The sequence below is a fragment of the Cimex lectularius genome, unplaced genomic scaffold, assembly GCF_000648675.2.
Source record: "Cimex lectularius strain Harlan isolate CLEC.00 unplaced genomic scaffold, Clec_2.1 scaffold379, whole genome shotgun sequence".
NCBI classification, from domain to species: Eukaryota; Metazoa; Arthropoda; class Insecta; order Hemiptera; family Cimicidae; genus Cimex; species Cimex lectularius.
Window position 1 is genome coordinate 300,428 of NW_019394211.1, and position 60,948 is coordinate 361,375.

Genomic DNA, 60,948 nt, shown 5'->3' on the forward strand with positions numbered 1-60,948 from the left:
TAAATTTAGCTAACTCACATTTTTACAATGTAAAGACTACGCAATATTATAATTTTTCATTATATATGGCACTTTTTTTTATATAAAGAGGGGATGATTATTTAAAACATCAAAAATTACATAGAATGAAAACAATTATAATTTCAAAAAATTTTAATTGTAGTTAATATATTTTAAATCCAATTTAATTTGGTTAATTTTTTTTTTCATTTTACACGTTTATTGTGTATTATGTTTGTTTATTTGTTTGTTTTTCATTATGCTTGTGTAAGAATACATTCTATTTATTTCTCTAAGGATCTCCATAAATTCCTGCGGATTAGTTCAAGTTTTGCTTTTTGAAAGCAGACAGGGATGTACCAAAATATTATTTTTTAATGTATATTAAATTATGTAATGTACATTCTTGCAAATAAAGATTTATTATCGTTTATTATTTTGTGTAGTTTTCGTTTGTCAGTGAAAAACTTTTTATATTATCTTCTATCGTTGGAAATTAGACGAGAGTTCTACTTTTGTCAAGAATCCCGTTTCGTATGACTAGAAATGAGGACGATCAAAACGCCATAGGTTAAAAAAATACAGTAGAAAGACGATCGTACAGATAATGTATGAAATAATGAGCCGAAACTGATAAATTACCCTGGGGTTGTCGAGGCGTAAGTGCGAGCCCACGTTGACAGTGCGTCACGTCTTTGAGCCTTATTATATCTCGTCTTACATTTTCTTTTTATAATTTGTCTTTTTTTAGTCTTTTTTCCGAGTGTGTCGAGGGATATAACCGGTAGTATAGAGCGTGGGTAATAGGTGAGCCCCCGCCGTAGTTAATCAATGGATGAATTGGAGCTACCGGCCTAATGGACCTACTTATACTGTCAGTGTAATAACAGAATGGGCCTCCGCGGCATGTATAATATTATTATATTATTATGTTGGATATAATAACTGTTCCTTTCCGTCGGCCGTGGAGGCCGACACGTCCCTCCTCCCGTGGAACACAACACGCGTATATTCTCATACTTTCTAACGTTTCACGTTGTGATAATTATCATTGTAATAAACATAGAGAAGAAAGTGTTGATATCTTCCATTTCACACGTTTGCGCGCGGAGGCGAGCTGGGATCACGTTTTCTATTTCATCGACTGTGATCGCTTGTTATTATCCCTCGTTTCAACTCTCGGAAGTCGGCGGTTTAAACGAGATCGACTTCTGAAAAACTTTCAACGTAATTCGTTTATAAACGTCGATAATATTCGCGGCAAACTCTCAGAGCAAACTGAGCAAACACACATTGAAGTAAGTACTGTCTAACAAAGAAAAATGGCTCAAGTTTTTTCATCTCAACTAAAAACCTTAATTAATTGTCATGTATTAATTGGTCAAGCGGACCACGAAAGTAGTGAATTAATGATTTAAAAAATGAAGTACACTTCACTAAAGCTCTCCGTCGCCATTTCAATTGTCGTCGAGAATCAAAACCGATTACACGACATTTGAAAAATCGCAAAAGGAAGTAAACTCATAAGGTGGGGTTGAGATAGGAAGTTGATGTCCGATTGGATCGAGGTCGCGATAGCTCAAGTGGTAGAGCAGCGGCGTATCAAGCCGAAGATCGTGGGTTCGAATCCCGCTCGTGCCATTAACTTTTTTTCATCTCAACTAAAAACCTTAATTAATTGTCATGTATTAATTGGTCAAGCTGACCACGAAAGTAGTGAATTTATAATTAACATTTTTTAAGTGAATGGAACACGATACTTACATAATTGTATCGAGCTAGTTTGTCTGCTAGTTCATATCACACAATTACCTTGTATCTTGGTACCAAAGATATCATCAGGTTTTTGTTTCCCTAGGTTCTGGAGGTTTTAGATGCATTCGCTGACTAATTTTGATGTGATTTTGTTACTTTGTTGCTTTTATAGCTTTTTGGTTATTTTATTTTATGAGGATTGTTTTTGTTAGTGTAACCTCTTTTATCATTTTCCAAGGCACAAGCATTGATGTTATGTATTACAGCTTGAAAAACCGAGGTGTATTTCCTTAATGAGTTTGAGTCCTCATATTTTGGACTTGTACAGAAAACACTTGATCCGGTTCCTGTATTTGTTTTGGTGAAAATACGATTTCATTCAAGTATTCATGCATTCACAAATAGGGATCCTATAAAAAGTAGCTCACTGATTTGAATATAAGTGAATGAACGCCTTAGGGCAGGTCATCTGCATGTCTACTGACTGCCTCCGACTGCTCTATCCTTCTTTTATAATCTTCTTGAGAAATTATTTTTAACGTTGCTTCAGATTTAAACCGTGGCCGCAGATCCGAAGTAAAAGCAGGCTAAAACTAAATAAGTTCGTGAGTTGCGGTCTGGTGTGATGTAGGTTTCAGAAAAACATTTTCTTTATCGTGCCAACGTTTCGATCGAACGAACTTTATTGAGATCATCTTCAGCGCCTGGGATTTACAAACATTGTTTATATATATCAATTACATTTTGGATGTGGAAAAGTGAATTTATACAATGCAATATATATATATATATATATATATATATATATATATATNTTATTTATTCAAATAAAGTATTTCTACTCACTCAAAGTGTTTGTCTTCTGTGTACAAACACTTTCAGTAAGTAGAAATATTTTGATTGAATATTTAAAAAAAATATTTTGCATTGTATAAATTCACTTTTCCACACCCAAAATGTAATTGTTATATGTAAACAATTCACTAATTTCGTGGTCCGCTTGACCAATTAATACATTATAATTAATTAAGGTTTTTAGTTGAGATGAAAAAAAGAATTCGAATCCCGCTCGTGCCATTAGCTTTTTTTCATCTCAACTAAAAACCCTAATTAATTATTATGTAAACAATGTTTGTAAATCCCAGGCCCTGAAGATGATCTCAATAAAGTTCGAAACGTTGGAACGATAAAGAAAATGTTTTTCTGAAACCTACATCACACCAGACCGCATCTCACGATTTCTAAATAAATTTGTAAATGAATTAAAAAAGTAAAAGTGATTCCTGCTAGCAAATGACGCCTTTAGGTTAACCAAGTTCAGCGCCTTTTCAAAGGGTTAATTCTCATCAGGAATCACTTAATGATAAACTCAAAACGTCTTTGATCAACGTTGCATATTCCAATTGAACAGGCAACACTTTAAGGCGTATGCAAATTATTATTAATAATAAAAATTAATAATAAAATACGTTATTTAACACATTATTTTGAGTAAAGATATTGAGTAATTAAATGAGTACTATTGTATTCAGCCTTAAATTTATTGCAATGCTCTTGGATATACAATAGGATTATTCAGAAATCGTGAGATGCGGTCTGGTGTGATATCTTTATTGAGATCATCTTCAGGGCCTGGGATTCACAAACATTGTTTACATATAACAATTAAATTTTGGATGTGGAAAAGTGAATTTATACAATGCAAAATATATTTTTTTATATATTCAATCAAAGTATTTCTACTCACTCAAAGTGTTTTTCTTCTGTGTAATTGTGCCATCCACATCCAAAATTTAATTGTTATATGTAAACAATGTTTTTCAATCCCAGGCCCTGAAGATGATCTCAATAAAGATCGAAACGTTGGCACGATAAAGAAAATGTTTTTCTGAAACCTACATCACACCAGACCGCATCTCACGATTTCTAAATAATTATCGATTAACGGTCACTAATCACCACACATATACAATAAACTTTTAGTGATTCAATTTGGCATATACAGTGTGATTATTAATAAAATACCCCATTTTATTTTTTTTTTGTTTGGAAATAATTAAAAAATTATGGACAGGTCTTTACAAAAATGTTTAAGTAGGATCTGAATCTGAAGTCAAAAATGTTTTTCAACGTATGGTTCGTCCCCAGCGCTCAGCAACTTTTTTTCTAAATGGGAAGGTATCATTTTGAATACGAAATTAAATTCTACGACGTTTTATAAAAAAAAATTTACTCCGTGCACTTTTCTTGCAGATTTTGTCGTTTTAAAAGTTATTAAGATTTGAAAAATAAAAAGTTCAAATATTATTTATCCCAATCATTATTCATTTACCTCCTAGTAACTTTACGTTAATTACTAATTACTAATTCAAATACTTCCTAGTAATTATATCAATATTGGTTAATATTGGTAATTTAAATTTTCAAAATGGTCACCACCGATCTGCCAAAGCAAAATCCTATCATGGAATTCATTTCGCACTGGTGTTATGCGAATTAGAATTATCCCAATATCGCCAATTCTTAAAATTTATTGATAAGTGTTACCAAGTCAGACAGAGGGCGGATATTTCCTTTTTTCTTCGTTGCGGCTGGAGTACCGCAAGGGAGCATCCTAGGTACTCGCCTAACTGCAATAAATGCAAACACATCCAGTGCTACATTCGACGACACACTTCTACTTTCCTCGCATTAAAAAACCAAAACATTGCTGCCTCCAAAATCCATGCCAATCTAAACAATATTCTTGGACCAAAAGATGGAGAATAAAAATTAATCAAAATAAATGTAGCCACACAGTATTTATCCACCGATGTGCGACATTTCCTACATTACTTTAACAACATACCTATCAACTACAGACATAGTTAAATATCTAACTATGTTTCTTAATAAAAGTCTGCATATAGCATGTTATTTTAGGCTTTTTAAGATATAATTTTCATTAAACATAATTAAAATTGGGTTTATTAAAACCTGTTAATATTTTTTAACGTATACTTCGTCAAAATAGTTTCTCTTTGGTCAGAAATTCTTCATGACGTAATTCATAACATAACATTCCTCATATATTTTTAAATCTTTGAGTTCATCAATTACTATTAATAAATTAAAGAAATGGTAGAAAAGTTAAACTATTATAGAATTTCCGTTTTAAGTACTATTGGTTTTAACTAAACACCGACCGCACAATTTGTAATCGCTGAGCGTTCATATTTTTTTTATTTTTCGATCCCCGTCTAAAAATCCAGGAGCTGGAGTAATTATCCCGAGGCAGGTGTGCTTCCCACGTTAACACACGAGGCTCGAACATAAATCTGTGCGCGTTTGCTCTCAGACCTAATTGCTTTCGGTTCATTATTTAGTAAATAAATGCGTCAAGATCGGAGAAAAAAATGTCGGACGCCGAAAATACCCTCCGCGTTTCAAGACGGGTAGAATGCAGTTTGCAGAAAGTGTGTTGCATGAAAAGCTGTAAAACCGTTCGTTATTGCGGGAGCGGTGAGCAGAAAAAAAGTTTTGAAATTTTATGTTCCCTGTTAATAGTAGCTAATGAATGATCTTACGAAATCGACAGAAAAAACGGAACCTAGATATTGACGTTACCAAGAACTTTCAAAAAGTATATTTTTAAAATCCATACGAGATCATGAAAAAAAGAACGTTACATCAAGGCAGTGATAAATAAATAATTACGCGAGATAAACATAAAAAATACAGAAGACAAACACTTTGAGCCCTGAAGATGATCTCAATAAGATCGAAACGTTGGCACGATAAAGAAAATGTTTTTCTGAAACCTACATCACACCAAACCGCATCTCACGATTTCTGAATAAATAAAAAATACATATTTTTTATCATTCTGGTCTCCGCTGTCTCCTAACACCTGGTCCGCTTTGTGTTATTTATTAAAATTACTAGTAACAAAAATAATATATATATATTTGTATATTCATACTCATACATACACAAATGAACGTATGATTTTTCTTTCTCGAAGGTGGGATAATAATAGGTTATCTCAAAAAAACCACAAAAAAACAGTTTTTCTTTCAATCCACAACGTTTCGGATTTAGTTTAATCCTTCCTCAGGTGAATTAACGCAGAGGTTAAAACAGTGGTCGTCAGTCATTAATATTTTGTAACAGTTTATTTTAAAAAAGAGCCAGTGTGGTACATATTGAAGTCTTTCAGACTCCGAACAAACGTTTTAATTTTTTTAAATTAAAAACCACTGCGTTAACTCACCTGAGGAAAGATTAAAATAAATCCAAAACGTTGTGGATTGAAAGAAAAACTAGTTTTTTTTGTTTTTTTGAGATGACCTATTATCCCACCTTCGAGAAGAAAAAATCATAAGTTAAACTGTTGAGGTCGAAATATTAGTATACACAAATGTAACGTTAGAAATTCAAATGTCGTGCAGGGTGGAAAAGGAAAGTCGCCCAATGGTGACCTAACATAGTAGTTATTATTATTTTTTTTAACGAGCTATGTCGGGTTTGAATACAGGAATTGGCCGCTGGATTCGAACCCTGGACCTTTACCTTATAGTGATGAGCGCCGTGTTAACGCCTAAACAGTTACGACCACCGACGCCCCCTTATTAATTCGAATGATGGTTGTTAGCTTGGTTGGTCGCTTGGTGTATAGCAAAATATTAATTTTTGTTTAATTGTAAATAATTTTTGCCAATAAACATCTGTATTATTATTATTATTATTAGTTATTATTGTAAGTAGATCCCTTGGTCACTGGTCACTGTCGTCTTGACGGCGGGATTTTGTAAGGACGCATTTGTTCGAGAAGTTGGTTAGTGTGTATTCTTATCGAGTTATTGAATTTTTTGTAATGGCAAATGATGAGTTCTTTGACAAAAGAAATTTGGAGGTCGGTGCGTAAAGTTCGATAGTAGTAAGGTGATCTTACGGAAAATCTTTGACTTTAATGACTGAATTCTTTTATTATTGGTGCTTTTGGTCGAACCCAACAATAAAGATTTAAAGGGATATCGACAGTTTATATTATACATAGGCAATGCCCTTACATACGGGTACTCCAGCCCCATCGAGGAAGAACTGCACCTTGTCGGACAGGAAGGATCTTAGGATCAAGAAGTTAAAGGGAAAAGAGCCATCAACTTGGAAAGAAGCGGTTACTCGGTAGCAGACTCGATCGAAGGTGTGTGCCATGTCAAGAAATACACCGGGTCAATACTCCCCGCGCACAATGCAGGAAGAGATGACATCTACAACTCCATAGCCCTGTTGAATAGTGCTGCGGTGTGAAAGGATGCCGAATTGGTAGTTTGGTAATAGGATAATCGGTTGTTCTATGGACTGATTTCAAAAGGTAGGTTAAAACCATGAGGTAGTACGCCAAGAGGTAGGTTGCGGATTATTGTCAGAGTGTTTAGGTCATATCTTCGGTTTTTTGTACGTTAATTCATGAATAACTTTTTTAATTTCGTTTGGAAATGGGTATCGAAGAATGAGATAAGGGTTCGTCCAAAATAGCCACAAAAATAAAAAAATATGTGGTCGGAGTGTGTTGGTCAAATATGTGTGGAGTGAAGACAGTATTTAGCAAATAAATTTGCTTTTATGGGAACCGAAATCACCGATGTTCTGTTGTTCCTTCGTAGGGGAAAATTTTTTATTTTTTTATGACAGTAGCGTTTATTGCAGGACCAAATTGATTTGTCCTTAGTAAGTTGAGCAATAAATCGTTTGGATTGTACGTTTTTTATAACTTTCGGTTAACGTTTTAGCTGATGGTATAGAGCAGGGCTTCTCAAACTATTTAGCCAGCGGACCCCTTGCGTAGAACAAAATCCAGGGCGGACCCCTCTCATTCCAGTATTTAAAATTAGATAGGTACTTGTAGTATGTAATAAACACCGGAAAGTTTTACTGCCTTTTCGTCAAGCTCGCAACATACAATATCGTTAACACAGGGTTTTATGAGGGTTTCAGCGATAGTATGAGCTTTACTGACCTGTGCCATTCGATAACTTATCATGTAAGACGCTTTTCGTGTTTGCATGAACAGTTTTTGCAGTCTTAATGAAGGTTTCATAAGCAACCAGTTCAATGCACTTCATTATGAAAAATCAGTGTTTCTCCCGGCGTTCTTGGTGCACCCTCCAAATGAAATCGTAATTTAACTAGAATGACTCTTGCGCAAATCACACACTGAGCTTTACTCTTGTCAGCTTCTATAAATCCCAAATCTAATCTGTCGTCGCATTTAGCCTTTTTAGATATTCCACTTTCACTGGCTATGTGACCTGCACCGTGACTGGAGGTTTGTATAACTTGAGCGTGCTGGATCTTGCTTCTCTATCTGAAGGCTGTTCGTCATTTGGCTTGTGTGGTTGTCAGTGCCAATTCGGAGCTTTCCTGGCTGCGTATGTGATGGAGAATCGGCATGCTTCGTCAAAGATCCTGACTTCAACCACCGATCCATTAAGAAGTATAGAGATCAATGAGAATGGCACAAATAGGTAGTGCACTCGCGAGAAACGTTTGAGAGAAATAACGGCTTTTTATGCACAACATTGGAAAAATCCAGGGTGTTCCAGAAGCAGCATTTACCGTTATATAAACCCCAGTATTAACCATCAAATTCTTAAGAAACCGTCCAGTCTAGTCCCGTCCGTCTCACTTACCTTACCAATGTAGAATGAATAAATAAGAACAAGAAACTTTCGTTTACAGCACTTATTGTTACTAGTATTTTAATTTTATCTATTCATCCCACATTTATTTATAGAATTATTAATATTTCTTGAATTTCCCCGCGGAATATTTTTCGAAGCACATGCAGATATTTAATGATGTGTATTTAATATTGGGTAAAGAGAATTGGTCATAAAGTCTGGGAAAGAGAAATTCCGTTATAATTTTAAAGAGACCATTTTTGAAAAAAAAGGAAGAAAATAAAATAAATAGGTAGAAAAACCAACTAAGAATACATGCAGAACACAAATAGGCAAGATTATTATCACAAAGCTTGCTGTTTTCTTACATACTGAGAACGTTTTTTTTTACGAGGGTGCACAACAGAGGAGGTTATGGCAACCTTCGGGCTGTTGGGTTTTTGGAAAAAGCCCAGTTGTAAGTATGTCGGGTTCAAATGCAGGGCCTGGATTCGAACCCGGGACCTTACAGTGATGAGAGCCGTGTCTACGCTTAAACCGTTGCGGCCATCGACGCCCCTTTAATTATTATTTTTTATCATTCATATGTTTGAATAATAATAAGTTTTTAATTGGTTCCCTTAACCATCAACAATAAAACGAAGAAACCTACTTGTGACTACATTTTGGCCGTTGTGTAGATGCCAGTAGTAAGTATATGCTACCTGACGATTTTTAAAAAGGTTATGTTTGTTTCGTAGATATTCAATTTTTCTGACCCCCCCTAACAAAAAAATTAAAATGAACAAATAGCATCGTTAAATGGACTTGAAATGATAATTCTCATCAGCATCGAAGGCTCACACCTTTCCGATAAAACGAAACGATAAAAATGAAGATAAAGCCGTCAAGGAAGGTTTTTCTATGTTCTTCTCCTTCTAATTCTGCTCCCGTTTGGCTATCTGGCTAATTCGATCTAATTGATTGTAAGTGGTTCTTCCTCTGACGGACGACGGTCGATGTTAAAGCTCCGACAAAACCGAAATCGTTTCATTCCCGTCCACCACCCGGCTAACATTGTCGAATACGTTAAAAACGGGTTGTTAATCATTTCGATCTGATTACTTAAATTGACATAAATCAATTTCATTGTATAATTTAATCCGTCGTCTTGGATTGGTACACTGCCAACGAAATTCATAAATGACATCAATTTAAAAAAAATGGTAATTAATTAACGTAGCGTTTAAAGAAAAATTATACGACACGGAAAAACGTTTTATCTCTTATTCTATCTCACACTTCAAAGCATTAAAATGGTAATAGCGGACAGAGAAACCAAAAAGAAGATGCATTGGCTTTTCGTAATAACCAATCGAATCATGTCTTAATTATAGGGAGGAGGATAATTAATTTTGACACTTGCGATCGCCATGGATGATATTAAGAGTCAAAAGCGGAAATATAACTAAAAAAAAACGTAATTATGCGCAAATGCATGGCATATAATAAAAGTGAGTACCTTGATAAACAATCAAATAAATTTTGGAATTGTCATATTCCCCAAGTTTACCATCATCAGAGTTATCATCAGTCTTACTCAAGGTAATATGGTTATTTTAATGAAAGCACGTATCGATATAATTTTAATAAAGAGTACAAGGAGAGATTTCGCAGCTTGAGTTGCGTACGAACATGTTAACTCTATAAAAAGTTCAATGAGAGAAATTAGAAGTGATGTTCGATCTACTAAAGGTTTAACGGATTACTACCCCCAGGTATGGGCATCAAATAGGACTGTGGCTGAGCCCTTTATTTTTTCCCTGCTTACAAACGTACAATGTACATATAGGCGATAGAAGGTGAAGGTCCTTACAAGGACGACCTGGTCCTATTTGCTTTTGAACCATACACATTGCATCGAACGATATACATTTTACATGAATATGTGCGCATGTGGAATTTAAAAGTTAACCTACAAAACTTGCTGGGGAAGTTTAAGAACGTCATCCCTTTTACCTACTATCATCTAACCTACCTAACCGACAGATACTTAGCCCGTACGTTTTTTGATAATTTCTTTGTCGTGTGTTGGCTAACCCGAGGGGTGAAACCGGAAGGGATGAAGAAGTTAATAGAGCTTCTACAGTCGGAGTTTGAGAACTCAAGGCATCTGGAGGTAGCTATTTGGTAAACAGTAACCAGGTCTCTCAGACCCAGATTGAACGTGCACTATATTTCTGATGGAATAAATTAACTCTTTTTTGTAAGTCTATTTGAGTAATCAGCATTGGACCAGCATGGTCCTTCAAGAGAACCAGACCTTTAAAAGGAAAGGTCCAAATTTTTCTGAATTTTAATGTTGCTGAATGAACTCAGTGAGGAAGAAACAGGTTACTATTACAAGTATAAGGTATAATTTTAGAGGTCAAAAGACGGATACGAATGACAGTGCTAAACTAAGCGTAGAACATGATATACGGAAAAACTATTTTGAAAATTTATTTTCAATACAAAAGTATTTTTCTGGAATATTTTAATCTTGAATCCTTCATCAGACCCCCTAATTACCTCAGAATAAAAAGCTTAACAGCTTAAAAAAACCGTCAGACCCATGACGGAACAAACTAACGTCTGAAGTATGAGGGTATGGGTTCATTAGTGGCCCTTCTCTCAGCCGGCCATCGCGCAGAAGCAGGGGTACAGCAAGGAAGTATCTTAGGACCCATCCTCGACACAGTACACACCGCAATTCCTTCCTAAACGATCCTCACCACCTCTGCGAGATGATATGCCATCCCTTGCTCTCATAAAGATCTTATCATTTCAACCAGAAACGTACAAACCCATATTACATCCCTTGAGCAGTGGTTCAAACGGAGCAAGATGGCAATAAACATGCAAAAATGTGAATATTCACTTTTTACTAAAGACACAGGGTTTGTAACTCCATAATTTGATCAATAACGATTTTCCATATACTCGTGTTGAACTTCAACAGTCAGTAAGATTTAAATTAATCACAGAAAACGGAATATTAATTAAATATGATTTAAAATGTGAAACGCATAAAGGGGTCCAGCCAATTGATTTGCCGCCAGACGCGCAAGCAGAGCTCAATTGTAACATAGAGTAACAGTTTTATTTTACTGATATTGTTTCATTTAATGATAGCAGTAACAAACCTAGTAGACCAAATATAATTTATATAGGTAGATACCATAATAGCCACAGACACAGGGAGTGGAAGGCCGTCGTTCCATGATTTGATCATTTATGAGTTTGCCTCGTTCACCTTCATTAAAGAGGACACATTTATCATATTTAAATATTCTTGTGACAAAACCCTCGTAGTAGTAGCGATTCTATGGCTTTGTGACATTATGAACGATTCTATGTTCCACATAATAAGAAAAACAAGAAATAAGCAAATAGTTATGTAGTTTGGTCGTTTCAGATCATTTTGACCAACCTATCCTCAGTGTTTTGGTCCTTCGGGTCCTCACCAAATTCAGGAGTTGGCCTATAACAAAATTAACGAATGGATAAAAGACACTCGAAAAAATAAAACACAATACAGACGAAACACGTCTGTTGTTATGGAACGATGGCATTTCACACCTCTCAGAGTTATTGTGATCAACTCTTCCATTGATCGCCCATTTTCACCTTTAGATCTTTATTACTGTCCTAACGATTATTGTCTGTTTTTATGTTGTTCGTCCAGACAACGACTCTGGCTCCGGGATCTGTCAACAGTTGGGTCATTTCAGACTCCAATGCAATCGGTCCCAATTCCATTCACACTCTCATTCACCCAAAAATACATTATTACTTATTTACATACTATTCACAGTCCGTCTTTTTGTTTGTTCATCTCCTGCCCTATGTGTACGGGTACCTAGACCATCGTTTTGCCGAGATGCTCCAGCTCGTGGTATGACTCCAACAAGAAGACGGAGGATCTTGTGATATTAGTTTCAAAAAATATGTAATTTACTGCCTTCTCAACCCAATTTGTATTCGTACACAGCCGAAATCGAGCTTTTGAGTATCCGAGAGTTGAAATTTACCATTTGAACCAACAAAGACGTGGAAACCCCCCCCCCGTAAGGGTTTCTTTTTCTTATTGTTCCACGAGTGGTCCGGTGCCGGTGAAGACTAGAAGTTTAGTGCTCTGTTAACGATCCTTTTAATAAGGTGGGGGCCCGTTTACGAGAGAATGCTATATTACTCGAAACCGAGGCTGTTTAGAAGCCCATAAAAATCCCTACGGAGATCACCGCCCGATTAATACCTCCTCGGGGACGACTACTACCCCGATGCCGCCATCACTTCCGCAACCCATTAACAACGTCTACATTATCCTTTGGGGTGGTTTTCGCCGTTTTTATAGCTGCCTAGTTATCACGAAGAAAAAACGGTTAGAAAGGGGCGTTGAAATGGCAAAAATTTTGAGAGTGAAAGGGAGAGTGAGCGAGCGAATGAGCGAATTAAGAAGTAATAAAGAAAGCTAAGTGTGTGAATGAGAAGAGAGAATGTGAGAGGGGGTAGTTATCAACCTGGTGGTTGTACATTGGTATGTTATTATTATTAGAAAAGATGATCGTTGTGTACAACATATAGAGAAGCATGTCCAAAATTGAACTTGAAAACTATGCACAACTAGATAGTTCACTAGCAGATGCGACAATTTCTGCTTATTCAGATCATGCGCTTTATTTGCAGTCATATCAACTGTTCACCACCAGATCCAAATAAATTATGGGAAAAATAATGATTGAAGACATTCTGCATCGATTTATAAGATGTGTGGTATCGAATTAGTAAAAAGGTAAAAATCGATCTACACCCCCCTTCCCCAAATTTTGCTTAGTTCAAAATATATATGTAGTAAAACGTATGATCAATAAAGTGAGTTAAAAAACAAAATGCCAAATTCTAGTGAGTACCTTTACATTGGTGACCCCGACGTAATTGAAAGTTCGTAAGTTTCTTCTTTGTCAACGTATATTTTTTTACCATGCTGGACGACGGTGAAGATAAAGCTTCAAACGTGCCGTCTTATCAGCAAGTGGCTCATGTAGCCGTGAAGTTACCTCCGTTTTGGACAAAAGACGTGGTCCTCTGGTTTGTCCGAGCAGAGGCTCAGTTCGAAAATAACCGCATTACGAATGAGAAATTTAATTATATTGTGGATGGTATAAATATTTTACAGGCTGTGAGGGAAATTGTCATTTCTCCTCCTCATGAAACACCGTATACGGTATTAAAAGCAAGGTTACTTACACATTATGAGGAGTATGATGCTATTACGGCCAACAAATTGCTAAAGGACCTCCATTTTAGGACATACTAAACCGTCTCAACTATTATCTCAGTTGAGACAAATCGGAGAAGGCAAAGTGTCTTTGTGCTTCGCCTCAACCAATATTCTATTCAAACAAGAGAAATCGAGAGGAAACTCAGACGTGTCCCGTCAGTATTCACCCATCCTGACCTTTCAACAACTCCTCGCGTATTCATAAGGCAAGATGCGTCCATCTCTTAGCCAACCCTCTAGTGGACCATTCAAAGTTTTAAAAAGGTATCCAAAATTTTTCAAGCTGTTGATACATGGACGGGAAGATACAGTCGCAATAGATCTCGTCAAGCCGGCATACCTATTAGACCCACCCTGTGAAGATATACCTCCCCAACCATGTGACCCAAAAAGATGCGCCAACTACATCAGGCAATGCAACACACACCAAGACCCTGAAAAGTCGGACAAGAGTGCGTTTTGAATTAAAAAAGTCGTACATCAGAATACATATAAAATTTTACAACTGAACTTGAAGTATTTTCTTACAATTTGTTTTGTTTTGTTCTCTAACTTTAATAGTCAAATTATATTTTTTTAAACTAAAATTTTCTTCTGAAAAATGTAAGGGGGACTATTGTAGTATCGATTTAGTACAAAGGTAAAAATCGATATACAACCCTAGGGTTTTGCCTAGTTCAAAATATATATGTAGTAAATCGTATGGTCAGTAAAGTGAGTTAAAAAGTAAACTGTCAAATTCTAGTGAGAACCTTTACAGATGTTTCAACCGCGACATGCAATTCACATCATACAACTATAACGAAGTATTGGTTTTAAATGAAAACAAGTGTTTGGTAATTGCTAATAAAGCATTGTCACAAGTGGGAGTGACATCCCCTAATCGACCATTGCATGAGCCCGATGGCATAGAAAAAGCAATTTCGTAATTCAATGGAATTCAATGGTATTGGCCATACGTGTATAAAATAAGATTGCATGACGCATCATCTCGAATTGCGTCGACTATTTTGGATGGTTGTCGATCAGCACATTCAGCTCTTAAATTGCAATTGAATTTAAAAAACATTGAAACCAACTCACAACATTTCAAAAAGATCAGGAATGAGTTCCAGCATCGCAAGGCAATTATATGGGACGAACCCACAATGGAGCAAAAAAAAAATCGTATGGAGCATTGGATCGAACATTGCAAGATTTATGTGGAAACGAACTTCGGTGGTGCAGTACTTAGCAGGGGATTTTCGACCGACATTACCTGTTATTCCATGTTCAACATCAGCTAGTGGAACTAAATGCGTGTTTGTGGAGACATATTAACAAATTTTCATTTACGAAAAACATTTACAGTTAAAAGAAAACCGTTTAGAAAGTGGTGTTGAAATGGAAAAAATTTTGAGAGCGAAAAAATCTGACGTGATTAAAAAAATTAAAACTTAACTTATGCAGTTTTGAATTAAAAATTGAACAATTTTTGGGTCGAATGCAAACGATTTGTTTAAATTTTATATTTCCTGCGAATTAATTTTCATAATGAGAGGAAGATGGAAGATTGGTAGCTGAATAATTGCTGTTTGGAGTTGTTAAGGCAGAGGTAATTTTATGATAATTCGCCCTTTCCGATCTGATGGTTTGATTGACTGTGTTGGAGGGGAAAAAAAAGCTCGTGTATTAAAGAAGGGAAGTCATTGAGGAGTGGAACCGGCCGGTAGCCTGTGTTGGCAACTTCTTGAGCGGCCGATGGGATGGCTTCTAGTAAATACCGGTTTGGTATGAATTAGGCCCGAAGGGGCTTCTTCCTCGGCATTATGCCGTGATTAAATGGAGCACACACACATACACACACGGCCGGACACACACACACCGGGTGATTAGCCGGTACGTGCGGACACGCTAGGGAGTGCCCGGCTCCCATTACCAGCCACCGTTCACCGCCCAGATTTTGGATTAGGATTAAGGTCTAAGCACGCCAGACCGAGTCGTGTAAAACGAACTTCATTCAAATAAAAAGATCAACTTTGACCACAGAAAAATAGATACATTTAAAAAAATATTTCAACCGTTGTTGCAAAAGGTCATACATCTACTACTCTAAACATCAAAAAAATTTAATGTAAAAATAAAACTTAAAATTTTTAATAAAACCACATGGAAAGGTTAAAAACAATCCAAAAATTATAAATTATATATATAATGTTATTGTGTATATTTGTAGATATATTGTTTCCATTCTTATAAACCCGTTGGTACAATAATATTTACATTTCACTATTTTCTTATGGCTTTGTGCTTTTTAATGTTCTGATGGTGTTTTGGTTATGTAGAAGTTTGGTCACTTCCAAATTCTCGTGCTAGCAGAGGCGAGACTGGTGGTTGGCGGCAAATCTCATATTTCCACCATGACCTCAGGGAACTTAAGATCCCTATGTAAATCCTTATTCCTAACGTACCAAGGTGCATTGACCATGTTACGTAGAGTATTGCTGTTTGGTACAACTCCATAATTGAATACCATATGTCCACATAGGCTTTAGTACTTGTTTGTATATTTTATTTTGGATAGCAAGGTCGGAACCACGTCACCAACCTTAACCTTTCTGTCCTATTTTTCTTCACATGTATCTAAGGTCATTCCCAGATATTTAGCTGTATTGCTGTATGGTATAATAGTTCCATTGATTGTGAGCGATGGAACATGGTCCACTTTTTTGTTTGTAAAGATTAGATGCACTGATTTATGCTGATTTAGCTTGATTTTTTTTTTTTTTTTTTTTTGGTACGTTTGTTTACCTTATTACAAGCATTTTGCAGGATTTTGGTTGTCTGGTTGATAGTCAGTCCTACTGATCTGCGAACTTTGCAATTTTTATTCCATCTATTTTTGGAAAATCACTGGTGTATACCAAGTAAAGAAGTGGACCTAAAATGCTACCTTGTGGTCTATTTTTATTTTTTAATTTTGAGTATTGCTGCTTTGGTAGCATCCCTTTTAGTTTATTGATGAGCCCTTCATGCCAGACCTTGTCAAAAGGAAATCAAATATGAGAGAAGCTATCGAAAGCTCGGGTGATCTGTACACAAGTAGCATGGTTTAGGAAAAAACTATAAAATAGGAGCAGTGAAAGAAGTCATTGAAACAGTACAGGCCCACAGTCACCCATTATTTTTGAATATATACATGATAAGACTTTGTAAGAGGTTCTTATGAAACAGAAGGGAGCCTGCTGTTATATATTCAGATTGCTCAAAATTGTAGGGAGGAACTGGCACAGCTGTAATGGAATGAATAATATTGTAATTTAGAAAAAATTCCCCCAACATAGCCGCGATATGTCCTGCAGAAGGAGGAAGTTTTGTTCCCCAATATTTTGCAACAGGAGAGGTGATATCAACCAATAGGGTGCGTTTTTGAAAAAAAAAAAAAAAAAAAAAAAGCCCATTTTTAATACATGGCTGCTGTTTTCAAACCTGGGACCTTTTACCTTACAGTGAAGTGTCACGTCAACAACTAAACCATTGCAGCCACCGACCCACCATTAAGAAGGAAGTGTTAAATCACTTAACTGAACAGGGATACAAAAATTTGATAATTTTTTTTCGGCGTGTTAACCGCAAATAAAAACCTGGTTTATCCCCAAGACCCTTTGGGTGTAAATTAAAATGTAATAAAAGAAAATTCTGCTGAAAGTAGAAAAGCGAAGGTCTGTGGCTTATGATTTGGATTGAGGAGCGGTAAGCAATAATACATATGAATGAGTGGATTTCTCGTCAAGTCGGTAGCTTGAAACCATATACCAAGAAATACAGCCTATGAAACCAAAATTGTGGATCATTTAAAAAAATTGATAATGATACATGGCAGCAGTATGAAATATCCACAATAATTAAATGAAAGATATGCAACAATGAAATAGACCATTGCTATCAAACTGTGGTTTGGAAACTTAAATGCTCCAAGAAAGCTTTTCACCCATGGTCATCCGTTTGTGACTGAATCACAAGTACTTTTATTGTAACTGGGAATAATAAAATATAATAAATTAAACAATTTAACATTTTATTTTCAATTACACTTAAGTATGAATAAAGATTTTGTTTCATATCGTGCAAAATAACCAACCACATCATTAACCATGTAAAATATAACTATTAAGATAATGCACAGTGAAAAAAATGGTAATAATATAAATATTTCCATACAAAAAATTATAAAAAAAAGACAACTTGTACTATGAATCACTTTTATATAAAACACATTATATAAAAACCAGCCAAATATACTACAAGGTAACAGATTCAATAGCAAGGAAATCATTTACAACTTCTAAGTAAACTGAGCAAAAGTAGTGATGGCATTATGACAAATGACATATTTCAACATATCTTAACATTTTGCCTTGAGAATCACAAAGATTTAAGTACCTGTTTCTAAATTTTCTTTGCACCAACTTTTTTATACTCAGCTCTAAAGATCCAGATTTATACAAGATAAAAAAGAAAATTAAAGGGAAAATTTCTGAATTTTTTATCTTAAAAATTATTACTTATAAGAAATAAAATAAGAAATCAGTCAATTTGATCTCAAATATTGACCAACATTTTATTATTTTTAAGTAGCTTTTTACTAATAAGTACTGTAAATTCAATTGTTAACTTTGATTTAATTTTATAATAAATTTATTATAAGGCAGTGTTCAGTTTTTGACACTGTTATAACAATTAATAATTAAAGCTAAAATTCTTAGATTTTAAGTTTCAAAGGCCACTTGAGTATTTTTTTTTTTTTTTTACATGTAACAGTTTTAACATTGATGGGCAAGGGGGGGAATGTAAGTAAAAGACAAAAGTACAATGTTGTTAAGAGATCAGAGGTATTTTGACGGTAATTATGTACATATTCTGTTTAAAATAAAATATATAAAAACTGTATAAAAATTTTCTTGACTTCTAGTTAACCATGTGATGTCATGTTTTGCTAAGATCCTTCCCATACCTAACTTACTAAGCCCGCATCCTTAGCCATCCCGTAAAATATAGAAGTTTTATTCTTTAAAAGCACCTCCGGTTTCTCAAACTCAGCAATGCACCCTTTGTCCAAAACAAGTACCCTATAAATACAAACACAAAATTAATATTTAGTAATAGTTAATTGATTAAATATTATAGTTTATTTGTCTGAGGGTCAATTTAAAATTTGAAAATTTTAGTTTTAATGTTATTACCTGTCAGAATCCATAATTGTGTTTAACCGATGAGCAATGGTTAAGACTGTGCAAGAAGAAAATTCAGTTCTTATTGTCCTTTGGATGAGATCATCTGTCTCAAGATCAACTGCAGCAGTTGCCTCATCCAGGACCAGCACTTTGGTTTTACGCAGCAAGGCTCTTGCCAGGCATATAAGCTGTCTCTGCCCGACGCTAAAAAGTAATTTTCATTTTTATTACAAGCAATTTGAAACTATTAGCAATGAATACCTCAAATTATCGCCCCCTTCGGCGACTTCGTGCTGAAGTTTGTTGGGGAGGGCTGCGACATAATTTTTGAGGTGGGCAAGTTCAATAGCCCTCCATACTTGATCGTCATTATGGTTTTCAAATGGATCAAGGTTGAAACGGAGCGTGCCAGAAAATAAGACTGGATCCTAGAAAAACAAAACACAAATTTTTCCTTGGCTGGATAAAATTTAATCCCTTGAAAAAAAATAAAAAGAGAAATTAAGGAAAGTGTCAGTGGGACACGGCAATGCAAAGATCTCGAAAAGAAGAAACCGTGCTTGCCAGGCTCAGGATAGGTCACACAAGACTAACACAAAGTTACCTAATGGCCAGAGAACCTCCTCCAAGATGCACAACTTGTGGTGAAATAATCACCATCAAGCATATTCTGTCATCATGCAGAAACTAGGAAGACCTTCAGGTCAAACATAAGCTTGGAAATTTTGAAAGATTCCCCAGCTAACATTAGAAAGCTTTTTGAGATCCTAACAGACCGATAAATTGTGATGTGTAGGAAGGCGGAACAGCCTTGGGTGCGGGCGCCGGTGCTGGGGGTGAGTGGAGCTGGGCACGTGGGCTGGCCTCTGGGTAGAGTTTGACCCCCGGAACCTGGGAGGGCTGCAGATGCTCGCACACCAAGCGCAGCCTTCTGAGAAGTCTGCCACTGTCTTAACCACTAAGGTCTTGTGTGGAGAGGAGCTGGTCTAGGTGTCTGTTCTTGCCTGGTCTTGTGGAATCTGGTTTGCTGTGGGGAGGCACCCGCTCTTGGTGTCCCTGCCCCTCCTGGCTTATCTCTCTGTTTTCTTCTCTCATTGATTAATTCATCATCAAGGCAGTTTTGACCCATCGTGGTTGTATGCCTTTATAATTAAAAAATGCCAATACTGCACTTAGATGACATGCCATGAGAAACCAGATGCTACGTCATGCGACGCTACCCGACGCAAATCCAAACTCCGATTTTCCGTAAGGTTGCATTACCCCCGTGCACATCTACCCGACGCTCTGCGTCCCCACTGTCCAGATTTTCGTCAGGTCACATCGAGTACAGTCGAAGACAAAAGAACCGGACACTCATATTTTTATTCAAACTACATGTATTATTGTCGTTATATTAATTACAACATACTTATTTTAATAAAAACCAAATTAACTGTGATTTAAAATTAATTAGTTTTTATTTAAAAAATTAATTTTAATGGTTTGGTAGAAAATTAATCAAAACACCAGAATACAATTTTTTGATATAATGAATTTAACTAACAATTTATTGTACTCGCTTCAGCGGTACATATACTAAAATTGGAACAATTTATTACACGGTTTTGCTCATAAAATTTAATTAACAATTTATTTCATAGTTTTGCTCGTAAAATTACACCATTTTCTAATGTCGGGTAGCATCAGAACAGGACACTCATATTTTTTGTAGTTTATTTCAAACTAAGTACATGTAATTTTGTCGTTATATTAATTACAACATGTTATTTTAATGTAAACCAAAACAAACAATTTATTAGATGGTTGTGCTCATAAAATTTAACTAACAATTCATTACAAGGTTTTGCTCAAAATAGTGCTTTAAGAACAAAAGATGTCTTGCGATTGTGATAGTGATTATTGTGATAAACGCTGTGGACTGTATGCGACGTGTACCTGCGTCGGATAGATGTGCACACCCCACCAAAACGTCGCAAAGCATCGGGTAGCGTCGCATGGCGTAGCATCGGGTAAGTGTGTTCCTGGCTTAAGGGGCAAGGAGGTCAAAATGGCTGGTTCTTGTAAAGGTTTGAAAGCTTAAAGAATGACAATAACAACGGAATATTTCTATAAGAGAGGAAAATGAGTGGTTCGTAGGATAGTATTATTTATTGAAGTTAAGAAAACTATGGGAGGTTTTGAAGTAGGTAGATTACGCCCAGGGGATTTTCTATTTGAGTTTTTCTGAATGTGGTGCTTTACTTCAGAAGGGTGAAAAGGGTTAAGAGAGAGATGAAGTTTATTATTTTTTTAATAGTGTGACATGTGAAGAACTATTTACAAATTGCATAGTTGCCGAAAAATTACATTACCTGAGGTATGATAGTGATTCTGGATCTTAGAGCATGAAGGCCTAATTTCGAAATATCAACATCATCAATTAGAATTGTCCCTTGGGCTGCTTCAATGATTCTGAACAAGCTCAGAGTCATTGACGACTTGCCGGCACCTGTTCTTCCAATGATACCGACCTGAAAGTAATTTAATTAAAATCATAACAAACCACAATTGCAATTATGAAATTATACCTTTTCACTTCCGTTGATTTTAAATGATAGTCCTTTCAAAACAAGATCAAGTCCTTCTCTGTAACGCACTTTGAAATCGTGAAATTCAATGACACCGTTGGTCGGCCAGTTAGGGCCTACGATGTTAGGTGTGACTTCCCAAGGTGCCTCCTACAATTATACTTGTAATAAATTTTTCAAAAATTAAAATGTTGTTTTAGTACCTGTGTGGTATCTCCATATTCTTTGATTCTTTCAACGGCGACGATGTTCGTCTCAACATCGGCAGTCATTCGAACAAGCCAGTTTAGGGTTTGTGTAATCTACAAACAGTTATACAGTATTGTTATTATATTTAAATAATTCTCTGGTCTTTTGATAAAAAAGAAAAGAATCTCTCACCTGCAATGCATAACTGACTGAAAGCCCGACAAGACCTGCGTTCAATGTATCTCGACCCAGGACGGCAAACAGCGCAGAAAAAAATATTATAAAGTTTCCAATCATTTCTAGTCTAACGGCTAGCCATCTGCAAATAAAAATTGTGTAAGGATGCTGTAATAATTATTTAAACATTAAACTATCCCACCTATTGGCGATTATACCAGGAAACGTGCATATTTGATTGAAATCTACTTTCTCTTCTGATTCCTTAACGAACCTTGGCTGAACATTGTAAGCTCTTATTATCATAGAGCCTATAACAAAATTGTAAACAAATAAATCTAAGTCAAAACTATTCCCTTTTTTTTGGTCTTTTTTATTGGTAATTGAGCAATAATCTTCATGAAGAACAATAAGTTACATAGATAATGAAATAATACAAAAGAAAAGGAAAAAAGCAAAAAGAAATTGAATGGAGAAGCTATCCAGTGATAGGCTCTCTTAAATGAGAGAAATTATCTCTTAATCACTTGCACTAAGAGCAGGCCTCGGGGACACTGTCTTTTTAGATGTCAAGGAGGATAATTAGGATGAGATCAGGAGGAAAGTTGTTGTCAGTGGGAATTTTTTGAAACTGGATTTTACAGCCCATTTAAAAAGGAAACATTTAGGTCATTATGACTGGTATGGTTGGAAACATAGATTGGGGCATAGATGATAGATTTATATCTATTCGTCTGGATTTTGTGGAGACTGAAAGCTTTGGTTGAATCCCAATCTATGTCATAATGTCAATATTGGTTCCAGTATTGTGTTGTATACGAATATTTTGTTGCCGAGGGAGAGTTTACATTGTCGCCTAATAATCTTGTAAGTAATCAGTATCATCTGTTCAGCTCTATTCTTCTAAGTCGTGCATGAGGATTCCAGGTGAGTCGTTTGTCTAGACATAGTCCTAGGTAGTAGATAACGTTTTTGAAAGGAGAATGAGGTAATAATAGATTGGAGGTAGAGTGATGCGACGGAGAGTTAAGGTTGTATTTTGCGACTATGTAGTGTTCAGTTTGATTTGCCGATAGAATGGCACTGTCATCAGCGTGAGTTAAGGTAGTGGTGTTGAGACAGGGAGGTATATCAGCAGTACATATAGAGTACGTAGCGGGCTAAGGAGTTACCCTGAGGGAGTCCCGAGTCCACCCTGTACAAAGTAGAGTGTGAGGATCTGCCCCATACTCTTAAGTACCTACCGAGTAGGATTAAGGATGAGAAAGTGTATAGAGCATAGGAGCTCTTGAGTTTCCAGAGAAAACCCAGGTGCTAGACTCGATCGAAATCCTGTTCGATATTGAGAAAGACTCCCGAGCAGCATTCTTTCTTCTCAAGGGAGGATGCGATGATGTCCACAACCCGATAGCACTGTTAAGCAATAAAATGGTGATGCCAAAATCCAAATTGATGGTCGAGGTTTATTTTAGAGGATTCGACGGATTATTTTAGGAAGATGGGATGGTAGGAAAGTCAAAATATAAACAATTTAGAAAATTAACAACTGATTATGTCGAGGTTATAGTTTGGTCAAATCTGATCATCATGATTTGCCTATTCCAGCTGGTAATAAACCACCATCTTCAGTGAGGCTTTGACATGAACATGATGAATATGATTGTACTTTTGAAAAATACCAACAACAGAAGATAGAGTGCAAATAGAACAACAGAAGAATTGTATAAATAAAACCTGCGGCACTCCAGAACAATCAAAATTCTAGCTGAAAATTACACATGATTGATTATAAAGATATTTGAGCACTTCAATTAAGATTGCCTTGGACATATGAATAATTTAATCAATCTATTATTTATTATTTAATTATCAATTAGATAATGAACTAAATTATCAATGTATTATCTAATCAATTTATCACCTATTTGACACTTTACATGTTAATAAATTTACGTGATTTTTACATGCCTCAATTTGAACATAATAAAAAAATTTCAAAACATACCAGTTACACTTTCACCAAAATGTGAATAAATTGGTGATCTTGACACGCTTTCCAATCTTTTCAATTGTCGAGAAGTCGCCACATAGAATCGCTAGAAATCATAATAACACGTATACTTCTGTTATTCTGTTTGATTTTATTGTAGCTCACCTGTATGAAATAGTATATGACGCCGATCGGTATAATAATCGATACAAAAATAGGCGTCGAATAACTGATTACAACCAATGTCGATATTACCTAAAAGGGAAGCATGGTTTCTTAAATTAAATGGAAAATGGCAAAAACAACTTTCTAACTCTTCATGCAGTTCACCGGACTTTACACGTTAGTACCAAATTTTGCTTGATCCCAAAAAACACAACATTTTCAAAAATCTGTATAAGCGATTTGACATGTAAGCAACAAATAAATTTTCACAATAATTTTACTCATTTCGAATATGAATTTAAGCAGAATAAATCAAAAAGGTACAAAATCAAAAAAATAACTATTCACAAAATGAATTTAAAAACCTACAAATTTTACCAAATAAAATTGCCTTTCATACTATAGCACCTCTGAAAATAAATAAATATAATATTAATGCATAAAGATATTCCTATTAAGGTATTTTTTCCTATGGAAAATAATCCAAACATCAAACCCATTGAATAAAAAATATTTTGCTGTTTCTTTTCACAAAAATAAACATTCTCTAAAAAGTTCCTTAAAAATAAACATAAAACTCCCTGAAAACAATGTTGAAATGATAAGGCAAACATACATTGCACTAAACAGACAAGAAATGAATCCATTGCAGCAATAAGATCATGCATGTCTTGTAAAAATGAGACAGTATTCTCTCAAACTCCTAAGTTTCTAGTTATTTTGTGAATGATAGTGCTGTATGTGGTCCTTGTGATTCAACTAAATTAGAACAATAAAAAAACAAAAAGTAGATAGTTTTACTACTGCAATTCTTGCTAAATTGATACAGAAAATGGAACTACAGTAGACCATTCTAGATCCAAGCATAACCGTGGAACGAGAAATGTGGATAGTTTCATGCTTAGAAGCATTTTCTTCTATCTGCATACCAATCAGACACTATTGTGTGCCAATTGTCAATTGTTAAAAAACTGTGAAAAATCAACGTATGGTAACATACATACATACTGATTATGATTCACCACGTACAAACTCTCCTCTAGAACTCTACTAGGGGTGCGACTGAAAGCACAGATAACGAAAGTGTGCATAAGAAAGTCAACTATATTTAAAAACAAAAATTAACCCCCACCTTTCAAAAAATTGACTAATTTATGTGACACAATAAACTGTTCCAACAAACAGCAAAAGGGATAACGCAACCATTTATTGGATATGTTTTGTTGGTCAATCCAAAACTGGTACAAAATCTTCCACCGAAGACAAAATAACTAAACATGTCTGAACAAAATATCCAGTCAAATGTATAGTACCACACACATATGCCTGTATACATAGCACTAAGTGTTAATATGTTACTAGCTTTATATTCAGCATACCATTATTAGGTTGAATTGAAGGTTCAATTCCCACCGTCGCTCCTGTCATTTTTTTTCCAAATTACCCTTCACAAAACTCCCAAACAATTAATCAAATTTTACGTCAGCTAACTAAGTGAATCAAGATAAACCTATCAAACTGCTTCCACATTATTTAAATATAAAAGTAATCAATTAATTCAAAGTATTGAAATGTCTTTAATCAACTGGAAATTTTAATCGGCAATTTATTGTTAAAAGCCGATAGTTATAATTTAATTTTTTGACAATACTCCATTTTTCAAATGAGAGGAACAGAAAAAACCTACAAATCACTGTTTGACAATAAGTATTTTAAAAATTGGTGACTAATGAAATCTGAAAATGTAAGTTATTAATATTATATGAAGGCTCCATCATTATATTTATTTGTAATAATATAACAGGAATATCTTTATGCAATATAGATAAATAAAGGAAAAAAGAAATTAATTGAAAATTGTGTCAAACATACTTCAAAAAGGCAATATATAGCATCTGAAATGACCCATGGAAGAGTGTTGTCGAGCGTATCAATACCCTTTGAAAACCGTGATATTATTCTTCCAATTGGAGTAATGTCAGTAAAGGAAAGAGGGGCTTTCAGCACGCCCATCAACAAGTAATTATGGAGGTTGTACGCTGCGATCCAACATCCAAGCCGTGGCACGAGGTCAGAAAAAAATACAAATACACCTGGAATTAAATATAACTTTTTCCTCACACAATAAGACAACTGGTAATTCAAATTTTTTTTGTACTATCTCCTTTTCTCGCTAAAATCAAGCTAAAATATGTGGATGTGTGAAATGCTGCATTATCCAATAAAAGGTTATAATTAAGCACTTAAAAAGGTAAGCATGTTTATGTTTATATATGTGTAATTTTTATTTTAAATAAAATTTTGATTATAAAATATAACTGCCATTTCCCTCAGCATATTCTGAGAATTTTAAGGGTTAAATCAGTACAAGTTAGTAATTTTAGTAAAAAATAAGGTCAAACATATATTTAAGTGCCTGAAACTTTATCATGATCTATCGCGCGGCGTTCAGCATTACAGTTAAGCAAATTGCCATGTAAAAAAAGAGTGATAATGTGCATGTTTGCTTGAAAATTTGACATATCTTAATTTAATAAAATAAAAATGTTTAACATTCTGCATAAAAAAACTTTTGCAATGTTATCTTAAAAAAATTAATAGCAAAATTATGCCAATAAAATATAACAAATATATAATTGGCATGCATCAAAATAAAATTAAGTGTTAATTTCTAAAAGTATGGCAGTAATGCTCTAATAAATCATGGATTAATGTTTTCAATATCTAAGAGAATTATTTTATTCCAACTCAAAACCAGGTTGTTTATAGTTCTAATCCAATCATATTTCTATATTTAAAGCATAATATAAACTTCATTTTTTTCGGTTTACTTTAAAAATCTCAGAATCCAACAATTTAAAAAATAATAAATTTCTATGCTGTTAATGCTTCAATTATTTCCATAATAAATCAAATATAATTACACATTATCAAATACATGGCAGTAAGATCTTATTGTTCTGGTTAGTTTATAAATGGTAAAATCTTAAGGTATTTCATTGTAAAACTGAAAGAAAAATAATTGTATATACAGCATTAATAAATAAAAAATAAAAGCGAAGCTTGAGTTAAAAAGAAAAAAATAATAATTCCACTAAAAGTTGTTACAATAAATTTAACTTAAAACCTTTTATGTTCAAACATAAATTTCACATCATGGCAAACTTATAGTTGATTAAACATTGTATGACATTACGAACTAAATAGGAAAAAAAAAAAATATATATATCATTTTTATCAATTTTAACACTTAGAAGTACGTAAAAGGATAATGGTAAACTGGCTTTGGTGTACCATTAAAACTAATTCTAAGTGGGTTATGTAGTTAATTATGCAATTTACTTTCACATAGCCTGAGCAAAATAATTAATTTGTAGTGCTAGTTTGTCTTTACTGTGATATTTTGTTCCTAGTGTTTTTTAGCTGTTTGAAAATTATTTGTTCTTTAATTTTACAATTAAGGCCCAGATATCCAACTGCTGGACATAACCACCACAATCTGACCCTCTGACCCTAAAAATTCATTTAAAAAACTTGATTATAAGAATGTGGCCGTGTTCGACAGAGAAACTCTCATTTACCAAGAGCCCTGTCAGTAGGAACCACTCAAAGCAATTGAAGAAAAAGGGTCACTCCACCCGACTAAGGATAGGTCATGCAAGGTTGACTCACGGACACTTGGTTTGAAAGTTACCTTTCACTCTAGTGGTCTCCCTATCCTCGCTGATTTTTGTTAATTCAAACAAGTTTCGGTATATCGCATTTTCAGTGTTTGAGTGATATGTATAGGTGACAGCACTGAAGATGGCGAGCAAAATGCTGAAACGTCTGAATTAACAAAATAGATTGATCACCCGCACAACCAGGAGGAAATTTCAAAATTTACTTTTGAGCTAAAACCCATGTATGTGTCTGGAATCTAGAGAAAGGTTGCTTAGTGCCTCTAGATATGAGAATTGTGTTCGAGTTCTGCAGAGAGTTTTGGGTCACCTGTTCCGAATTTTAGAGGCAATAGGGGTTTTTTACTGTATATAATATAGATAACTTGTTTTGTACTTCTTTGTGTATATTGAGACTGAATGTATGTATTTATTAGCGTGAATAGTGTAAGATGACCAATGGTGCAATATTGAGTACCCGTCGACCCTCAATTAAATTAGTATATGTGTGAAGGGTGATTGAAGAATATAAAGTACTCCACCTCCCTAACTGAGTGAATGGTAATTAAATAAGTAAGAATGTATTTTAAGAATGAGTGTCAATGGTTTTGGAACTGATTGTATTGGGGTCTGAAATTACCTATTGATAGCCCAACCTTCACGACTGGATGGATGAACCCGTCTGCCAACACCCAGGGTACAGGATTCTCGAGGCTGCCAGCAATTTATTGTTAACTACCATGGCTGGAATTGCTTGGAAGCTGCGAGATGTGATAACCTTAACTTTTTAGACGTGCATATGTACATAAGTGCATGTGCAGATTTGAGCTTATATAATCAATATTTGTGCATTGCTGATAATCTGTTGTTAATTACACAATTATATAATAATTTTTGTTGTTTATTGCTTATCAGAGTTTAAAATGACAACAATCCACATTGTAATATGTGGCTAGAAAAAATAGTATAGTTTAAACCTTATAATATATTAAAAGAATATATTGCGTATTCGGTATCTTAATTATGATTTTATTTTTTTATTAAGATTAATTATGATTTTAGTTCACTCTCTTTTTGCAAAATATTAACATTTGCCATTGGAGAGTGTGTATAAATTAATTTTCAAATATCGTACTTCCTTGTTCTCCCGTTCCACAAGTCTGGGAATTCTTTTTGATAAAACCAAACAATTAAAAAAAAAAATGCTTAAGATTAATTTTTGCAATTTTTAAAATTGTTAATTCGGACTTACGAAGATATAATTGGGGTACGGGCCTACTCAGGCTGGTCGCCCGCCCTGTGTAATATATATATACGAAGATAAACAAGCTGTTTTCACCACTTTTTTGAACTATGAATTTAAACACACAGAGAAAAATATAACCAAAAAAATTGATTATATTACAAAATGGAGGATTCATATAAAACATTTGAAATAATCAAGATTGATGAGAGAACCTCAGTGTAATTAAAAATATTTTTTAAGGCAAGCAATGACTACATATCACTGATTCTTTCATCGTATTTTTCAACGCAAAAATGATGTACCTATTATTCTGCTTAAAAACATATATTTTTTATAATTAACAACGGCAAAAAAATAAATAAAATGTATAATTCCCTTGTTTTTGCTACAATATTATTAGGCACATGGAAAGAAAATAGAGTTAATGTAATTTAAATGTAAAACAAGCACAATAAACAACACATTTATAAAACAAAAGGACATTTTTTCTAAAATACCATTATATTTGTTTTTCTTGTTTTTTAAGCGGAAAATTGTTAAAATTGGACTGATTGCAATAACATTTCTATGAATTAATCTGTATGATACAAAAATGTAATAATAAACTGATTGAGGAATGACATAGTAGAAATAAATCTAAACACATAAGAATGGTTTTAGGATAAGAAAATTTAAAATTATATTAGTTAAAATGTAAGGATAATTACTGAGAATTTCGTATTTTTCAACTGTTGTTTTAACTTGTGGAATACAAATTTAATTTAATTAACATTTATAAAAAAACATTTGTCGAGTGAACAAAAACAATGGCATTTAGAAATGCTACGATCACTAATGGGACAAAATAAAATGTTCGAGAATTTACACCGAACAACATGGATTTACTATTTAAAATATGGTTTAATGTTGCATACGAACATCCATTTGAATATTAAGACCTACCGCAAAAAAGCATGTGAGCCAACCACGCAATGTGACTGGTAGCACACTGTCCAAAACATCGACATCTTTAGCGAACCTGTTGATGACACGTCCCAACGGCGTGACGTCGAAGAAGAACATCGGCACTCGTAATATAGCATTTAAAAGCACGTTGTGCAGAAGGAACGCTGCCTTCAATGCTCCCATGTACGTGGAGTAAGTGGCGAATAGGACAATGACAACTGAATGCACACAACAGCTGTTATTATGCTAACGTAAGCTTATAGTTTATAATGACACAAATAAAATGTAAATATTTATTTTTGAGTAATTCAAGGTAAATTTATTTAGTTTATAAAACCATTTAAAGAAAACAACTGACTTTAAATTGTAGATTATTTTGTCTGCAAAATTCCAGTTAAAATAATTTACAATCTATGACCATCCATTTTATCATTATTATAATTTTTTTTTTAATGAGTATTTCAACCCTCAGGGTGCCGGTGTTTGGAAAAAAAAGCCCATTTGTGTCGGGCTCAAATGCAGAGCCACTGGATTTGAACCCAGGACCTTTACCTTACAGTGATGAGAGCCGTGTCACCACCTTAACCAATTGCAGTCACCGACACCCCTAAAATTATTGTGTTACTATGGAAACAATGTTAATCATTTCATACCAACAAAAATCAAACCAGTAAAGTTTAAATGTATAAAATTAAACAATGAAAATGAACACATATCAGTAAATTATATACACAATAATTTGCACCCATCATAGAATACTTAACATCTCAAAAAAGTAGTATTGTGGGCAATGGATTTTAAAGTATAATTATAATTTAGTTTTGGTTTTTCAAGTCGTAAAATTTTGCCTATTGATACAATATCAGTATCTAATCTTCTTTTACTATTTTTCTTTCAATTTTTGCAACCTTTAGTCGATTTGACTTATACAAAATAAAGCTGTTTTAATTTTTAAATTTTTTTTTTCCATGGACAGGTTTGAATTGTTTTTAAAATGTTACAGTTTTTTACAGACCTTTTTTATTTTTTATCTCCTGAACTGCTATTCACACCATTACTATAAAATACAGCAACCTTGTGAAGGGCTAAGCAAAATTGTCCAAGAAAAAGCGTAAAACCTTAACAATAATTATGAATCTTTGAAACTAAGTGTATCTTTGTCTTCTCTCTTCTCCCTGGCCCTAATGGGCTATTAGAAAGGTGACTCCCACCAGATTTCGGGGCGAGTTATTAATTTTTAGTGGGGCAGTTTTTCTTCTGCCTATCATGCAAAGATGCCTTGTTGCCATAAAACCACTTTTGATGTGGAAAGCTCTCTTTGGAGTGCAACTGTTGTCGCACAATGTTTATTTGTCTGTTCAGCCATGTTACAAGTAAGTCACAATACTTGCAGTGTATCGGAAGAATAAATATTCCTTGGCATGTTCGCCAAATTCTCACAAAGGCAAGTTGTTCTGAATTCACGTAGCTTGTCTCCAAAGTCACTGTGGCCTGTTACCGCTGTGTCATAAAGTGGTCGATCTTCAAGAACTTTAACTTGAAATATCCTTTGGAGGACCTTCCCACCAAAGCTGCTAATGAGCATGTATCTAATCAGCCACCTCCCGGGTACAGCTCGCTTTAATTTTTGACACTTCCCTGAGATAAATCCCTTTTGTACCATTATATTTTGCTTGAAGATCTATCGGCAGGTACAACGATCACCCACAGGGCATCTTTGGATATGGTAGGGTCTTTGGACCCTAGTAGTCACAAAAAGAGTCAGGTGCTGAGTCTGTTTGAGAAGCTTTCCAGCAAGTTTCCATGTGTGTAGTACCATTTTGCACGCCTCGTAATAGATAGTCCTGTTATTGTAAGAGGCTCTCCAAGAGGGGCTTGTATAGGCCGTAATAATAGCAATCCTGTAAGGCAGCTTTTAGAATATATAGTTACATTGGCTCCATACTGCATTTTTGCCAACATCTTTATGCCGAGGCTTTGATGGTTTTAAACCTTTTTAAAAAGTCCACTAATTTTCATGGTCCACTTGACCAATATCTTTCAATTAATTAAGGTTTTTAGTTGAGATAAAAAGTCAGTGTCACAAGCGAGATTCGAACCTACAACCTTCAGCTAGATACGCCACTGCTCTACCACTTGAGCTATCGTGACTTCGATCCACTCGGACACAAGTTCCCATCTCAATCCCACCTTTTTGAATTTTACCTCCTTTTTGCCATTTTTCAAATGTTGTGTAATCTATTTGATTCTCGGCGACAAATGACATGGCCACGAAGCTTTTAGTGAAGGTATACTTCATTTTAACTTATTAAATTCACTAATTTTCGTGGTCCGCTTGACCAATTAATATCTTTCAATTAATTAAGGTTTTTAATTGAGTTAAAAAAGTCAGTGTCGTTTTAAAAAGGTAGTTCCTACTCACAGTAAGTTGTTTCGCAACGATCCAGATTTCGAGCTTTTAGCTCATCAGGTTGTACAATTCCTTCAACCTGATGAGCTAAAAGCTCGAAATCCGGACCATGGCGAAACAACTTACTGTGAGTAGGAACTATCTTTTTATTTAAAAAGTATTAACACCGCACTCACTCCATTTTTTGGTCATTTGCTCTAATCACCGTGGCGAGCCCGTGTTGAGCTTCCCTTTAGTAATATCTTATCTTTGCTAATTTTTGAGATGTTACAGTATCCCACGATGGGTGCGATTATATACCCAATTTTATGATAAAACAAAAAGGTATCAAATGAACAAATTGTTGAAATAATATCAATGTGTCATGAAATATTTGTAAACTGGGGCAAGTACCATATAAATTTCACCTTGAACGACCCAACTTACAAATTTAAATTAACCAGATATACCAATCCCATTACCCAACATTACAAATGCAAATGCAAACTTGGCAAAACCTCATAGAATACAAATGCAATGATGAACGAATGTTAAAGAAAAATGTCACACACTGTGATTCAAGGCTGGAAGCATTACCATCGGCCATGATATCAATTCCATCCCAAATGTAATAACATTCTAATTTTAAAAGTATTTACCCCAAATACTGTTGTTATGAGACTCCTCAACCCAAACGGGATTACATTGTCAAGTACGTCAACATCCTTAGCAAACCTGTTGACTACCCTTCCGATCGGGGTGATATCAAAAAATGATGTAGGGGTACGGAGTATGTTGCGGAGAAGATGCAAATGAAGGCCAATCGAGGCATAAATACATCCCAAAGCCAGAGAAATATTGCTCAATATTAAACATAAAACTAAATAAGAAAACCTCAATTAATGTACACATTAGAAACCTGAAATCCTTATAATTTATTTGCATAAAACAGTACTTGCAAGAAGTATAAGATCTTTACCAAAAGAAAAATTATTTAAGTTAAAGAAGTTGCTGTATCTGATAAGAGCCCCAGTTTGCTTGTCCTTTGTTTAGTTATTACAGAAAGTAAGAAATATGTGGTGTAAATTATTAATCTATTGTATTATCTATTATATGTAAATTATTAATGTATTTATTGAAAGATATATACCAAAAATTCCTTTTAAAATTATTTCAACCATTGAAATATTATTTTGAAATTATCAAGATATTAGACATTCTATTTAAGAAATTCAGTAGATGCAGGTAATAAGTTGCAAGTCAAAAATTAGATAAACTAAGTCAAACATTTGCCAGCCTTTTTGGGACTTGTGATTTGTCTTGTTCAGGATTACCACTCCTCAGGCCATTAGCCCTGTTATTTCGTTCAAGAGTTGTTTTGAATTTTAAGAGCTCTAGCTGGACTATTAATATTTTCTTTAGTGATTGATCAGCCTTCTCAGTTTAAATATATTTTTCTTTCCAAAAGATAGCTTGGGGATGAGGCCAGGAAGACAAAAACAAGATTTATTTTCTTCGGCAGAATATGTGGATCTGGATATCCATTATCCACACATGTACCTGTTCATATAGTACAACGATTTTTTTCGAAGTCCTGATGAAGGCGATATATTCTGCTGAAACTCGACAAGAAAATAAATGTTGTTTCTGTCTTCCTGGCCTCATCCCCAATCTACCTTTTGGAAAGAAAAAAATATATCTGGCTGGACTTTCACATCATTTATTGGGCTGAGGTTTTATCCAATGTGTAGCAGATAACTTGGAAGTAAATGGACACTTTCCACACCCTTCCTTTTTCGCCCTCATCATCACTCTTTTCCCCTTCTGTTTACAATCTTATCTCCCTCTTAAACTTTTGCGAATTGTGAACACATTTTTCAGAAAACTATTTGGCCAGGATATATCTGTCTTATTGGGAAGGTCCTACTTTCATTTACTACTCGCCCCTGCCCTTCTCAACCCTCTACCCTTTCCAATCATCTACTCTATTGTCTTTCTAATTTTTCTCCTCTTGTAAGCCAAGTTCCGTTGTATTTTTATATCGACTATGTTCACAGTGATTTTAGAAGATACACTTAAAGTTAAAAAAACTCATATTTTGATGTTTATTTCAAACTCATGCATTTTTATCATTAATTAATTACAACATACAAGTTTTAATGTAAAGAAAATTAAACGACATCAGAAATTCATGAGTTTTTATAAAAATTATTTAATTATGACGGTTGGAAAAAAAATCAACAAATCACGAGAAAATCATTTAGCGATAGATTAAAATCTATCTAACAATTCGTTACATTGGGCTCTTAAAAGCACGGTATTACATTCTATTACATCGCGGACGGCCTTAAGTCTCAAGATGGATTTTGTCTGGTGAAAAAGAATTCCATTCTTCAACTAGAATAGTTTGAAGCTGTTCAATGCTTGTTGAAGAAGGCAAATGATTTCTAACCCATCTCTTTATGATGTCCCATAAATGTTCTATTGGATTTTAGTCAAGCCTTGCTGGCCAATTCATTGTGGTAATCTTTACATCCTCCAATTAATGGTTACAAAAAGTTGTCCCCAATAAATGGAGCGAACGAGACCACAGCTTCCAAAATAACTTCCTCAATGTACCTTGGTGCAGTCAAAGATCCATTCTATGTGATAATCAATTTGGTGAAAGCATGGGAGTTGATTCCACCCCATACCATAACAGATTGTCTTTGAAATGGTCAATGAAGCAAAGCGTTCTTCACACACTTTACCTGCCATATGATTTTCACAAACCAAACCAGCACTCACAAAGAGAAGAGCCCTGCATTGTTCAAATGTACAAGCGAGATGCTGATTTTGGAAATGCCTTTCTACTCTAAGCCTCTCCAGGAGTAAAGAACCTGATGCAGGATATCTAGAGATTAGGTCTATTTTGACAGTCTTCTTATGACTGTTTCAGATCTCACCCTTAAATTCTGACCATTCGGAGTTGACTACCTATCAATGAACCTGTTAAATGACAGTTCTTTAGTGCGGCAAGAGCAATAAAACGAACTTCTCTAGCCATCATACATCCCTGTTGACCACTACCTTCTCTTCAATTCTGGTGGCCTTAAACCACTGTTACTAGCTGTACACCATCGTCAGTGGTAAGCAAGACACACCCAGGATTTGGGCTATGTAACTTATGCAATGCTATATCCACCACTGGCCAAAGCATCAACCCAGGTGAAATCTTGACTTAAACCCATGTTTTAAAATGTTTTTTTTTTTTTTTTTTTTTTTAAATTAACTTACTTAACAGTTGGCCCTGAAAAGGAGAAAATTGAACTGATTGCCTTTATTTTTAATTTAAAGAGTATAAAAGGTAAACAGAATTATTAATATTGTTTACATTTTAAGTTAACTGTTAATTTGTATATCTAGTTATTATCGAAAATAAACAAATAAATACAAGTGACCGGTTTTCTCTTTAACTGTACTTTTTCTACTTGTACTCGTGTATTTGTATACATAGTTGAGCTAAATAAATCAGTATTTATAATCAATTTATTTTGTTTTCTGGTTCTGTTTTAATATAAATAATGAATACTTTTTGAGAAAAAATATTTTTTTAAATTTAAACAACTTTGTTTAATTTTCTCCTTCCATTTACTTACTTCCATTGATAACTATATCTGAGGAATTTACTGTCTAATTTTGAACAGACTTGGTACACAAAAAGAGTAAAAGTAAATCGAAGCAAACGCTCGATGCAAAGTAAATCAGGCCAGAGGGGGAGTGTCATGTCGCAGCCGAGAATATAGGCAGGGGAATGTATTTCAGCTACCTAAAATCAGTCCCAAAAAGGTTAAGGCAAACACTGTAAAAAAGTCTTTATCTCTAAGACCTCCATGTACAACTCTGAACTTATTTCCTATTTCTACGGAACTATTTTTTTAAAGTAATGTATTTGTATCTAAAGTTTCATTTAATGTGAAATATGATGTTTTAAATTAGACTTGTTTAAATAGACTTATAATGAGTTAAATTTTTAAGTGTTTTTAAACTGTGTAATGGATTTAAAAAGAAAATAGTTTGTTTAATGAAACTGTTAATTCAATTTAGAAGTTTAAGAAAGCAATAAATACACCAAAAACATACACCATTAATAAAAATCAATTGTCTCAGAATATGCCTGTTAGTTTGACATGCTCAAGTCAAAATAAGTCATAACATCATGCTTGTAAGTATACAAATAATGTCCACATAATAATACATCTTCTTACACCAGCATACATTTATAATAGAACATTCATTACAATATGATTTAATTTTAATTTTTTTTACTACTAACATTGACATTTATTATTTTATTGTTTTACAAACGAAAAAAAAATATAGAAAAATATAGAAAAACTAATTTAGACTATTAGTTTGTAAATAAAACAATAAATGCTCGTTAATACTTCCAAGCATATTCAATAAAAATATGAATGACAATTTAAACAAAATTTGTCATTCTGTATTGTAGAGATGGAAAGGCTTACATAAGTCTGAAAAGATATACAGTCGGCTCTTGATAATTTGAAGCCCAAGGGACCACAAAATAATTCAAATCATCAGGGGGAAAGAAAGAATTGTTAACAGTTGATACATTTTTAAAAGTTCTTACTGATATCCTTTGTCTAAATGATTTCGAAAGTGACCAGCTCTTAGCATACTTGACAAAACACTGAACACCATACATAACAAACTAGAAAAAAAATCATAGAAACTTTGGGCTGCAAGAAATTAAACAATACGTGGAAATTTAAAGGAACATTACAAAGAAAAAATTTGAATTATAAAGAGGGAAGTGGCTTAATTTTAATATATAGAATGCTCTCTCTTCCCCTGCTATGAAAAATATTTTGTATTAATGAGTGTATCAAAATGTACAGAATTTTTTTGATTTACCAAAGACCTACTGAGGAGTTCATATTAATCAAGAAATTTGAATTATCAAGTTTCGAATTAACAAGAGTCGACTATATACAAGTAAACATGTAATAGAAGCAATTGTTTCAAGGTAGATGCATAGATGCAATCATTCTTTATATCAGTCCAAACAATGAAAAAGAGCCACGATGCAGTACATTCTTATTAAATAAGATGTCGAACCAATTGAAGTCGTACTTACTCTGACCGAAGCCTAACACGCCGTACACTTCTAAATACATGTCTCTTTTACTCGTGTCTTGAGTGCCGTTGACGACGATGGTTTTGTCACTCGACCAGATTGAGAGCCAGAAGCTCGAACCAATGGAAAACCCTTGGAATATAATGTTGAGGATTATCGTCGCCGACGTAAGGAACGGCCCGATCGACTTGAGATAGTGCTTATACACCTCCCATTTAACCTGTCATTTTAAATTTGATGTAACGACCTGTAGTGAATTTTTTAAAGTGCATTACTTACTCCTCCAATTTCTGCCTTTTCATCCTCTATCAGCTTGTCGGTGGCTTTACTGGGATCGACGATGTTATTGCTACCTGTTGATGATTTCCGCCTACAAATATAACTTCTTTAATAGAAATTAAGGATTTTTTAATTATTTCTAGAGTTATTTTACCTTGTTAAAGAATTGACAGAGCTTGTCTCGCTGCTTGATGATTTCTGCCGGGAAATCTGTTTCTGGACTTCAGGATTTCCTTCCAACAGCTGTTTTTTAATGTCCTCATCAATTTCTACGAAATTATATAAACTTTTTAACATGGCATCTTATTATTTTATTTTTAATAAATTACCTTCTTCGTTATCAATTTCCTGCAGGTGAGTCGTCAAAAACTCAGCAAAAGCGCCCTTTTTATTCAAAAGCTCTTTATATGTTCCCATTTCAGATATAGAGCCATCCTTGAGTACAATTATAAAATCGACCTCAGGTAAAAATGTAATGCTATGTGTGACAAACAGCCTAGTCTAAAGATAAAATCGTTCATTATAACTTTGTTAAAAATATAAACAAACAAATAAATTACTTTATTATGAAGTATTCCTTTTGGTCCGATGACACTATCAAAAATATGCTTTCCAACATGACTGTCTACGGCACTTAAAGGATCATCGAGAAAGTAAACATCAGAATCATAGTAGACAGCCCGAGCTAAGCTAACTCTTTGTTTTTGTCCTCCGCTCAAATTAATACCCTAGTAAAAAGAAAATTATATTAAAACAAAAGTTAGAAACGTTTTTCACCATTTTATAAAATGTTTGTTTTGCAACAGAAAAAAACTGCTTTTTATTATAATGATTTATATTCTATATTTATTTATACTCAATATTTTACAAATTTTAATTAACAAATTATAAAAGTTATCGACATGTTATCAGTTTACAAATTCTTAATTTTGTCATTACCGATTATTTTTTTTTTTTTATTCTCACCAGATTTGGTCGGTCAGACATGTTTCGGCATTTTGCCATCTTAAATGTGTCTGTCTAACCGGTGAGAATATACAGACTCAACTGCTGACATGTACCTGATGACCAACCTAGCAAGGATAGGCAGACCAAAATATCGGTAACGACCAAATTTCAGGTTTGACACCCTGTAGATAACAGAATCTCACAAACTCTCAATTTTAAAAATCCTGATGTTAAAAGAAAAAAATATTGTTTTATCTAATTGTTTTCAAAAAAATAATTGTAAATCGAATTGTTAAATGGTTTCACTATCGACATCGGTTGGTCTGGCAAACAAAATAAACAAAAATCAAGAGACCAAGATGCTCAGAGGTCTCACACAACTTAAAAACAAACAAATATAATATTATCATTATTACAATTAATTAAGATTTTTAGTTGAGATAAAAAAGTCAATGGCACGTGCGGGATTCGAACCCACGATCTTCGGCTAGATACGCCGCTGGCCGCTGCTCTACCACTTGAGCTATTGTCACCTCGATCCACTTGGATACCAACTTCCTATCTCAACCCCACCTTTTGAATTTTCCCTCCTTTTTGCCATTTTTCAAATGTCGTGTAATCGCCGAGAATCCAATGCGATAACACAAGATTTGAAAAATGGCAAAAAAGGGGGAAAATTCAAAAGGTGGGGTTGAGATGGGAAGTTAGTCTCTAGTAGAGATCTCACACAACTTAAAAACAAACAAATATAATATTATCATTATTACAATTAATTAAGATTTTTAGTTGAGATAAAAAAGTCAATGGCACGAGCGGGATTCGAACCCACGATCTTCGGCTAGATTTATCGCATTGGATTCTCGGCGATTACACGACATTTGAAAAATGGCAAAAAGGAGGGAAAATTCAAAAGGTGGGGTTGAGATAGGAAGGCGATGTCCAAGTGGATCGAGGTGACGATAGCTCAAGTGGTAGAGCAGCGGCGTATCTAGCCGAAGATCGTGGGTTCGAATCCCGCTCGTGCCATTGACGTTTTTATCTCAACTAAAAACCTTAATTAATTGTAATATATTAATTGGTCAAGCAGACCACGAAATTAGTGAATTATCATTATTATTATCCCACCCAAATATTATTATTTATCTAAAAGACTTACTCCCAGATTTGACTCTCAAAACTTAATTCCTAACAATTAATTTAGATTTCGACCTCTCCATTCAAGCACTGCTACTCCAAGCACAATATCCTCCGTTCTAGAAAACAAACGCTGGACTTTGTGGAAGTATTCGACTAAATGTGGCACACCGGCCTTCTAAAACGCATTCTCCCTCATACCTACTATCTCATCCAGAAGTCCTTTTTCTAGGATCAATGGTTTAAAGTGAGAATCGGCACTGATTTTTCATCACGACAATCAAAGCTGCGTTCCACAAGGAAGAAACCTAAGCCTACTCCTCTTCACCATCAACACTGCTGATATAGTTTGGGGAAGTCTCCATGGTTTTGGGGGTGTGGTCTTTAATAAGAATTGTACCTTTGAGGATCATTATTCATACATGGGTACACAGAAACATGGGTTTCACTAAACTTATGACGTTTGACTTTACAAGTGTTTATGTAAAAAAAAATATTGTATCAGTCTTTGGTTAGGATAATTCTTGAATTCAGTGATTTAATTTTATCTCCTTATTAAAAAACCCATTCAAAAGTTACCAAATATCGAATGTTTAAATCTGGCCTTAACTTCACAACATATTCTGTGACCCTAGACGTATTGAATATTGACTCGCTGTCACTCATCACTGTGCTGCTTTTTTCGCTATTTGGATTAAATTGTTTTATTGATGCTCTAGAAATTCTATCACAACTCAGTTTACGGATGCCTAGCCAGAGTGTGCGAGTGACTGAACTGTTTTGCATTTCCTCTTTCAGAACCAATCTCTCAACCACAAAATGTGTTTATAGAATTGCCCATTCTTTGAACACGTCATGCATTGATCTATTTAACAGTCAGATGGCCTTTAAAAGAAAGATTTTTTAGTTTTTAAGGAATAATATGGATGTTACCTTGAGCTGCAATGAATTTTGATTTTTCTTATTTCTAAACTGCTCAAAAATGAATATTGCCAATTTTGTAGTATTTACTTTCCCTAGCATTTTTATTTGATTTTTATTATAAATTGCATTAAAATGTATTATAAATGATTTTGTTTTTTACTGAAGAAAAATTTAATTAAGGGATTTTGAAAAATAATAAAATTAAAGGTTTTAACTCCATAATTAATTGGACACAATAAATTATTTTTTTTTTAACAATTAATACTGAGTCCTCTGTTAGCCAAAACCTCTGTGCACCTGTTAGGCATACTGTTATGAAGGTTGTCACTAATTTCGTAAGGAATTTCACTCCATAGATGTTGCAACACCACACTCAGTTGTTGCAGGTCAACTGGCTGCGGATGGCGATCAAGAAGCCTTTTCTGCAACGCCTCCCACATGACCCCAAGGATTAACATTAGCTTGTTTTTGCTTATATTTTCTATTTTGTTTTATCCAACTAGCAAGAATATATCGGTTAATTTAATTAAAATTAATAGAATAAGAATAAATTGCATACATCCCTATTCATTTTTGAGCAGCTGATTTGTTTGTTGTTATCGTATTTGTTTATTTTTTATATACTGTTTTACCTAATGTATTATTATTACTATTATTATATTCTGACTGTTCTATTTTGGGGGACACTTCCCTGTTTTTACTATGTAATAAATGAATAAATGAAAGGATGTTTAGTGACTGGGAGTTTTGTGGCCCTGAAAAGGGCCGGAGTTGTGTAGAGATGCCATGATGATGATGATATAGGGCCGAAACCGTGTGAGTGGCACCATTGGTTGTGGTGTGTGACAGAGTAAACCGTTCACTGAGGTCCGGGGGGCCGTGAGTCGGTTGACTCCACAGAGGCCGAAGGTACTGGAGTCCAGCAATTAGTCGAGAGCAGCGTTTTAGCGTTTATAGCCAAGTCGGCTGTTTAGAAGGCGAGATCAGGCTAATGCTCTGAGTACTCTTGCTGTCGTTGACGGTGTTCCATTAGTGATAGCTCATCGGGCTGACGAGTTTGGTGTAGTTGAGTATTAGTGATGTTCGAGACCTCATCAGCTGACGAGTATGCTTCCAGCGGGGTATTGCCCCTGCTTATATATGGAAGAGCTCTACTCTGATTGGATGAAGAGTGGAGGGCGAGAATATTCCATAAATCGTAGTGGCATCAAGCGGTATTGTGGAAACTAATTATTGGCCACTAGAGATGAATTCTTATCCTATAACACAATTCACAACCTAGAGAATGACACCACAACCTTATCAACACTTCAATCCTATCCTAACCACAGAAGCAATCCAACAACACCTGAACCTCATAATCGACCGGTGCAATCAGTGGTGGATCAGGTTGAATGAGCAAAAAAGCCAACAAGGTACTCAAACATCAAACCTGCCCACTAGTGTGCATAAACAACAAGGTAAGATTACCAAGTCCTCAACCATGGGCTCTAGTTAGCAGACTTACATGATATCCACATACAAGATTAAAATAACAAGAACTTAACAAAGATATGGACTACTCAGATGCCAACTGGGACCAAAATCAACACTAAATATACGTAACAGACTAACCACTTACAAAACACTCATTAGATCGATTTGGACTTATGGAGTAGAACTGTGGCGCTTAGCCAAATTCTCCAACATCCAACAAATTCAACCCTTTCCATCTAAAGTTCTTCATCTTACCCTCATTACTCCCTTCTATGTCACTAATCGAATGATCCATAAGATCTGGAAATCTTATTTGTAAAGGATCTGATTAAAGGTCTTTGCCCACTAGAATGTACCATACTAGGACCGTGTCAGGCACAAAATAAAACACTCCGGTCACTACTATGTCCACTGCAACGGATGAACCGCGTTCTATACCCATATGTAACGCGTATATAAAAACGTTTCATAGCCGTCCTGCTTCAGTCACTGTCGTACATTTCTTTTTTAAAAACACGTCGTTTGTGAACTTTTGTTTTCTTGTGTGGAGTGAATTTGTTAAATAAAGTATGGTTATTAGAAAATTATCTATACGAGAATTGGCCTTGATTGCCATTATTTTGGATGAGGAAGAGGAAAAAAAACACTAGATGTTGTAAATTGTATAAAAAACTGTACGTAATTTTTTTTTTTTTTTTACCTAGGTCATATGTTTTGCCAACGTCACCAGGTAGTTATATTCAGCCTTAGGAGAAACATTTTGGATTTGGGAAACTGAGCCTGACTATTCAAATATTTAATTTCAAAATCCAATTTTAAAGTCAAATGGGAAATTTTATCTGTGTTTTAGTTAACTCCAATTCTTTAAAACGGACCAAATATGATGTATGATTAACATTTTTAATAAAAAAAATAAAAATAAAAAAATTACGAACATATTCTATTAGTTGTTCATCCTCCATTTTTATTAAGACCCAAACACTCACAATACAATAGAACACAAACACAGATCTCTTCGTCAAATGCAAAGAACTTGTGTGGAACCGAACAGCAACACAGTAGGCCAATGCGCACAACGGATCGATGCCTGCAAAATATTCTCAGCAGCCGATTTTTGACTGAACCGTGCACGGCATGGTACAGTGTTGGCCGGTGACGGAACGGTGTAGTGGGCATTTTCTAATACTAAATGATGTAAAGAATATTTATTTGCATGTGTCGGTACAATTACAGTCCTAGTATGATACGTTCTGGTGGGCAAAGACCTTTAAACATGCATCTTCAATTTTCACTCTAAACTAATCTTTCACCCTAACCCATTATCCTAAATTCTTTCAACGTCTCCACTTTTATAATCCTCCATGCTATTTAAACGATGGCCTCATGACCTTCCATCTTAATCCACCCAATTAAATAAAAAAGATTTCCAGTGTCTCCTGTTCTGACAGATTTGAATGTAACTTACTATTTGCATATTTTTAAACAGAGAGCAAAAAATAAAATTGAATACATAAAAAACAATATTACTCAAGTTCTGTAAAAATAGAATAAACAAAAATGTGCAGTCGTTACCAAACAGTAACATAATTTATGAACATAAATTCCAATTCTGGTCTATCTGTACTTGATTTTGTCTGTTAGGCAAGTTTGGGCAAATTGCCATCTACAGTGGTTGGTGTTATTTTGTTCCAATTAGCACATTTGTAAAGAGTCAACAGTGTCAGCATTATTTCATCTAAAGGCTTTTTTGACAGATGTGTCCCAGCTGGCAAAATCAGTCCCATCACCGAAGGTGGCAAAATGTTGTAACGTTTCATACAAAAATAGGTAGACCTCAACACAATAGTGTAATTTTACTGAATCTAAATCATCAATGATAGGCACAATGTTCAATAAAAATAACTGATTCTCAGTTCTTAGAGTATGTCGTATGTCTTAGAATGTGCTAAAAAATCCTTTTGTAAAAAACCTTTGAATTGATTGATAAAATAATTTCTTACCTTTTCACCAATTTCAGTCTTGTCACCACCAGGCAACATTTCAAAGTCTGGCTTCAGTGCACAAGCCTCAACTACTTTATGATATAGCTTGTTGTTAAGGGGTTTACCAAATAATATGTTATCTTGAAGCGTGGCATTTTGAATCCAAGCGATTTGCGATACATATGCAAAAGTGCCCTGAAACAAAAAAATAACACCGTTAGGCATTTTCTTGAAGAGACGAGCCACCATTTTACAATATGTACCTTTGTATTAACTCTGCCGCTTATTTTTTCCATTTCACCGAGGAAAGCCGAGAGAAGCGATGATTTTCCCGAACCCACCGCCCCGACAACGGCGACGAGTGACTTGGGTTTGATCTTGATGTTGATGTTTTTCAAAATTGCAGGATCATCCGCTCCCCACTTGAACGAACCGTCTTCCATGAGTAAAGGTTCCTCTGTTAACAAATTAAATTTTAAAATTTAAGAATGAAAAATTAAAAGCAAACAATGACTTCAATTAACCCATTCTAGAACGAGCCAATATACCTTTCCCCATACATGGACATTGTTCCAGAACAATGCACTGCTTCTCAACAAGACCCCCATATCTTGTTGTAGGGTATTAGCTTTTTATTTTTGTCCCCCCCCCCAAATGAGTGGATTTGACAGGCTTTTTGTATCTTTTTCAATTTGAACAAATTTTGGACTTTTTTAAAGATTTTTTTTACCCATATAGTTGTTTTTTATTATATTATTTGATTTAATTATTTTTCTAAAATAATACTTTTTATTTTAAGGTAAGTACAGCACCTCAAAGGCATTTCTTTGTTCATTTCTTTGGCCTTTTGTTCCTTCATGGTTTTTTGTTTGGTATATTTTTAAATTAATCGTGAATAACTATCAAATATGTATTTTGTAAATAATTTATAAATAATTGTTAATAAGCAGTAAATGTGGAAATAATTTCTGAATTTAATAAACTAAATAACTGTAAAATTTTTTTAACACACATTCAGATTTTATTCTAATGTTACGTTTTAAAAACATATTTTATTTGCAGGTAAGTGGCTACTCAGATTACTAATTTTATCAGGTGCTTTTACAGCTCAAATGCAACAAAAAAGTCGTATGACCCATGGTCTGATTCTCAACCCTTTCGCAGATATTCAACATTTCGTTTTTAACTATCTATGGTTTTCGTCATAAATCTACTTGTAGCTCTTGAACTATTTATTTTTTGGGAAATCCAAAATAAGCGTTGAAATCTGCATTAAAATACCTTTAAAAAGGCACCTTTCTAATACTTTCAATTTAATATTTTTGTTAAAAAAAAACAAAAAAAACTGCTAAATTTAAAATTGTAAAATGAAACTAAATTTGCTACCTCATTGGAAAAATTCTCATTAGAGCTTGCCAAATTTCATAAAAACTTGTCAGTTTAACATGCTTTCTAGCGGTATACCCTTTTCTTTAATTACATCAAACCAAAATGAAGAAATTTTATTTTCAATGGAAAAAGCGGTAATGGTGTGAAAAAGTGGGGATGTGGTTACTTTACTAAACTAAATATTCAATTAAACTTTTATCCCGGTCAAAATTTATTTCCCAACTTTAACTTAACAAAAAAGCATAAAAATAAAGAAAAATTAAACAAATCACAAAAAAAGACAATAAACATAGTGAACAACAAAAGTGGAAAAATTGGACAAAACACATATACACACAATTTTTTTTTTGGCGTTATGATCTGTGCATATTAGCCATGGCGACAATTCTTATATATGTGTTCAAATTGGGGGGGTTATCGTGAAAAAAGGGCCAGGGGCGACGGTGGGAATCGAACCCACGACCGCGGCGTGAGAGTCTCTCATGCTAACCACTCGGCTACCGCAGTCCCCCCAAAAATTATAAATAAAATAGCAAAAAGTTGCAAAAACGGAAATCGCTTGTTTAATATATGTGGTGATTAGTGACCAGAAAACAAAGGCTTTGAGCCTTAAGGTGATCCCAATAAAGATCAAAACGTTGGCACGATAAAGAAAATGTTTTTCTAAAACCGTCACACACCAGACCACATCTCACGATTTCTGAATAGTTTTTCATTATATTTTTAAATTTAAAATTTTCACTAAAAAATATAAATGTTTTAAACAAAAAATTGATTTAAAATAGCATGTTGCCAATTAATTATTTATTAATAACGCATTGCAATTATTGATTCATGTCAAGAAATTGCTGATTGCAATTGTTATGTAGCTTATAGGAATAAAATATCTAATTTGAAAAGAATTTCAAATAGCTTTAACTTAATAAAAAAGAAAAATTCAAAAATACAACAGCAGACATCATGAATAACCAAATTACATTGAATTTTTCATTTTGTGTTCAAAAATCAAATTCAGGGCCTCAGATACTTCCTCCCGATTCTCATATCGGATGGCTTCCTACATGCTCTCTGTATGGAATTGCAAACTTTACTAAGTGGGACACATCAGGTAACGTTTTTCTACCAACTGGAATCAACATCCATCAACCCCACACCTGTGGCCTATTCTTAATCGGATGAGGATTCTTTTTCAAAATGAATTCTGTTATAAAATTAATTTCTCAAGGGGGATCAGTTTTTCACTTTCATCATTCATTAATCAATATAATGTATATATTAATATATATATTTAAATATATATTGCATGTACGAATGTAAAAATTAATTAAAAATGTTCAATATAAATATATTACAAATCCAAGACATTGGGTGCTTAATTTTAATTGCGTTACCAGGTAGTGCATCGGTTGAGTTATGTTAGGAATGGTCGGGGTTTTATTAACAGGCTTCAATAATCAATATGCTGATCATACATACCAGGTTTGTCATCGTGAGTGATGGAATCAGGATCAAGTTCTTCGCTGTTCATAAACTTGTTAATACGCTTGACTGAAACACTTGCCTATAATAAAAAGATATAAACAATAACTAAAATTTAAATTTAAGATATTTGTAATTTCACTCATAAATTGTGATTACTTAAACTTGTTATTTGTTAAATATTACACATATTTTAATTGGATTAGCATTAGCATCATGCTGTCATGCATTTTCTTGCTTTTATTTTAAGTTGTTACGTGTTTATATTAATATATAAAATTACATTTATGTCTAAATGTGAAATGCATATTAAAATTAATACAAGTTAAATTGTTAAGTGCCCATAAATATAAATTGCATTATATAATTTTTTTTGCTGTTTGTAAGTTGCTTACATTTATCAAATATGTAACCGTGCATAATAATTATCCTAGATGATATCAATTCTAATGCAACATTGCTGGTAGTTTCATATTAATAAAAATAGGTATACTTACTTGAATAGCATTGCTGATCATCATTGGAAGCATCGATAGCGGAAATCTTAAAATATTGAAGAGCGAAAGTGAAACGAATGCTTTTTTAGAGTCCAAGATGTTTTCATCCGAGAGGACGAAAACAGCGAATGTGACTAATGATACCTGCAAACCACCTCCACCGTCAAACAAGCTGATCAAGGTCAAGAATAAACAAAAGTGCAAAAATAATTTGGAAAGGATCTGAATTGCTCGTCTTCAGATTTTCACCAGACATGCTAAAAAGCAAGTTTTTGAGTTTGTTTTTATGTTAGTTGCTGCCTCTGTTCCTTCGCTTTACACTTTACGCTTTTACCATTTCTCACCTCGACACAGGCGACAAGAACCATCGGTAGCATAGTGAGTGGAATTCGCATTATATTGAAAAGGGCAAGTGCAACAAAGGCTTTTGAGGCATCTAAAATGTTGTTGTCATCACTGATGATGTACACTGTGAAGGTCATTGCTGACACCTGTTCTCAGTACGCATTTGTAAAAATGTTATTTCAAAATTTAACTTTTAAGATAGTTATTAATATTTAAATTCCAAATAAAATATAAAATCTATGCACAAAACACGAATTCACAATAAATAAATATATGTATTTTTTAATCCTGAAAAATTATTAGAAGAATGTCAGATCAGAAATAATATGATTGAAGATACTTGTCATATTTTTTAAAGATACAAATACAAAATCATCTTATTTTGAAAAATGCAAAAAGAAATTAAAGCAATTTTTTTTAGATAAGATTTAAAAAAAAATACAAATAAAAAAGGTTTTAAACGATTTTTAACACAATAATTAATTAGAAAATTTCTAATTAATTTAAAAAATATAATATATAAAAATAAAACAAACAAAAGATTCATTGAAATATAAAAATTAAGAATTTTTACCAAGAATGGGGCGCAGGCCCAAATGAACGAGGTAGTAGCATTAAAATATGCTGCTTGTTTCAGTACTTTAACTTCTTTCTCTCGAATCCTTAAAACTTGTTTTTCAAAACTCGGTTCCCAAGCGTATAATTTAAGAACCTGAAATTTTCAAATTTTACAATATTTGCAAATAATTACATCAAATGTTGAGCATACCTTTATTCCAGACAGAATTTCGTTCATCATCTTAACCCTTTCGTCTTTATTCTTCATCTGTTTGATTTGAAGCGATTTAACTCTGTTTGCTATAAATCCATTTACCGGTATCATGATTATCATCACTGCCAAACCAGCAAGTACCGATGGACCTGAAATAAGAAAATTATGTTTTTTAAAGCCGTTTTATTTAATTAATAGTACAATAAATTAACCAAGAGTTTCCCAGAGAAAATAAAGTGCAAGCGCAATCTGCAAAGGCGCCGACCAGATCATGTTCAAGTATGTAATCAAATCCATGAAACGTTGAGCATCAACAGACATTAGATTTACAATTTCTCCGACTGTTGACTCTTTCCTTGCCGAATTTGACAACCTCAGTGCCTGGAAAATTTTTAAAAATTAAGTATCTGGTAACAGCAATTGCAATTGGAGAAAAACAATATACATACTTTTCTATAAATGGCAGATATAAGTGCGGTTCTTATCCTTAGACCGATGAGCATCATTTTTTTGAAATATTGAGACAGCAATAGGGTCTGCAATGTTGCTGTCAGCAGTAAGGCAGTGGCATACAGATAACCCCTCCACTGAGGCTCGTCTACTTCAACGAAAGTAATCAGCAACCTAAAAATTTTTTTAAAAAAACAGCACATTTAACTTATTATTTTTAAGTTTAAATTTGATATTGTACTTTAAGATTTGAGGGCTGATGAATGAAAGCAGATCCTGTCCAAGCTTTAAAAGGGCTCCAAAGAAAAATGTGGGTCCGAAGCATTTGCACAGACAAGGGAGAATTGATGAATGCTTCGGCTGAGTTTTTTCAATACCGACAACTTCAACAGTGTTGTTCGCTTTTTCAAAAGCAGCAGATTTATGAACCTCAGCTAATCTGAAAACAAAGCATCAGAAACAAAGTCAAGTGAGAAACTTTTATTAAATAAGTATAAAATTTTATCTTTTATCTTTCAGTTTACAAATAAAAATTTTAATTTCTTTGGCTTACTTGGCATTCTTTTGAACAGAAGCGTTCCAGTATTTGTCAAATTTGGGGACAACCTCGCTTGCCATGTCTTCAAAATTCATGCTCCAAAGATCACTATTTTCCAGCGGCTTTCTGAAACCGAGGAAGGCGAAGCTGTCGAACCAACCAAAAATGAGCTTTGAAGCAAATGACGCACTATACTCTGGACAGGGTTTCTGTAAAATTTAATTAATTTTTTAATTTTGTACTTTTTGAAATATTAAACTGCTCTTACATCCACAACTGGATATTCACTGTACTTTGGCTCGGCATCGACAAAAAAGTTAAGAATGAATGACGCAAATACAAAAGTAAAATAAACGGCATAAGTAATGTCGATAAGAATATAATCATCCTGAAAATAATTTGTAATTAATTTAGCATTTGAGTTTCATTTTTATTTCAACTTTTACCTTCGTAACAAATTTTCTAATAACTGTACTGAGCTGTGGGAGGCCTAAAATAACTAAAAGAGTCCACATTAAAAACACCAGGCCAGACGTCCTGATGCCTTTTATCCTGTGAGTTACAACTAAGGTGATAGAAAATATCTAAAAAAACAAAAAAAATTATAAATTCATCCCTTCCTAGTAATAATGAATAAAACATACTAAAAAATTAACTTACCATCAAAATTATTTTGATTAAGGACGTGTACAAGTCCACAGGAAAGACAAGGCCGTCATCAGTTTTGAGAAGAATGTAAATAACATCTATGACACCTACTAAAATTATGCAGGAACAAAGTACCTAAATTTTATTTTTATAAAAATCAACTTTTGCCCATATTATAAATTCATAAAGTATGTATAACTTAAAAAAATTACTATTTTTGTTATGTTGAGCTTGTTCCATGGTATGTTCCCAGTTTTGCTGGTGATAATTTCATAAATATCAAACGCAGCAAAAATGATGACAAATAAAAAAGGCACCCAGACTGCTAAGGTTTTTTCAAAGCATAGAGTTAAATTTGGTGAATCCGTGTTCCATGTTACATTGACATCCTGAAGAATTTTTTTTTTAAATAAATAAAAAATTGCATAAAAATACTACATTAATTATAATTAAAATCAATCTATATGAATTATTATATTAACAATTTTGCCAAGTATCAACTCATTTCTTATATTTTCTTCTTCTTTAATTTGCACTATTTCAAAGAGGAAATGAAATAACGTTTTATAATTGTTTGTCCTTAGATAATTTATTTTTTCAAAAAATTTTCATATCATTTTTCATCTGGTTTAAATCAAAGCAAAAAAGATAAATTTAACTATCTGAGAGCAAACAACCTTATGAAACGATAACCATTTTAGGTTTGTGTTATTATTATTTAAATGTGCAATAAAAACTAATTTAGTTATATATTTTTAAAAATAATTTTGTTTTTTACGTACATATTCAAATTTTTGGAAATAGAATTATATCTTTCTCCTGCTAAAAAAATGTATAAAATAAAAATGCAATTTTTTAAATTATTAAGTAATTATACAAGCATAATTATATTTATGTAATTGGAAAATTGAAAAAGAGATAAATTAAAAATTTAAAACTTTATTTGAAATAATTTAATTTTTAAATTTTCAAAAGTAATATTACGTCAATCTCGTGATAAAATATTTTTCAACCATCTAAAAGAATGCACCACACCATATCTCCATTCCAATTTAAGGCTGCAATTACATTTGGACAAAGAGGAATTTAGTTTTTGCTATTTCGTTCTAATCGAAACGAGAACGTTCTCTCTCAGAATCTCATGCCACGGTCGTGGGTTCGATTCCCACCGTCGCCTCTGGCCCTTTTTTCTCGATAACCCCCAATTTGAACAACATATATAAGAATTCGTCATGGCTAATATGCAAAGATCATAAGGCCAATTTAAAAAAATAAATAAATAAATAAAAAAAAATAAAATAAAATAAAAAATATAAAAAAAACGTTCTCTCTCTCTCCTTGCCAAGTCCAAATTTTTTTTAAGTATGTGGTGTTTAGTGACCGTTAGTTAATGATTATTTGGAGATCGTGAGATGAGGTCTGGTGTGACGTAAGTTTTAAAAAACATTTTCTTTATCGTGCCAACGTTTCGATCTTTATTGAGATAATCTTCAGGGCTCAAAGGGTTTGTTTTTGTGTAGATGTGTCATTCTTGTGTGTCACAGAAAACCTACGTCACATAGACCGCATCTCACAATCTCCAAATAATCATTTTTGTTAAGCACATCCATAAATTTTTATTTCACTTTATCCCCTGTCCTTCCACCAATATCCCCAATATTCAACTTTAGGAAAATGTTTAGTGTAGTATTGCTATCGCACAGAATCAAAAGTAAATTTTGCATGAGTGTATGTATTTCCATTATTTATTTAACCTTTTAAAGCATTTACTTTGAATTTTGAAATGGCATCCTTAATATTTGAAAATTTTTCACTATAGTCATTAGTTTCTAACCAGGAAAATAAAACAGTATAGTAGAGAGTTGGCCATTTTCTATTTTCAAAATTATTAATTAATGTTAAAATAAACATAAATGAGTAAAAGACTTATAAACTAAAGTGGCAAGGGTGCCAAACCCAGTCGAATGCTTTTGTAATGTCCAGAAATACGGCTGAGCAATATTGTTGTTTTCTAGAGCCTAAAAAATGTTGTCGACTATTCTGAAGCACTGCTGAACAGTAGAATGGAGGGATCAGAATTCAATCTGATGGTTTGGAATTAAGTTTTCAATGTCGAATATGGGAATTAAGTCTTTTAAGGAGAAGACTTTCAAAGCTTTTTGATAAAATATGAAGGAAGCATATTGACTCAAAAATAAAACAATCTATAAAGGAATAAAATAGGACACCAACAAAATAAAGAATAACTAAAATAATGTGAATGAAACAAGACAAGTATGATCATCTCTGTATTTAAAGGTAAACAACAAACCGTTTCTACTTTTCAAACAGTGTAAAAACTAAATATTGCACTTTAAAGTTGATCTGAGTCCACTGTGGGATGTCTGTCATTTTATCAACCAAAATACAATAACTTCAGGGATGGTAATTTTAATAATCAATTTAAAACCAAAATAAAACGTGTTTTTGGCACAGGATGCTGAAATGTCTTAACACAAAGTAATCATCTTTAATCCACCTCCTATTGGTGAAGTAAAAGTAAAACAAATAATTCATAATTAGATAAATTAAGAAGATAGAAAGGAGAGTAACTTTCTGTTGATTCTTGTTTTCATTTTTCATTATGATTTTTACAACTGTGATTTTTAAGCAAATGGGATAACAAAACAGTGACAATCGAGCATAATTCACTTGATAGAAGTCACCCAAAAGTGACACTCCCTCACATTGAGTCAATCAATCTCTCAACAGATCTCTCGGCCAAAACTGCTTCAAACTAAACGTTGGATTTCCAGGAATGTTAGGACAAGAAAGGTGTTTGACAAATGGATTGCGCTGATCGTTTACATTTTTGTGGAAATTTTTGTACTGAGATTTAATTATATCAATTACAAATGGGATTTGGAAGTCATTTTGAAACTTGAGATAGTTTGGTATTTTTCTTGGATTGGATTTTGTAAGAATTCAATTTTTTCGTTGAACCCCAAACTTCAATTCCATATGTCATATCAGCAACGGAGGGTCTTTTAAATGGTGAGTTTGTTAGTAAGGTGTAAGTTACATTTAAGGCCAAGTAATCCAAGTTGTAGTCTGTAACATCAGTTGTTGATTCAAGTCTAAAACTTTAAAATACAATTTTATTTATAGAATAAATCAAACTTAAGCTATCCTCATGTGCCACAAAGATACATGGTGACTCCTTTAAGCCATTGCTTTGCAACTTACTTGACAGAAGAGGAAAAGTACAAAAAATATAGATATGCTTCTAAATCGCGATGAACTTGCTTGACAATTTGAAATTTGTTTGTATGTAAAAAGTCAAATAGGAATTTATATCTATAGATTTTAAGATGAACTACAAATCATTTACCCTTGTCAAACAAGAGTTGAATATAATTACTGTTCCACAAATTAACCCATGATTAGTTGATAGGCGATTGAAGGTCAACAGTCTTGTCAATTAGAACACAATTATTTTATACCAACGAAGTATAAAACTGTAAAATGTGCATAATATTAACCCAAATTAGGCTAACTTCACCAACAAAAAGTTATCTAATGATTCTTTGAAGTCATTTTTTTTCAGCAGAAGCTTTGAAAAAAAGAGGGAAATGTGAAAACAACAAAGGTGTGCTCTTCGTAATTAATAAAATTACTAGTATTCATATTTCTAGCAAAAAGAGTAAATTGTAAATATGTAGAAAACAAAAATACTGTATTGATAGAGTAATCAAAGGAAAGTTAGACATTTCTCTGACTGAAAATTTATTATTGGGACAAATTGGAAATTGAATCTACAACTGCAGGGTCTATGAGCTAAGAGTGCAATCATCTACTGAGGTCCCCATGTAAAATGGACTTTTATACGGAACAATGATCAAATAAATAATCATAAGTTACATAATCACACATGGAGGACATTAATTTGTGACGGTATCTTAGGGCAGATAGAAACAAATATAATATAAATAAATAGCATTGTAAAACTCCATGGCCATTCATCATAAATAGTACAAACGTATAGTCATTGCAAAATACAAAAACAAAGAAAATGTTTTTTGAATTTCTAGTTATTTCCAATCATCCACATCAAATTATGTAATCACACTTTACAGGTTTATTATCGAATTATTTTGCAACATTGGATCAGCAGACTGAGAAACAAATATAATTAAGTAAAAGCCCCTCCCCATCACCAAAAAATTAAAACTACTGGCTACTGTTACTATAAATTCTGTACTTATATTATTTTCAACCAAGAAAAACAAGTACAAACCTATAAAGTTAACAACATTAATTGATAAAGTTATTATTGACTTTTTTCGAAAGAGAAATCTCTTGTGATATTAGCTTTAATAGTTTTTTTTTATAGTTTTTACTTTTTGTTCAAATCAAGGCTTTATTTTTTACTTTTGATAGGATGTTTGAGAACTTCAATTCTCTTACTCCTCTTTTTTTACATACATTTCAGACCTATTATTAATTTTATCTATATCCTAGTGTTATGATCTCATACAGTGATTATGTAAATTTTGCTTATGAAGATTCACTTGAACAAACTGATATTCTAAAAATAAAGAAGTTTTATTTTTCTGCACAATCATAAAGTCCACATCTTTTTTTAAAGAGTACGTTTTGCTAATTTGCCTTTAACAGTTTGTATCCAATCAAAAATAATATTTATGTATTTTTAAAGAGTGTTGAAAGCATATATTTGCGCACATTATCTTGCTGATTAATGTCAGACAAAAATTGATTTTATTGTTCCTGTGGTACAGATGGCGTCAAAAACACATGAAGGAAGTCCATTGATTGTCTTGTAATAATATTTGGTCCGTTTTAAAGGAACAGAGATAAATAAAACACAGATAAAAATCTCACAATTGTGTTTACAATTATATTTTGTAAATAAATCTTTGAATAGTTAATATATTCTTTGTTGGTTTCCTCTAAGGCTTCTTTCTAACATTCTGGTGGTTTGATTTTTTTAAGTTGTACCATTTTTAAGTTTCAAATTTGTTTGTGTGGTGGTTTTAAGTGAAACAGATTCGGCTAAAATCATAGCATTGTTGAAAGATGGAAGAAGTCAAATATATGTGGTCAATGAGCTTAACATTCCCAGAACAACAGAAGGGTCTTCCATCGTTACAAAGATGATTGCTCAAAAAGGCATGGATGAGGTCGCCATCAGGACACATCTCAAAGAGATGATCGTTTTATTGTTTAGAATGTACTCTGTAATCTACATTCTACCAACGTTGAGATCAAACAACACGTTAGAAATGTTAATGTTTACGCACTGTAACATACAAACTTCGGATACTGGAATATGTGCGAGAAGAAGGCAAACAACAGCTCGGTTAAGTTTCACAGGAAATCTCATCAATTGGTCTGAACAAGATTTGACTAAAATATTGTTTTCGGATGAGTCAAGGTTTGGTTTAGGTCTTCTGACGGCCGAGAGAGAAGTTTGAAGAATCACTGTAGAGTGATATATACCCAGAACATTTTCACTCCGGAGAAGCTATGGTTTGGGCAGCCATTTCTATGGACGGTCGCTATGGACTTTATCTTCATCGAGGGTTCCCTAACAGCTGCACAATACATTGAAGAAGTGTTATCAGAAAAAGTTGTTCCTTGTATGTCACTAATTGACGACGGTTTTATTTTTATGTATCACAATGCAAGGCCCCACATGACTAGGATTGTTGGTGACTACTTTGAACCGACTTCAATTCAATTTGTAGAAGCCAGTATGTAGTCCCGACTTAAACCCTACCGAACACTTTTGGGACAAGTGTCAAAGAGGGTAAAAAGTCACCCAGTGATGCCAGATTAACAGGAATTAGGAATAGTGCTGTCCGAAGAGTATGAAAATACTCCACAGCTCTACATTCAAGGCCTAATAAAATCGATGTCATGTCGAATGCAAGCAGTAATCAATGCAAGATGAGGAGGAAATACTCCGTACTGAATTTTCTTCGTTGTTTCGATAGCAATATTTTTGGTAAAATTGTTTTACTCAGTTTGATATGTTATATTTTTCTTTAAAAATATTCAGTAAACAAAAAAAATTATAATTATTGTATTTACGTTTATTTGGTGATTGTGATTTGCGGCCTTGTGTGATGTAGGTTTAGAAAAACATTTTCTTTACTGTGCCAACGTTTCTATCTTTTTTATGTCATCTTAAGGGCCTGGGATTTACATTGTTTGGATTATACAAATACACGTAAGATGTTAAAATTAATTAGTTCAATAATGTACGAAATATAGACATTTTAAATTATTCAATTCACGTGTTTGTAAAATCCAAACTTGTTTGTAAATCCTAGGCCCTGAAGATGATCTAAATAAAGATCAAAATGTTAGCACAATAAAGAAAATGTTTTTCTAAACTTACATCACCCAAGACTGCATCACATGATCTCCAAATAATCATTCATTAATGGTCACTAAATACGACACATTATTTACTTAAGAAGAAAAAAAACTGATGGTGGCCAAATTTTTTTGCCTCCCACTATACCTAACTATAGTAGGTGGTATATCCAATGATACCCTATTAGTGGGATTGAAGTGAGGAGGAAGAAACAGCAACTCATGTATCTTCAAATGCGAAACAACTGCTCAACGGAAACATAACCTGGGATACAAAAAAAACCAAGGGAAAGGAATTTTAGCAATAACAATCCTTAAAGGATCGAGTCGATTGCACTGAACTAAGGTACTAGGAAAGTAAATAAAGCCCGAAGGATGCAGTGCTTGGGGAACAAAAAAAGTGTTGTATTTAGTGACCGTTAATTTATGATTATTTGAAGATTGTGCAATGCGGTCTTGTGTGATACGTTAAGAAAAACATTTTCTTTGTTGTGCCAACATTTCGATCTTTATTAAAATCATCTTCAGGGCCTGGGATTTACAAACAATGTTTGGATTGCAGAAATTCAATGATGTATGCAATATAGAAATTTTAGGTTCATTCAAAGTATGTTTTCTGTGTGGTTGTGTGTCTTGTTGGGTGTGCATATACAAACATATATATACGAAAAACATTTATATCTTACTAACATACAACCATGACACATCTACACATAAAACACATACTTTGAATGAGTACAAATACTTTGAACAAAGCCTAAAATTTGTATATTGTATACATCATTGTATTTGTATAATCGAAACAATGTTTGTAAATCCCAGGCCCTGAAGATGATCTAAATAAAGATTGAAACATTGGCACAATAAAGAAACTGATTTTCTACACCTACATCACACAAGACTGCATCTCACGATCCCCAAATAATAATAAAAATTTTAAAAAAAGCTTCCTACAGCAAAAACAAGCATATCGATTTTTTTTATCTTTATGCAAAGCTAGTATTCCTAAGCAATGACCTCGAGTCATTATGTAACTTTTTGGCACATGAAGATTGCTTCATTTTGGTTAATATGCTATTTATCAATGTACTTTTTTATCATTTTTTGTTAATCTGATGATAATTATGTGAATTATGAATTTTGCATGTGAGAATTGTTGAACCTCTATTGTTTATTATTTGTAATTGTTGCTTCTGTAACTTGTTGACAATTGACCTCTTGGTTATTTTGGTAGCCAAAAAAAAGTGCTACAATTACCATGGAATGTTTTTGTTTTTAAATGGAAAATAATCAGTTTTGTAATTTTTAATGTGTGTATAGAAAGGGACGATATCGAGAAGTTATAACCGGCGTTAACCTACTTGAAATGGTGGCCCGGTGTCTGATCTCGATTCATCGTTGGAAAAATCGCGTTCTCACAAAAAAAAGCAACTCATTCTCACTCACCCAAAATTCGGATCCACAGAAGTGGCGCAGGCCGTTGGCGGCTTCCATCTGTGGCGTTACTCGGCTGTCGAGGGCGAACGACTTCTCGGCGACTGCCAGTTACTCGGAGCTCGGCCGACGACGGCTACAACCTCCTCTTCTCTCCTCCCTGAAAAGAAAAAAGGCACAAATTTACCCGTTTTTCATGCCGGGCTGACGACGGCCGCCGCGACCTTCCCAAACGGCAGAAACACCCCACTTTCCACACTTCCACAAAACTACAAAACGTCCTCTATTACATCCGCCTGCCTTTTCGATTAACGGCGATCGTAAAGGTTTTTCTACCTTTTTTTTTATTTCCAACAATCGATCTGTAATACTTGGCCGTTCCAGTCCTAAGCCGGTTCTCGTTTTTTTGACGGGTTCAAAATGAGTGGAAAACATTTTTTGGAAGATCCGACCATCATGACAAATAACCTTCTCTTAAAGGTAAAGAAAAAACATTATTTACCGTTTAATTTCTTAACCCTGCCATTCCTTTACTTTTGTATTTTAGTATTTATTTGTACGAATCTCTCTACAAACATTGTCTCAAAAATTTTTGAATATTTGGCCTTTAATTACAGATGAATACTCTGTTAAGCACTACTTTCATAGCTCAAGCTATTGTCACTCTTCTCACAATATTACAAATCAAAAATACATTATGTATCCCAATAATGTCGCTTATATCGAAATAAACACGAAAATGTCAAATGTGTTAGTTTTAAAACTCCCGTTCACCCATTTTTATTTATCTATTGAATATTTAAAGTATCTTGAGCCCTTTTTTTCTTTATCTTTCACGGCGTTCTTATCAAATATCAACCTGGTGCCCATCTTGGCCTTCTAGTATTTTAATTGTTTTTCATCCATTTAGGATGTCATAAACATCGAATTTTTGCATAATTAATCTTTAATCAATTTATTTTTTCATTTTTCCCCTATATAAATTTATAAGACTAGATTCTTTGGATTTTCACAGTTCTTTCAATCTGTCGTTCGCTTTTAACTATTCCGTTGTTTTGGCGGTTTATTTGGCTTTTTGGTTGATTAAGAATGTTTTATTTTTCTCGAGATTTCATGTCTTTGATATTTAAAAAAAACTGAATATTTTTTGTTCTGTTAGTCAGTCATTAATATTTTATCAATCAGGTGCCACCTTCTATCATTACTATTTCATTTTACGTGCTGCAGGGGGTTATTCGAATTACTGGAATTACTGAGGATGTTAAAAATACTTGTATGAAAAAAAAGTCAACAGAACAGTGCATTATTATTTGTATACACTCATTCGCTTTCTTTCTCACTCTCATTCATTCATTCACTCACCCATCCATTCACACAACCGCTCTCACACACATTCATTCTCTCCCTCTCTCACTCACTCTCACAAACCTTAAACCCATTAGAATAAATATACAGGGTGTCTCAGAAATGGTTTTTTTTTTTTTTTTTTTTTTTTTTTTTTTTTTTTTTTTTTTTTTTTTTTTTTTTTTTTGGGAAGACGGTACATCTTATTTGCAACAATTTCCAACATACAGTCCCTATGCCTATCTTCAGTCCATGACGAGTGAGGATTCTTTGTTAGTTTTTCCATTGAAGCGTTACCTTACTTGAGAAAAACACAACTATTCAGCAGGATTCAGCATTAAATTTCCTTTTTTTTTTTTTGTCTTTTTTTCTATATTTCCATCAGAAATGATTTTCAATTAAGAACCTTAATAAATGCTCAAATTTGAAAAATACCGCAAAGTTTGGTTTTTAAGAAACAATGTATAATTGCCTGAAACATTGTATAATGTATGCCCTTGTATTGTTATTATTGAGGAATTTACCGTCTTCTTGGGTACAATCGACCTTTTTGTACACTATAGTATTTTCTTTTAAATATTGTAGACTTAGTTATTTTTAATAATGCTGTTGAAATTTTGTGCTTATATGTACATGATATACATATATCGTATTCGTTCATTAAAAATCATCTTTTACTGATGATTAAAGTAACTTAAAAAAGGTTTAAATATTACAGCAAAATCAAACATTTATCAAAATTGGAAAAATTTAAACGCAATGTTGAGGTTTTAATTTTCTCTTTGGCATTAGTTATTATCAATCTGGTCATCTTTATTGTCTTCTTGTGTGCAATCCGCATTTTTAAATACAACGAATTTTTCTTTATCCAAAGGTTTTGATTATTACTTGCATCGCTCTTTTAATGCTTTTGAGGATTAAACACTTATTTTCATCAGTTTATGTTTTTCTCTCGCTGTGGTTGTTATCAATCTGGTTTTACACCGACTTGTGTAAATCCGTTTTTTTTTGTACATAACAGTTCTTAGCTTTTTTTATATTTTTATAAACTGATTCATACCTTACAAGTTTTTGTTATTTATATTTTATTATTTTAATTAATTGCTGATATTTGGTGTTTTCTTTAGCAGCCTTTATCAATCTGATGCTCTTCTTAAGAGTTTATATACAATTTTTTGTTTTTCTAGTTTTTATTATGACTTAATCAATTATACAGCTTTTAAGGATAAAACACTTTTTTTTATAATACTGTTGAAATATTGTTTTTTTCTGTAGAGGTCATCTTGTCAATCTAGTATTTCTTTAGCGACTTGTGAATTTTTTTTTGATATTTAAATTTTATTTTTTGAACTAATGTGTGATATTTGATGTTTTGTTTAGCAGTTGTTATCAATCTGGTGTTCGAATGTATATACAGATTTTGGTTGTTCTAATTTTTATTGTTACTCACGTCCATTGTATAACTTTTAAGGAAGAAAACTTTCTTTTCATCGTGCTGTTTAAATTTTTGTGTATTGTCTCTA

General features: G+C 33.5%; 1 protein-coding gene across 6 annotated transcripts; it reads right to left on the bottom strand.

Annotated features, from left to right (window-relative positions):
- Window positions 1–18,495: 18,495 nt before the first annotated feature.
- Window positions 18,496–58,502, bottom strand: LOC106667036 (multidrug resistance-associated protein 1). Of its 6 annotated transcripts, none has more exons than XM_014394641.2 (31): window positions 58,094–58,502; window positions 50,479–50,655; window positions 50,279–50,401; window positions 50,065–50,202; window positions 49,887–50,006; window positions 49,634–49,827; window positions 49,322–49,519; window positions 49,080–49,254; window positions 48,843–49,011; window positions 48,628–48,779; window positions 48,433–48,570; window positions 47,514–47,657; window positions 47,014–47,098; window positions 44,412–44,605; window positions 44,167–44,343; window positions 38,245–38,412; window positions 38,014–38,185; window positions 37,839–37,953; window positions 37,685–37,775; window positions 37,406–37,625; window positions 25,899–26,119; window positions 24,027–24,116; window positions 23,877–23,967; window positions 22,074–22,182; window positions 21,887–22,013; window positions 21,709–21,807; window positions 21,506–21,655; window positions 21,290–21,448; window positions 19,197–19,363; window positions 18,945–19,139; window positions 18,496–18,830 (listed from the first exon to the last, which is right to left on the bottom strand). In XM_014394641.2, the coding sequence occupies exons 1-31, from the start codon at window positions 58,139–58,141 to the stop codon at window positions 18,716–18,718; spliced, it is 4,521 nt and encodes a 1,506-aa protein (XP_014250127.1). In that variant the 5' UTR covers window positions 58,142–58,502; the 3' UTR covers window positions 18,496–18,715. The 6 variants fall into 6 exon arrangements, with proteins under 6 accessions (XP_014250127.1, XP_014250125.1, XP_014250126.1 ...); XM_014394639.2 differs by lacking the exon at window positions 25,899–26,119 and adding an exon at window positions 29,874–30,094; XM_014394640.2 differs by lacking the exon at window positions 25,899–26,119 and adding an exon at window positions 32,925–33,145.
- Between the last annotated feature and the right edge of the window lie 2,446 nt (window positions 58,503–60,948).

What these genes read in the sequence shown, in the direction of transcription:
- LOC106667036 (XM_014394637.2), bottom strand. Translation starts at nt 58,141, where the DNA reads ATGGAAGCCGCCAACGGCCTGCGCCACTTCTGTGGATCCGAATTTTGG. An exon ending in TTAGAAAATTTGTTACGAAG is followed by an intron (nt 50,007 to 50,064) that starts GTAAAAGTTGAA and finishes AATTATTTTCAG; the next exon opens with GATGATTATATTCTTATCGA. An exon ending in GCGGCAGAGTTAATACAAAG is followed by an intron (nt 44,344 to 44,411) that starts GTACATATTGTA and finishes TTTTTGTTTCAG; the next exon opens with GGCACTTTTGCATATGTATC.